This window comes from Fukomys damarensis, unplaced genomic scaffold (assembly GCF_012274545.1).
Source record: "Fukomys damarensis isolate Sample0158 unplaced genomic scaffold, DMR_v1.0_HiC HiC_scaffold_36, whole genome shotgun sequence".
In the NCBI taxonomy this organism is placed as follows: Eukaryota; Metazoa; Chordata; class Mammalia; order Rodentia; family Bathyergidae; genus Fukomys; species Fukomys damarensis.
The window spans coordinates 19499655-19571743 of record NW_022900948.1 but is presented as its reverse complement, the minus strand read 5'-3'; the positions used below and the strand labels follow the sequence as shown (position 1 = coordinate 19571743).

Genomic DNA, 72089 nt, shown 5'->3' with positions numbered 1-72089 from the left:
GGTTGCGGGACTACATTTTCCAGTGTCCAAAGGAGGCGACGACCGGAAAAGGGGGGGACTGTCCAAACTTGCACAAGATTGGCTGATCTGGGTGCGTCGCGACCCAGCCAAAGAGGCGTTCAAGCGACCCCGTCTCTCCTCCAATATGGCGCCGCCGTGTGTCTCCGGTTTTGCAAGAAGAGGCTTGATGTGCATGGTCACAGCGGCGGCACGTAGAGAATTTTGGTCTCGATCCAGGTAAAGCTGATAGTAGGAGGTTGGGTTGAGTTCAAGAAAAGTAAGGAAAACTGAGGAAGATGAAGGGATGAGTTTCGAGGGGGAGACATTCTGAGCCTGATTAGAATAAGAAAGTGCATTAGAGTTCCAAATTCAGAAGTTCGGGGTCGGCCCCTAGAGGGGTGAGGACCGGTCACTTTTCCTCTCCGTTTGTTTTCTCCTAACGGCAATCCTGTCTCTATTCCTTTCTACCTCATTCGTGTAATTTAGCAAACAATATTGACCACATGTGCGAGGCACCAGGTGTGCAGGTTTAGAAGGTTGCGCCTAAAACATGCACTCACGACAAAGTGCTTGGTAAACTAAACTCATTTTTAAGGCATATTCCTTGACATACAGATTCAGACATGAGTGCATCCTTCTATTTTGTTTATTTCTTGATCCAGTTATTCACTGAACAATTAGTTACTAAGCGCTTTCCCTAGTCTGGCGCTGCTTACCCTTGTAGTGCAGGACACAGCAGAAGCAAAAGCCTTGCTCAACCCTTGAGTATCCTGATGTAGGAAGAAAAGAAAATATTTTTTCAAAAAGAGGTATTTTTCCAAACTCATAAACCAAGTTAAACTACGTCTTGTGGATTTATTGAAGATAAATCTCTTTGACATAGATAATGTTTAGGGCACTAGAACTTGCTGTGGTAATCACAGGGAACAATATATGACCTCAGTTTCAAAAATTTGTCTTAATAGTCCAGAAAGATTTTTGGCATTAGCTCAGCATTACACTTTCTCTCTTCTTTGGTCAATGTTATGGTCTGGCAGAGGTCCCCATTTTTTTTTCTTCATTCACTCAACAAAGAATCTTTTTTGCGGGTGCGGGGCGGTACTGGGGATTGAACTGGAGACCTTGCTTTTGGGAGGCAGGCGGCAGAAATACTGAGCTAAATCCCTGGCCCTGAGATTCTTTTTTTTTCAAACAAATATTCTTAGTGTCTACTATATTCAGGCTATATTCTAGGTTTTAAGGTTACAGTGATTAACCAAACTTTGTCCTCATAGAGCAAATGTTCTAGCAGATGAAAAAGTTGAACAAATGTACAATATCATATTCAAATGGTAAATTATGAAGCAAACTATGGCAAATGGAAGGAATGAATTACATTTTCTTCTTTTTCTGTTACTTATTTTAACATATAGTATGTATTTAAAGTGTAAAATGTGACACTTTGGTATACATGTGCACAGTGAGCTGATCACAACTGCCAGACTTTTTTTTTTTTTTTTTTTTTTTTTTTCTTTCTGCACTGGGGATTGAACCTAGGGCCTTACACTAGGCAAGCACTCAACCACTCAATGTGTTCTTAGCTTTTTAAAAACTTTTATTTTGAGACAGAGCCTTGCTGAATTGTCCAGGCTAGCCTGGAACTTGTGGTCCTTCTTTCTCAACCTCGGTAGCTGGAATTACCAGCATGCACCACCACACCCAGCCCTAATTACTTTTTTGAAATGAGAACACAAAATATCTTTTAGTGAAATGTTATATACTGTAAACTGTATTATATACTGTAAACTGCTACTGATAATCACTGTGCTGAACATTAGCTCTCTAGAACTTACCTCACATAACTGAAACTTTATCTTTGACCATTTCCCATTCTCTCCCAACCAAAAGTCTTTCTCTGCTTCTGTTTGACTTTTAAAAATTCCTCATATAAGTGAAATCATTCAGCTATTTTCTTTTTGTCTTGCTTATTTCAAATGGTGTAATGTCTTCTAGGTTCATTTATATTGTTGAAAATGATAGGACTCCTATTTTTCAAGGCTGAATAATATTTCATTGTGACTAAAATTTCTTTATTCATCAAGGAGCACTTGGGGCATTTCTCTGTCTTGGCTATTATGAATGATGTTGGAGTGAGCATGGAAATGCAAATATCTTGGAGATATTGATTTCATTTCCATATACCAAAAGGATCGTTTGGGCTGGGGATTTAGCTCAGTTGTGCCACCACCTATCTCACAAGTGCAAGGTCCTGAGTTCGATCCTTGGTACCAAAAAAAAAAGGGGGGGTCTTTAGATCACATGATAGTAATATTTTAAAATTTATTTTAAGGAACATCTGTATTTTCTATAAGGGCGGTACCAACAATGTCTAATGATGCCTTGTCTACATATCCTCACCAATACTTAATATCTCTGATAATGGCCATCCTACTAGGTATGAGGTACTATCTTACTGTGGTTTTGATTTATTTTTCCATGATTAGTGATGTTGAGTGCCTTTCCTTTTCGGTTATGTGTGCACTGTCTCTGGAAAATGTCCATTTGGATCCTTTGCCCATTTTTAAACAAGGTTTTGTTTTCGCTGTTTAAGTTCTTTAAATGTCTAGCTGTTATTGGGTGTATATGATGAGATATATGATTAAATACTTTCTCCCAATCTGTAAGTTGCTTTTTCATTTTATTATAGTTGTTTCCTTCATTATACAGAGGGTTTTTAGTTTGTAGCCCTACTTGTTTATTTTTGCTTTTGTTGCCTTCTTTTGGGGTCATATCAAATTGCTAAGACCAATGCCAAAGAATTTTTTTCCAGTGTTTTCTTATAGGAGTTTTATGGTTTCAGGCCTTATATTTAAATCTTTAGAGCATTTTGAGTTTGTATTTGATGTGAGGTAAGGGTTGAATTTCTTTCTTCTGCATGTAGACATTCAGTTTTCCTAACACCATTTATTAAGATTGTCTTTTCCCTATTATGTAGTCTTGGTGCCTTCATCAAAAATTAGTTGACCAGATGTATGTATGTTTTTTAATGATGTTCTGTGTTCTTTGTGTCTGTCTTTATGATTGTACTATACTGTAATGATTACTGTAGCTTTGCAGTAGAATTTTAAGTCAGGAACGGGATGTGTCCAACTTTGTTCTTGCTAGAATGCCCTAGCTATCTCTGGTCTTTTATAGTTCCAACCAAAATTTAGTTTTTAAAATTTTCTTTTAAAAATGCTATTAGATAAAAGCAGCAAGTAAATATATGAAAAAATGTTCCACATCACTGGTCATTCAAGAGATGCAGATGAAAACAACACTGAGATTTCACCTCACCCCACAAAGAATGGCTGCTATGAAGAAATCACACAGCAAATGTTGGTGCAGTTGTAGGGAGAAAGGAACCCTTCTCCACTGTTGGTGGGAGTGCAGACTGGTACAACCACTATGGAAGTCAATATGGAGATACCTCAAAGAACTAGGATTAGAGCTTCCATTTTACCCAGCCATCCCTCTGTTGGGTATCTTTCCAAAAGAATTAAAAGAATCATACCACAGTGATATATGTGCACCCATGTTTATAGCGGCACAGTTTGTAATAGCTAAAACTTGGAAACAGCCCATTTGCCCATCAGTTGAAAACTGAATAAAGAAAATGTGGTTTTTCTATAAAATGGAATACTACTCAGCCATAAAGAATGAGAAAATAGATTCATTCATAGGTAAATGGATACATTTTGAGGATATCCTCCTAAGTGAAATAAATAAGTCACACATGTGTAAATACCGAATAGTTTCTCTGGCATGAAAAACTAAAATAGTACTCAAGATACTAAGGGGTTAATTAGCAATGTGAAACAGGAAAAAAAGGACCAAAGGTGTAGGGACAGTGAGAAGGGTAGGGGAAGGGGAATAAGGGAAAGGGAAAAAATATGAGAAAATGTAAAAATGGAATTAAAGTCTTTGTAGGTTGGAGGGGAAGAGGGGGTGAAGGGAGGGTGGGGACAAGGGGAAAAATGAGAACCAAGACCTGTCATGTAAAGGTACAAGATCCTAGTAATGAATGTAACTGTACTGTTTACCTAGAATGTGCCAATAAATTCAATTTTAAAAGTGCTGTTAGAATTTTGATGGGCATTGCATTAAATATGTAGATTACTACTTGGGTAGTGCAGACATATTTACAATAATAATGTTTCCATCCTTGAAGACAGATATCTTTCTACCTATTTATGTTGCCGTCAAGTTTTTTCATCAGTATTTTTGTAGTCAGATGTGTTACTTGGTTAAATTTCTTCCCAAGTATTTTAATTTTTGATGCTGTTACAATTAGATTTAAGAATTTGGGTTTCTGTTTTTGTAAAGAAATGCCTCTTTTTAATGTTGATTTTATGTCCTGCAATTTTACTGATACATTTATTAGTTTAACAGTTTTTTTTTAAGTTGAATCTTTGGGCTTTTCTGCTTACGAGATTATCTCATCTGAAAGCAGGAAGTTTTACTTCATTTTGATTTTGTTGCCTTTTATTTCTTTTTCTTTCCTAATAGCTCTGGGTAGGACTTCTAGAACAGTACTGTGTTGAATAGAAGGTAAAGAGTGAACATCTTTATCTTGTATTAGATCTTGGGGGGGCCTCTAATTTTCTCCCATTGATACTGTTTCTTGTGTAGAGGTAGGACCCACCAGTACCTGAATTAGGCGGAATGTGGTGGTGCACACCTGTAGTCCCAGCACTTTGGAGGCTGAAGCAGGAGGATCACTGCGAGTTTGAGGCCTGCCTGAACTGCATAGTGAGACCCTGACTTCGAAAACAAAGCAAAACAAATCGGAATTAGTGTTGAGTTATGTTAAATATTTTTTCTGTATCTGTTGAGGTGATTATGTGGTATACCACATCTATTGATATGCATATTTAGAATGATTTTACATTCCAGGGATAATCTTACTTGGTCATAGTGTAAAATCTTTTTGATGTGATTTTCAATGTAATTTGCTGTTTTTAAGGATTTTTATATCTTTGTTTATTAGAGATCCTGGCTTGTAGTCTACATGTGATGTCTGCATCTGGCTTTGATATTATGATCTCATAAGATGAGTTTGGAAGTACTCCAGATTTTTGAAAGAATTTGTGAAGGATTTGTACAATTTCTTTTTTGAAAGTTTAGTAGGATTCTTGAAGCCATCAGTCTTTTTCTTTTGGGGGAGTTTTTTAGTTGCTACTTTATTCTTATTTGTACTGATCTGTTTAGGCTGTTTCTTGAATTAGTCTTAGTAGGTTGCATATTTCAACAGACATACCCATTTCTTCTAGGTTATCCAATTTGTTGTCATGTAGTTACTATAATGGTCCCTTTTGATATTTTATATTTGTATTATGGTCCTTACATTTCTGATTTTACTTATTTTATTCTTTTCTTTCTTTTTGTCCCTTTAGTATCTAAGGATTTGCCAGTTTTTACTTAGGTTTGCAAAAAAGGAACTCTCAGTTTTGTTGATTTTTTTTCTGTTATCTGTTGGATTTATATTTGCTCTGATTTTTATTTTCTTCCTTCTGCTGAGTTTGGGCTTAGTTTGTCCTTTTCCTAGTTCCTATAGCATAAAACTAGGTTATTTGAAATCTTCTCTTTGGGGGTAGGTATTTATTGCTGTAAACTTCATCTTAGTACTGTTTTTCAGACATCCTGTGAGTTTTGTTTTGCCATATTTCATTTTCATTTATCTCAAGATACTTTTAAAATTACTTTTTTGATTTTCTTTTTGACGTAGTAGTTGTTTAAGAATATGCTACTTAGTTTCTATTTTTTGTTTGTTTGCATTTTTTCTTAGTTTAATGACATCTAATTTTATTCTTTTGTGGTCAGAGAAGATAGTTGATGTGATTTTCATCTTCTTAAATTTGTTAACACTTTTATCCCAGAGAATGTATGTGTTGGAGAAGAATGCATATTCTTTTGCTGTTGAACAGAAAGTTCTTTATGTATCTGTTAGGTCTATTTGGTATATAGTACTATTCCAAGTTCCCTGCTTCTTTATAGATTTTCTGTTTGGGTGTTCTATCTGCTATGAACCAAGATGCATCATGTAAAGGTACAAGATCCCAATGATGAATGTAAATGTACTGTATACCTAAAAAGTACCAATAAATTTAATGAGAAAAAAAAGAAATAGGTTATTGAATTCTCCCATTATTATTGTATTGTAGTCACTTTCTCCTTTCAGAGCTGTCAATATTTGTTGTATATACTTAGGAGCTCTCATGTTGTCTGTGTGTGTATATATATATAATTTTTATATCTTCCTCTTAATTTGATCACTTCATCATTATATAATGATGACTTTTGTCTTGAGATTATTCACTTAAAAGTTTATTTTGTCTGATATTAACTGTGCCTGCTTTCTTTGGGCTTCCATTTGTGTGGTGTCTTTTTCCCATCCTTTCACTTTCAGCCTGTATGTGTCCTTGAACCTAAAAGGAGTTTCTTTTAGATGTTATGTATTTCCATCTTAGTTTTTAATTCATTTAGTCCCCCTTTATCTTTTGATATAAGTATTTAGTCCATTTACATGATTTACGTTTCGTTTTGACTGTGATGTGCTATGGTTGGAGTAATTTGAGGGGAATATGGGACGTGAGGAGGTAGAAACTAAATAGACAACTTGAGAATTTTGAAAAGATGAATAGTAATTACAGGAAATATGAGATCTAGGGTGAATTTTTTTCTTTAAAAATGGTAGATAATATAGCATATCTCCCTGTGATTACTTTGTTAGTGCTTTAGTCTGTTTTCTATTACTATAACAAAATACCCAAGACTGGGTAATTTATAATGAAATGTTCATTTGTCTCAGCTCTGGAAGCTGATAAATCCCAAGGGCATAGCACTGTTGTCTGCTCTGCTTCTGATAAAGGCCTTCTTGTTGCCTCATAGCATGGCTGAAGGTGTCACCTGGTTTGAAAGAGCAAGTGTGCTAGCTTGAGTCTCTCCTCTAATGTCATTCCAGCCCTCATGACCTAATCTAAAGCTAATTAACCTTCCCAAAGATCCCAACTGCAAATATCATAACATGAATTTAAGGATTAAGTTCCCCGACATAAGCTTTTGGAGAACACATCCATAGTAAGTGGATGGTGAGAAGTTGATAAACATTTGATGTAGAAAGAGGCATTCATTTCTGGAAAAACTTTTTTTTTTTGTACTGGGGATCGAACTCGGGTCCTTGTGCTTGTGAGGCAGGTGCCGAACCACTGAGCTAAATCCCCAGCCCTTGAAAAACTTAAGTAGGAAAGAAGGCATTGTATTAAAAAATATATTCTTGGTCATGTCACCAGACTGGGTTTGAGAGTTTTTCAAACTTAACCCATTTTACTGTAGCAGGCTCTCTGACTCCCATTGCAGAAAAAGAATTTTTAGGACACATCAGAAAGAGGCATAAGTCGGGTTTAATAGGCAAAGATAGAGAGTATAGGACACAGTGTGAGTGCAGGTGTTCAGAAATGAGACATTTATACTTTTTTTAGAGAGGTTGAAAAGCTAGGGAAAAAAATTCCCTCCCCAGTGGGTACCATCCTGTTTTAAGGCATTTAAAAAAAATAGGTGATTTAAACATTATCTGATTTCAATCAATCTTTTGTTTGCTTTCTTTTTTTTTTTATTCATTAAATTTATTGGTACATTTTAGGTATACAGTGTGATGACATTCCTCATTGGGAATTTGTACGTTTACATGCAGGACTGCCCCAACAACAGTCCTCGGTCAGATTTATACTCGTTCCCTACCAGACTTGGGCCAATTATGGCCTTCTATTTATGAATGGGTCTTGTGGGGTACAAGTATTAATCTGACCAAGGACTGTTGATGTTGGGGCCGTCCTTATCTCAAGGCCAGGCTTCTATTTCTTATTTTTTAAATTGAGCCAATTTATGGCCTTTTAGTTGATAGGTCTACTAGGAAAGAGATGTAAATCTAGCCAAGGAATGTGGCTCAGAGCTAGCTGTCTTGGGTATTTTTGGCTAACTCCTGGAAGTTACAATCTTTTTACAAAGTATATTTTTTAGTTATGATTTCCTTTTTACTTTTAGTCCTATCTGAGCAACACACATTTCGTTTCTGGTGCCTCCATTTTCAATAGGGATGATGAATCCTAGTCAGTTGCCAACTCCATGGGAAACAAGACTCCCTGGGTGCTTTACTTGAAACAAATCTGTCATGCAGATTCCCTTCCTTTGGCCCATATTCTTAGTCTTTGTACAAGCAATTATTAAATATATTTTTAAAGAACCTAAAATCAATAGATTGGGAGCTTATAATCTGTTGCAGTGGTTTTCAACCAGGACAGTGTTTTTCCATTGTGACATTTGGCAATGCCTTTTGGATATCATGACTTAGGCACAGGAGTACTGGTGGCATCCAGTAGGTAGCAGCCACGTATACTAAACATCCTACAATGCACAGGATCTCTACTCCCAAGGAATTGTCTAGTCCAAAGTGTAAATATATTTGAAGCTGTGGAACCCTCATCTTCTCAGAGAAATTGGATACAAACAAAATTAAAACTTCAGTAGGATGTGATACAGCAATATAAAGCACTGAGGAGACCAGATGAATTTAGTTATATTTGATTGAGGAAATCAGGTTAAAGTTGTTGAAAGAAAACACTTTTGTCCTAGGTCTTTTGGAATGAGTAATGTTTTTGTAGGTGAACATAAAGATGAGCATATAGGAAAGTAAGTAACGAGCTAGTACATGGTGTCAGGAAAGTGGGTGGATATTTGGCAAGAAAAATGTAATTTAGTTTGAGTAAGGAGTGAAGTGCGTAGAAATTAATGGGAGATAAGGTTAAGAGGAAGATTGAAGTTAGATCTTGGAGGACTAGAAATCCTAGACGGAATAATTTACTTTACCTCAGTGATCTGTTTGTGCTAACTGATTCAACTATAAACATTGCAAAGGTAGGAACTTATTCCTTGCTGCGGTCCATAGTATCATAAAGTAGTAAGTGTACAAATTATTTGTTGATTTTATTTATTTATTTATTGGATTTTTGAAACAGGGTCTCACTATGTAGTTGAGACTGACCTGGAACTCACTGCCCAGGCTAGCCTTGAACTCACAGCAATCCTCCTGCCTCAGACCCCTGAGTGCTGGGATTACAGGCTTATAAGTGTGTGCCACCACACCCGGTTTATTTGTTGATTTTAATTGGTGGGCAAGATTTGGTCAGGTGTTTAACTTCACTAATTCAGTAAACAACAGATTCACATACTTGTTTTTTTTTTTTTTTATTATTCCAGAAAAGAGAAAGAACTAGTGGTCACTGAGACAGAAGAATTGAAAAAAGAACCTTTTCTGGTTTGTCCACCTTTACGAAGCCGAACATACATACCACCTGAAGATCTCCAGAGTCATTTGGAATCTCATATTAGAGAAATTTTTGGTTCATCTCTTCCCAGTAATTGGCAAGACATCTCCCTAGAAGATTGTCATAAGAAGTTCAGTCTCTTGGCACATTTAGCTGATGATTTGGGCCATGCAGTACCTAACTCCATGCTTCACCAAATGTGCAGTGTCAGAGATGTTCTTGATTTCTATAATGTTCCTGTTCAAGACAGATCTAAATTTGATGAACTTACTGCTAGTAATTTGCCTCCCAATTTGAAAATCACTTGGGGTTACTAATCATTTCAGAGAATGAACACATCAAAGTCATTTTTAATATCAGAATTCTATAAACCCACTTTGTGTAGAGAAGAATGCATTTTTTCCCTCATAGCATGATTCAACGAAGAAATAACATTTTTTTCTTTTCACATTTGCTGAAACCATATTTTATTGGAATCAAGTTAATAACTTATAGAAATACTTTTCTTCAGAGAACTCTGTAATTGGGTTTAAGATAGGAAGCTGTCACGAGTTCAGATGTTAGTCTTCTTAGGCATAAAGCAGTAATTGCAAGAAAATGCTCTAATACTGTTAGGACTCTTTAAGATGGAATTATAGTATATATACGAATAAGGAAACTTGTATTAGATATTAATAAAAGAAAAAAGTTGTATATTATTGAAAGTTATATGTTTCCTTTACTACATGAGTATAAATCATAGCGAATATATTCAATTCTGGGTTAATTTCTTAGAATTAAAGATTTCTTACAGAGTACTGTGTATTTTTAGTGAAATTTGCTTTTTTTTTTTTGTCTTTCATTTCCTTAAAATAAGTATTTTACAAATTAAAATATGTGGTAGCTATTAAGTGCGGTGACTTCTTAAAAAGATAGAGCTGAGCGTGGTGGCACAGGCCTATAATCCCAGCACATGGGTGACTGAGGCAGGAGGATCGCTGTGAGTTCAAGACCAGCCTGGGCTACATAGTGAGTTCCAGGTCAGACTCAACTACATAGTGAGACCCTGTCTCAACCCCCCCGCAATAAATAAAAAGAGATAGAGATGGCATATTTTATGTTATGTATTTCTATCTTTAGATAAATGCGTATGTCAAACTTTTTGTCTCACAACTTTAAAAGTAGTCTTATGATACCTATGAGTATTTATTGGAGGGCAAATCTTGGTAATCTGATATACTTTGTAATTTGTGAAAATTAGTCAAATAGAAATTCAATGATTCTCAATGACAAAATTACTGGTCACAGTAGAAATTGTTTCAGGCTTTAAATATGGTTAATGAGAGGAGAAAGAAATTTCTCACATTTTTTTCACTTGACTACTGACAATTCTGAAAGATACAGGATTGGTTTAAATAAAGGAAATTATATTCTCTTTTCCTAGTTGAGTTCTTTGACAGGGAAGAAAATAAATGTATAAATTTGAGCATAACAGGCAGCTATGCTCACTGCTGTGCCACCAGTGCACAGTGACATACTCCATTGGAAAATTAGCAGTACCATCATGCCCTAGAAAATCACAGCGGTCACCACATTCAAGATCTTGAGAAGTGTCAGTATCTGAGTTTAGATACTACTGATAAAATTGCATCCTTTCTGCTTTTACTCTATGAAAGAAAGATTCAGCATGGAAATATTTTTGAGCTTCATATAAAGGATTTGATCATCATGTTTCCCACACAGGGGCAAGATGAAAATAGAAATGGAGAAGTCAGTGTGAAAACACTCTTATTTACAACCGGAGAAATACCATAACTGCAAAAACCAGGATACATTCTTTGTTTAAGACAGGAAATTATTTACACCTTTGTAGCCTAGAGCAGCAGTATTTCTCCAAATATAATTGTATATATGAGTCTTTTGGGAAACTCTTAAAGTGCAGAGTCTAATGTTGGTCTGGAAGTTTTTCTGAGCTGCAAGTCTTTAAACCTTATAGCCAGTGCTGGCAATGTTTTGAGTAACATGGCTCTAGACCCTACTCCCTAGTATTGAAATGGGAGAATGATACTCTTTCCTGAAACAACAGTTCTGGCAAATTTAGCTGACTGGGAAGATATGCCGTACAACCATCAGTAATTATAGAGGACATCATTGGCTGATAGTGTATTTTAGAATAATGATCTTTCGTTCTTTGACAGCAAAAGGAAAGGTTTGTTAACTTACTGAAGTATTGTAATCACATTTAAAAAAATGCAATTATTGCTGTATGAAAGGAGTATCGGTTAATTTTTACTTAACAGATTTCTATAAGCACTATGTTTACATAAAAACTAATGAAATTACAAATTCATGGTCAATAGGGTCTTATGTAAACAACATGTTTAAAGTATAAGAATTCTATTTTAATTTTAACATTTTTCTGATTAGAAAATTTGGAAAGAAGATTCATCACTAATATGCAAATAATTTAATTCAGCTATAATTCTAAATGAAAAAAAAATATTTTCTGTGTTTTCCAATTATGGCATCATATTCCCTTAGATTTAGTCTAAGAAAAACAAATTTGGCTAGCGGCATATTATTCCATAATTTGGTGTTACAAATTATCCAACCAGTAGTCTGATTTAGAATATTTAGATTACTTTTTGTTTTCACTTTTTTTCTTGGCTTTTGTAAATTTCCTCTTATTCAGAAATCATGTAAATGTTTTGAACCTAAATAAGAATGGACAACTTGATCCTGCTTCTTTGACTTGTAATTTCTTTAAGAAATTTTCTCATACACAAAACAATAGAAAACTTGAAAATACACAGACTGTCAACCTGCAGTTGCTTTTTTAAATTCTCTCCCTCTGGGTTTTTGTTTTGAGGCAAGGAAGGACACAACAGAAGAGCAAGCGCTGGAGAATGGTATCAGGTGTGGTTTTATTGCTTTCCCTAATTAGAAGGGGACAAAGATGCCACGGAAGCATGTGATTTTAGAATCATGTGATTTTAGCACTTGGGAGGGCAGACAAAGGAACAGAGGATGTGCAAAAATGAGGCATGTCGCTGTTTGCTGCTGTTGCTGCTACTTTTCCAGGCTTCCTGTCACCAGCAGATTTCAATTTTGATTGCACTTATTTTTCTTGAGGCTTTCACCTTGTCTTAATTTAGTTTGTTTAGGCTTTTGCTCTGTCTCTTTGTTCTTTGGTCTTGAGCACCCCAAACCCCCAACAGTGGTGACCTTAACCGCAGTTAGGAGTGTGTGATGTCAGTCACTCTAGATGTTTTGTGCTGATGGGTGCTGGCAGGCAGCAGTCAGGACCATCACTAGGAGGTCTACTTAAGGGCCTGTTAGACCTGAATTACAAGCCCATGCTAAATGACAAAGGGCCTAGGAGACAGTGCTCTAACCCCCTCCCATTGTAGCCATAGCCCCGACCTTTGTTCAAACCCTGGCTTAGGACTGTAAGGCAATCTTGTACTGTTTGAAGTCTGAATCCTGATTAACATGTAAGTTAGTGGTTCTAAACGATGAGATACATAGAGACCCCAAGTTAATTGTCAAACTGTTTGCTCATCCGGAATGTTTTGGTGACCTGTGAACCATCCTATAGGTATCTGTTACTCATCAATGTGTGACTGCTGAGTACATGGCTGCTGACCACCAGCTCAAATCAACAGCCCTTTGTCCCCTGCCTGCAAGCTTAAAATGTTAACCCCCCTTTTTACCCCCTATAAAAAGGACCTCAGCCCCTGAGCTAGTGCCTCTCTGAGCTACTTGGTTCTGAGAGCGCTGTCTGGCCAGACTAATAAAGGTCTGTTTACCAACTAGCCTGGTGTGTTCCTTCCTGGGTTTCTCTCTGCTTGTCTAGCTCCTGGAGCCTCGCTGAGCTTTAGGACCCAGCAACGTGGAGGCCTTTCGGCTGTTCACGCTCCGGTGGAGTGGGAGTGAGACTTTGAGTCTTACAGGCCTTGAGTAATTGGGAGAAGTGTGGGTTGGAAAATCTGTATTACCATCTGTAACTTTAAAGTTGTATATATATGTTTCACATCTCAGATTTGATCACTTGCAGATTGAAAATATCTGAAAAAATTAAAAATATCTGAAAGACAATTGTCTCTAGTGAACATACACAAACTTGTTTTTGTCATTCTTGTCTAAATAGCACAGTACAACGTTTTACATAGCATTTACATTGCCTTAGGTATTTGTAGTTTAGTGATGATTTAAACTATAGGTGGAAGTGTATAGGTTATGTACAAATACTGTATCGTTTTATGTGAGGTACTTGAAAGCCTGTAAATTTTAGTGTCTATGGTAGTCCTTGAACTGGTCACCCTTGGATACCAAGGTACCCATAATTGCCAGGCACCACATGTTACCACAGAGTGGTGCTCAGATGCTAACGTAAGCAGTCTTATTTTAAAGAGTTTTATGCCTGTGTGCTGTGTATTTCTCACTATTTTAGACTGGTTGGCCAAAAAACAACATTGTTGGTTGGGGAATAGACATCACAGCCTCATTTTTTTTTTTTTTGGCATTTAGGAATTTATAAGTCTGATATTTTAAAGATCTTTTTATCTGATGTGAATTATTTATTTAAAGACTATAACATATAAGTTGTTTTTTTTTGTTTGTTTGTTTGTTTGTTTTTAGTTTTAGCCATAATAAGCCAAGGCCCTGTGCTTTTAAAGGACAATTTTAGCTAAGGAATTTAGAGATTTGGGTTGAATTTGTATGGCTGTCACTGGCTTTTTAGCCTCATTGAACCACAATAGAAACAAGCTACAGGTGTAGCTATAGACTGTCAGCAGGGGTCAGTATAGTACTTGGGATCCTTTTGTAGATATAAAGTGCAATACTAATTTTTATATTTCTTGTTATACTTTTTTGCTGGGTGTTTACCTTGTGCCTGTGAGGCATTCGGTGGCACCACTGAGCTAAATCCCCAGCCCATTACCGGATGTTTAAGACCAAGTTAATTTAAGACCTTTGTCAGTTAAAATTAACTTCTTGCTATGTATCAAAGTCAGTTAAGGATTGATTCTCAGAGGTTACTTTTGGTACCATGTACAGAGCCTATAGTCTCCTTAGTTAATGTCATCTCCCAGGATGAGTCAGACTTGCTTGACTAAATGGCTTTCCTTAGAAGCCTGGGAGAAGTTTTGGTGACATTCCTTTTAGCACAATGTTGTGGGTTGACCCCAGTCCTCTAGAGTCTAATAATCATTCTGCTCCAGAGGTTAGGTGATTCATCTGAGTTGTAGGATCTTGAAAAGAGATCCGCTCGTGTCTTGGGTCCTTGTTTACCTCATTAGGGCCAGGACCTCCACAAGTGATTCTTTGCATGATTCTAGTTGCAAACCAAGTCGGACAAGAAACAAATCAAATTCAGTGGTTAGGTTTAATGTTTACCTTATAGGGAAATTTGATTTGGTTCCTGTCCAGTTCAGTTTGCGACCAGAATCATGGAGAGAATTGATTATTTTATTTTTATTTTTATTTATTTATTTATTTTTGTACCAGGGATCGAACTTGGGACCTTGCACTTGCGAGGCAGGCAGCGGCACCACTGAGTTAAATCTCCAGCCCCATGATTGTTTTAGAAGTCAAATTCTTATAGAGTATTACCAGATAACAGTTACAAGTTTTATAGGGAAAATTTGAAATCAGGAGCAAAGATAACATTTTAGCATAACAATTATGTTTATATCATTAAGTTAGAACCATTGGGGTTTTTAGCTCTAAAAGTATATTTAAATTCTTATTTTATAAAAGCTTGTCATAGAGAAGAGATGTTGATTGTTAGGTGGGTTATTTGTTTACCATTATAAAACCAAGTTTGAGGCCTTGTGTTTTTTTCCTCCTTTTTAACATATTTGATGGCGGGGGGAGCAGCCCTTTAAAATCTTTCAGATTGGCCCCAAATTCATAAAGTAAAACCTAAAGATGATGTTATGGGGAACAAACAGCTATCTATACTTATTTAAGGTATATATCTTTAAGATCTCTTTTGTGTACTTTTGGAAGGAGATAAAGGGAGGAAAAAAAAAAGAGAGAAAAGATAGGATCCTGCTTAGTTCCCCAAGGTCAAGGTGCATGTGCCACCTACCTATTTTTGGGTTATATTGCATGGTTAGCCCACCCTACACAGGTTAGGCCACAGACTCTCTCATTTTTTGTCATGACTAGTCTATAGATGTATTTGCCAGTGCATCTTTGTTCCCAACACGTAGCTATTTTAATTTTTATTAATAGATCAGGAAGGCAGGGCAAAGGAGTTGTACAAAACAGCTGTACTTTTACCCTAAAGATTTTTGTATCTCAGGACCTCTGACATAAGAAACTCATTTAGGGGTTAAAGATCTGGAAATGTCACGTAGAAACTATAAATTACATGATATAAAATATATATTTTATATGTAATATAAATATATAATGTTCTATAACTACATAAGTTATATAATTACATATTTATAAAAATTTTACCACCACAAACATCTAAACATCTTTAGTCAGGAAATTACCAGTGTAATAAGATTTTTTTTAAAGCTTTTTGCATCTTAGAAGGCCCCGTACACTTGGGAAACACAAATACACTGTGAGGTTGCAATAATTACTGTCACAACTATATATAGAAATCTTTGCATATATTAACTTAGTTTTTACATTTAAGGCAGAATTTAGATTTTTAAAACAGGTTCATGAGAGGTAACTGCATGACAGAAATTAAAGTATCGTTAAAGGTCTTATATGTTTAGGAAATGGGTGCTGACTACAGATAAACATTACCCAGTGTACAAATGTGCCTCATTTATACAAAAGTGAAATGTTTAATCAAAGCCAGTAGATGTAGATCAAGCTTTAAATTCCTGGATAAAACTTAGAGATGCCAAATTTAGGGACTATATATATTGTGTATAAAAAAGAACTCTCAGTTACTTTGTATGTATTAAACTTATGTAGTTTTAACTTTATAAACTTTAAAGTCTAGACTTACAACATATCTTGTTTGTAGATATATAGGTTATGTTATAAACAAAGGTAATAGTTGTTCATTTAACAAATTATAAACTGATTATTGAAAACATTTTATGGGCCAACATTTTTTTATAAGCCAACATTTGATTTAAATTTTAGAACTCAATTTTAGTAACCAAAAGTTTGACAGCACAAGAAACTAAGTACAATATAGAACCCTTTCTCTTAAATTTAGTTTTATAAGTTGAACTGAGAGCATCTTATTATCTTAAGAAAGGCCTTATTGTTTTAGACATAGATAATTTAGCCTTTTAATTTTTAGCAACTTATATGTAGTAATATATATTTGAAAGCATTTGTTGGGGTGTGTCACATAAGACTGGAAAAAAACCTGGTCTCAGTGGAAAAAATTAAACAGTTTTGTTCAGGCAGCTGTTCTTTTATCCTCAGAGAGGAAGCTGGTCAGTAGTTTTTTTCAAGCTCAAAGGATATCCACTTATTTAAATTACAGTTATTTTATTTATTTTTTTTTTGAGTTGAACTTTTTTAAAAATTGAGTTTATTGGTACATTTTAGGTATACAGTATAGTTACACTCATTACTGGGATCTTGTACCTTTACATGACAGGTCTTGGTTCTTATTTTTTTCCCCTTGTCCGTGCCCTCCCTTCACCCCCTCCACTCCTCCCCATTTACAAACACTTTATTTCCATTTTTTCATTCTCTCATATTTTTTTCTTTTCCCTTATTCCCTTTCTCCTACCCTTCCCATTTTTCCCTACACCTTTAGCACTTTTCTTCCTATTTCACATGGTCAATTATTTCATTAAGATCTTATGTACTATTATAGTTTTTCACACCAGAGAAACTATTTGGTATTTATACATGTGACTTATTTATTTCACTTAGAAGTATATCCTCACTATGTATCCATTTTCCTATGAATGAATTTAATTTCTCATTCTTTATGGCTGAGTAATATTCCATTTTATAGAAAAACCACATCTTTATCCAGTTTCCAACTGATGGTCAAATGGGCTGTTTCCAAGTTTTAGCTATTACAAACTGTGCCGCTATAAACATGGGTGTGCATATATCACTGTGATACGATTCTTTTAATTCTTTTGGAAAGATACCCAACAGAGGGATGTCTGGGTTAAATGGAACCTCTAGTCCCAGCTCTTTGAGGTATCTCCATATTGATTTCCATAGTGGTTGCATCAGTCTGCATTCCCACCAACAATGGAGAAGGGTTCCTTTCTCCCGCAACCCCACCAACATTTGTTATTGGTTGATTTCTTGATATCAGCCATTCTTTGTGGGGTGAGGTGGAAACTCAGTGTTGTTTACATCTGCATCTCTTGAATGACCAGTGATGTGGAACATTTTTTCATATATTTATGTGCTGGTTTTACTTCTTTGTCTGAGAAATGTCTGTTCAAAGTAAAACTTGCTTCCAGGAATTAAAGAATTTAAAGAGTAGGGGTGATAGTTCTTCTCTAAATGTCTTGTAGAATTCAATGGTGAAGCTATCAGGGCTTTTCTTTGTTGATAATGTTTTAATTACATTTTCAATGTCACTGAATGTAACTGGGGTGTTCAGCCTTTTTATATCTTCTTAATTCAACTTTGGAAGTTCATAGGTGTCTAGAAATCTGTCCATTTCTCCTGTATTTTCCATTTTATTAGAGTATAGCTTTTCAAAACAGGTATTGATGATCCTCTGGATTTCTGGCAGGTCTATTATGACTGCAACTTTTTCATTCCTAATTGCATGAATTTGAGCCTTTTCTTTCATTTTTTGATAAGATTAGCTAATAGTTTATTAATTTTATTTATTCTTTCAAAAAATAAACTCTTCAATTCATTGATTTTTTTGTATCATTCTCTTAGTCTCCATTGCTTTAATTTTTGCTCTGATCTTTATTATTTCCTCCCTTGTATGAGCTTTCAGTTTTTCTTACTCTTATTTTTTTTAGAAGATTAAGGTTAAGCATTAAGTTGATTTTTTGAGCTCACTCTGTTTTCCTACTATGGGCATTTACTGCTATGAATTTCCATCATAAGGCTGCTTTCATTGTGTCCCATAGAATCCTATATGTTGTAGTGGCATTATCCTTTAATTGTAGAAACTGCCTAATTTCTTCTTTAATTTCCTCTGTGACCCTGTTATGGAAGGACTTGGCAAGTGACACACAGAGAGGCAGCAGAATGTAAGTAAAATAAAAAAGTTTACTCCATTGATGGGGATTGATGACACGTAATGGCGGTGCCGTGATCGACTCCCATGATTGAGTTACAACTCCTTCTTTTATAGCGTTTACAGCCTTGATCTCATTCAGTCAGTTATATTGCATTTTCACAGCTCATATTGCTAATACCCAAAAGATAATAGCAAGGCAGTTGAATTTCAACCTGGATGCAGTTCTTTGTCAGGAAAGTTATCTTTAAGATTTATTCAACTACCTATTCTAGCCAAGGAGAAGGGAGCTTGTTTGATTAATAAAGCTAACAATGGTTCTTTTCACTTACAAAACTTCTGTGAGAGACTAGGAGTCTCCAGGTACCGGTACCGGTTAATTCTGTACTAAGCAGAGTGAGGGGCAGAAGTTATCTTACATTGTGACATTTCCTAAGTTTTCGCTATTACAGCTTTTCCTATCGACCCAGTTGTTGTTCAGCAGGGTGTTACTTAATTTCCAGGTGGGTGTTTGTAAAGTTCTTGCAGTTTCTTAGGCTATTGATCTCCAGTTTAATTGCACTATGGTCTTATAATATACAAGGGATAACTTTAATTCCTTTGCATTTACTTAAGCATGTTCTATGAGCTAGCATGTGGTCTATTTTGGAGAATGACCCATGTGCAGCCAAAAGAATGTATATTCTAATTTTGTGAGGTGGAACTCTCTGTAGACTTCTACTAAGTCCATTTGTTCTAAGACTTGGTTCAGTTCTGTTATGTTGTTGTTGATTTTTTGTCTAGATGATCTGTCTATTTTTGTCAGTGGAGTACTTAGTTCTCCCACTAAAACTGTATTGGTGCTTATTTCATTTTTCATATTCATTAATATTTGTTTTGTATGGTTGGAGTATTAGTGTTCAGTGCATATATATTTATGATTGTCATTTCTTCCTTTTGTATTGTTCCCTTTACAAGGATGTAGCAGCTTTCTTTGCCTCTCTTAATTAGTTTTGGTTTGAAATCTATTCTGTCTGCAGATAAGATAGCTATCTCTACTTTTTTCCAAGCTTCTGTCTTGTGGAGAACAGTTTTCCATCCTTTTATTCTCAGTCTGTGAATTTCTTTGTGGATTAAGTGGGTTTTGTGTGTACAGCATATTGTTGGATTTTGCTTCTTAATCCATTCTGCCATCCTGTTTCTTTTAATTGGTGAATTGAGGCCGCTAACCTTGATGGTTATAACTCTTATGTATTGGCTATTCATTGTCATGTTATTTTCCTGTTGTTGGTTCTTTTATTTTTTAAATTTTTCCTCTCTCTAATTTCTTGCCTTGCCTGATATATTCGCTCTGTTGGTCCTCATGGAGTTGTGGTCTTTATTTTCTTTTTCCAGGATATTAGAAGTGTTTTAGTACCAGTTTGGTGTTCATGAAATTTCTCAGGTGTTCTTTGTCATGGAAGTATCTTATTTCCCCATCAATTTTGAAAGAGAGTTTTGCAGGATAGATCAGTCTAGGTTGGAAATTGTTTTCTTTTAGGGCTTGAAATACCTCACTCCAAGCTCTCCTTGACTTGAGGGCTTGTGTTGAAAAGCCTGCTCTGATTTTGATGGGCTTTCCTTTGCATGTGATTTGTTTCTTTTCTCTAATAGCTTGTAGAATTTTGTTCTTCTATTGGGTTTCCAGGATCTTGATTATTACATGTCTAGGTGTAGATGATGTTTTCTGATCATGGCTAGTTGGAGTCCTATGTGCCTCACTTATCTATATGTCAAATTTTTCCCCTCTGGGAAGTTTTCTATTATTATTTCTGTGAACAGTTTTTTTAATGTCATTTGTACTTTCTCCTGCTTTTTCATGGACTCCTATCAGTCTTATATCGTCTTTGCATCATCTAGGAGCCGTTGGATTGATTTCTCATGGTCCCTTACTGTTTTTAAGAGATCTCTCTTTTCATGGTCACTGACAACAATCCTATCTTCTATATCTGAAATTCTATCTTCACATTCATCCAACCTGCTGAAAATGATTTCTATAGAGTTTTTAATCTCCTGGATATCTGTTTGAATCTGTATCATGGATTCCATTTCTTTCCTATGTTGGACATTCAAGATTTCCATTTCTTTCCTATGCTGGGCATTCATGGTTTCCATATAGTCCTGAGTTCATCTATTTTTTTTTTTTTATCTATTTCTGTTATAGAGTCTCTAATCATGTCTTTCTTTCTGCTCACCATCTCTGATGTTATTGGGGAAATTATTTCTGGTTTGGATGTTTTAGGACTTCATTTATCCTTTTTAAACTGCCTGTGCTATCAGTTCAGGGTGACTAGGTGGTGTCAAACTTTTCCACCTTATTTCCCCCAGAGTTTACCTTTGGTGGGGTGGAAGTTTGTGTTTGTGTCTTTAAATGCCTTCTCATTTCTATTTTTGTCATTGATACTGACTTTGGTTTAATTCATGGGCTAATATGTCAATCTTCCAGATATAGCTGTTAGAGTCTCTAATGTCTCTGAGACAAACTCTTTTTCATTATACCAGGGAGGACAACTGATTAGACCAATCACAACACCCTAGCCCAAGTGATACAATCAGCAACACAATATCATCAAACACAGTTTAGAAAATGACAATTTGTGGTAGCTATTAACCTATTACCTTTAACCATGTGAATTAAATCAAAATCAAGGACCAGCCCAAAATATATTTATAGTGAATAAACTCTTCGATTTATCAACTTTACTCTTCAGGTTGGGGATTTAGAAGGAGTTGGAGAGGGAGAGATTGATAGATAGGATTGAGAAAGGTTAGAAGTGAGGTCAGAGGACTCAGGAAGATCACACAAACACTAGGGAGCTGTTGAAAAGAAGTGGAGAAGACAGAACAAGAACGAACGAAATAGCAATAGGGAGGCTGGAGACTGTAATCACTTTCTTTTAAAACTAGTGGCAATAGAGAAAAGAAAAAAGAGAATAAAGGGAAAAGAAAGAAAATAAATTTGTATTTGGATAGGAAAGGAACAAAAAGGGAGTGTAATGGAGATCAAGGTGGGAGAGAGAGTGAGATAGAGGGAGAAAGAAAAGAAGATAAGAAAAAGATTTAAAAAGGAAAAAACTTTGAGAAAGAAAAAGATAGATAAAATATTTTAAAATAATGATAAGTGAAAATATTACTTGGAAAATAAAAAATACAAATAGAAAGAGGTCCTCTTCAGGGTGTGCCTCTGTTGATACAATAGACAGGATGGGCAGGAGTGTGCAGGTATAAGCTAATTAGTCTCAGCAAGCCTACACATGTCCCCTGAGGTTCAGGCTGATTTTTTGGCTGCAAGGCCCAAATTGAGATCTCTGTCCTCCATCTGGGTTGAACTCTGCAAGGTTCTACTGCAGTTTCCAGCTGTCTTTCCCCTGAAGTTAGACCAGGTTCTGATGTGAGATGCTGGTCCCTCTGACTTACCAACGATGGTAGTGTGGTGTGCCTCCTTCTTCACTTTTCCAGTGGGCTTCAATTTTCATCTAGGAGCCTCAGAGAGGCCTTCTTTCTGTTGTTCGTGGGGGTGGGGTGGGAAGCCACAAACACTGCTGTGTTGGCACCCATGTGGCCAGGCTCCTCTGTGGTGCTAGGTCAGAGGGATGGCCCTACTGGTGGGTGGTAATTGGCAGCTGGACTCCTCTGGAACAGGCCTTCTGGTGGGTCAGTGTTGGACTTTGTAAAATGCTTTGTCTGCATCTATTGAGATGATCATGTGATTTTTGTCTTTGGCTCTGTTGATGTGGTGTATTACATTTATTGATTTTCATGTGTTGAGCCATCTATGCACCATTGGGTTGAATCCTACTGGGTCAAGTTGTACAATCTTCCTGACATTTTTTTGCATTCCATTTGCCAGTATTTTCTTGGGGATTTTTTTCATCTGTGTTCCTTAGGGAAATTGGCCTGTAGTTTTCTTTTTTTTGGTTGGGTTCTTCTATGGTTTGGGTTTCAGGGCAATACTTGCTTTCATAAATGATTTTAGGAGTGTTGCTTTCCTTTCTATTTCATTAAAGAGTTTGAATTGAATTGGTAGCAACCTCTAAATTTCTTGTAGAATTCATCAATGAAGACATCAGGACCTGGACTTTTCTTTGTTGGTAAGTTTTTAATTAGGTTTTCAATTTCATTGTCTGATATTAATGCAGAAGTTTTAAACTTTTAGGTCTTCAAGCCTTAGAAATTCTCACAGGCCTTTATTTTGTTCCTATTTTTCCAGAAATAGGCAGACCCACAAGCTCTCTCAATGAGTGATATTTTATATAAACACAATGTAAGCCACCACTGTTAGCTTTAGTATTCACAATGTGTATTCTGTTATGTCCGCTCTTTTAGCTTTGAAAATCTTGCTAGCCTCATTGTTCACAATATTTATCCTATTGTGTTATGCTATGTAAATATCTTGTTCCTAAAGAAAGTCCAACCACAGATAGTTATGTTGTCACTCATCCCAAGCCCACCACAACTTATTTGACAGTATAAAACTCTCCCATTTTTAAATTTTGGTGCCCAGGTCTTTTATGAAGTACCTAGCTCCACTGGGCTGGCCAGTCAAAGTTATCTTTCTTCCACCTCTTTTGAGTGGGTTTATCTTTTCTGAATCTGATTTCCTACATTTGGTTCCCCTGACCAGAAGAGTGGATCATAGTGTCCCTCTGAGCCACTGGCTTGGAGTGGAAGAGTGGCCTCTTGGATCCTGCTTCCACCCTACTTGGTGGTATCTCTTTCATCAGATGAGGGTGATCTACAGCTGCGCTTACTTCTTCCAACTGGACTTGGAAGAAGAGGTAGACTGATAGCCTTCCCAGACTACAGAATAAGATAAAGCTCCAAGGCTCATTTCAGCCCACTGAGGCCTGTCAAATTGGACATAAGGAGAGACTGATCACCTCTCAGAGTCTCAAGCCAAAGACTCCATTCAAGGGTCTCCCTAAAGAGGGAGGACACTTCTCTGATTGAATCTGTGAGTGCTTGTGTGTGAATGAGATGGACATTGAAGTTCTGACTCCAGTTAAAGTACAAAGGGCAGAAGCCAGTATGGAGTCCAGGTCTTTTTTTTTTTTTTGAGTTTATTGGTACATTTTGGGTATACAGTACAGTTACATTCATCGTTGGGATCCTGTACCTTCACATAATAGGTCTTGATTCTCATTTTTTCCCCTTGTCCCTGCCCTCCCTTCACCCCCTCCTCCCCTCCCCATTTACAAACACTTTATTTCCATTTTTTCAGTTTCTCATATTTTTTCCCCTCCCTTATTACCTGTCCCACACCCTTCCCATTTTCCCTACACCTTTAGCCCTTTACTTCCTATTTCACATTATTAATTATCTCATTAGGATCCTGTGTACTATTATAGTTTTCCATACCAGAGAAACTATTCAGTATTTCAGTTAAAGAAATCTCTATATGAACATTAAAAATAGGGAATCCTAAAATAAAACTAAAAAGGAAAGTAAAAGAGAAAAGGCAATGATGTAAGATTAAAATAATCCTTAATTCTGAAGATGAAAATGGTTCCTTAACATATTTAAATTTCTTCTTGCTCTTGTGGTCTTATCTTATTCTTTTTTTCATTATTTAGAGAATACTTTTTAGTTTCTTTAATCAAACCCATGTAGATATAACATTACATATTTAGTACAATGTGTTACCCCTGTACACATGGAAAAAAATAAAAATAAAAATAAACATTTCTAAAACACTAAAACACTATGGCTGTCCATTTCTGTACAGTGCCAACATAACACAGTAAATTGGGATGACTTTTTCCAAAGTTGGCAGCACCATTAAAGTTTCCCAAAATTCAATTTATATATATATATATATATGTATATATTTATATAAAAAGACTAATAATAGCCATATGTTATGCATTGATAGCAGCAACAGCTTTTCCAGGTTCTGCAGTCATCTGAACAAAATTATAGACATTCAGCACATTCCATTAAAAAAACAAAACAAACAAACAAACACACACAAAAAAAAACAAAGAAAAGAATAATATCCAGAAAACAGCAAAGTTCTGTTGCTGTTGTGGTACCTGGCACCATTTTTTTTTTTTTATAGTCCAGGTCTTTTATGAAGAACTGCAGTTCCAAGGTTATTTTATATGGCTTAGGGCAGCACTGTAGTGATAGCCAGGTTCACTGGCCTGTTGATGCTAAGAGGAACTGAAATATCTCTGCAAGGAGACTAGCCAGTGATGGACAAGCTGATATCTTACTTGTTGTCCATTTCTGTGGGCCAAAATGGAGGGAATGTTTTAATCTCTGAGTGACTGGTGAATGTGTGAGTGAATATAATCAGGACTGTTCCTCCATGAATGGTCTGTGGCTCCATGCATGGCTGGTTGTGATTAAGGAGCTTGTTTGGGTCCTACCCTGTGTTTTCATGGCAATGCTGTAAGGTATATTGATATTACCTTCAGTAACAGGAAGCTGACTGGGCAGGGGGCTACCAATGCACCTTAGCCAAAGTGTGCTTAAGTCCTCCTGAGGGATGTGGCCAGGTAGATAACTGAGTGGTCTTCATTAGAAAGCATCTACTCTTTCTTGCAACACCATTTAAGGGCATCAAATACACTACACATTATGGGAAATAATCGTAGAAAGCTAACTGTGTTAGATTGCATGCTGCTCAACTTTAGGAAAGGCTTTAGTGGGGACTATGGAATTAAGACAAAACCTTCCAAACTGAAGGTTTTCTGTAAGGTAGCATGACCCAAGCTTAATATTGGGTGAACAGCAGAAGAGATCTTAGACATCTCCACAGTCCAGGCAGTCTGGGAATGTTGTGTCAGGTCAGTCTGGGCATCCTGACCTTCCCCTATATCAATTCTTGACTAGATATAGCTCAGACTCTTCCCCAGTGGTTTTGATTCTGCATTTGTAGGAAGTCAAGTTTTATGGCCCACAACTGTAGCCACCTTCCTAAGGCCCTAAGAAAGCCAATTCATCAGGACCTATCTGAGGAGGACTATTTGCCACCACCTTCTGTCCATGAGCTGCCATCTGCAACTTCATTACCCACTTCTGTTCTGCCAGAGAGCCCAATAGCCCCTAATTCACTGCTGCTGCTTCTGACCCTCCTGGACCCCTGTCTCCTGACTCATCATCTGTCAGATCAGCAGCTTCATCTCCTGCTTCTGCAAAATCTCCCCCTACACTGATGCCACTAACATGTGCTGCCAAGTCTCTCTTCTCATCTTGTGTGGCAATGAGATCATGTCTCTAAACACCCCTCATCAGACATCTTAGATCTGTTCAGCCCCCTGATGCCCAGATACTGTTCTGTGAGGTCAAACTTCCACCCACCGGGAAAATAGCTCTGAACCACCTGGACTGATTACCCATTATTATAAACTATTCACCACAACTGACCTTCTCAATTTCAAGCAACACACTGTCATATTCTGAAAAGTCCCAAGTGAACATCAGATTTGTTGAGTCCATATTCCAGACCTATATGCCTACCTGGGACAACTGATGAATCTGAAAAACAATCAAGGGCATAGTGGCTTTAAAATTTCAGAATGGCCCAGTATCAAGTGCTAATTTATGAAAATCCCAAAGTCAACTTAGAGACCTTGTGCTCCTTATGTCCAGTGACCTTTGTGCCTGTTGAGGAGGGACAGCCAGACCATGATTATGAAGAAGTTACTGATGAACTGTTCTCCAGCTGACCTGACCTTACTGAAGTGCCAAAACCTCACCCAGATGCTCTCCTACTTACTGATGGCAGCAGCAGCTTCATACAAGACAGAGGGCAATTGGTAGCGTATGCAGTCACCACCTCGGACCAGGTTATTGAGACAGGTCCCTTTCCTAATGGGTGGTCAGCACAGAGAGCAGAGTTCTGGGCCCTCATCCAAGCTCTCTGTTGGGCTCAAGGAAAATATGTCAACATTTATACTACTCAAAGTGTGCCTTTGCCACTGTTAATATCCATGGGATATTTTACAAAGAGAGAGGACTTCTAATAGCTGGAGGAAAAGAAATTAAAAATAAAAAGGAGATACTCCAACTCCTACTGGCAATTTTAGAATCCCAAAAGTTAGCCATCGAGCTCTGTCAATGACATCAAAAAGGACAATGTCTTATTAAAAGGGAAATTGATTGGCCAATCAAATAGCTAAAGAAGCTGCCAGACAGACTAGACCCAATGTCCTTGCACTCCTGAAGGTTTTTAAAGATGGCCACATTGGCTTCCCAGGAACCAGATCTGCAGACAACTTTTTACTAAAGAAAAGGCCTTCATAAAAGATTATAAGGTTATATCTTTGGGCTGCCTCCAATTGCTGCAGACACACCCCAATACAAAGGGCAATCCTGGCTGTTACTCAATGAAGAACATTTCTGAGCTCAGGAATAGGGGGCTGCTGGATGGGGTCAGGCCTCCACACACTACCAGATGCCAGAATCTTCATTGCATCTCTCAGTGCTTATCCATTTGTTTTAGAAACCCATGAAAATACCCACTTAAGAAAAAACAAACTAGAAGATCTCTTAAAGACATACTACTATATTGCAAGATTCCCCTCGATTTGTGCTACAGTCTGTCAAAGATGCAAGACCTGTGCCCACAACACTCTCCAGAGACTGATGCCACCCCTAGGAATTCAACACACAGGGACATCTCCATTTGAAGATTTACAGATAGACTTTACTGAAATGCAGCCCTGCTTCAGACACAAATACCTAACAGTAATAGTCTGCACTTATTCTGCAGACTATTGGTTGGGTTGAAGCCAAACCAACCCAGATCAAAAAAGTTTGAGGAGTTGTTTAACTCCCTTCTCTGAGGAGGCATTCCCTGTTATGGACTTCCCTTGTCAATTTGGAGTGACAATGGGCCTAAATTTGTGGCTGAAGCTGTCCAGAGCTTAGCTGACATGTTAAAAATTAAATAGAATATTCACACAGTCTATAGACCATAAATTTCAGAAAAGAAGAACACATGAACCAAGCCCTCAAGAATGTCTTAGCTAAGTATTGCCAAGAACAGGTGCAAACTGTCCAAACTTATTACTATTGGCCCTGCTCAGAGTTAGATGCACTCCTGGACCCTCAGGTTACTCACCTTATAAAATAATGTATGAAAGGCATCCCCTACACTTCCAGGAAGATGTTAGACAACTAGGGGATAATTATGTGGCTGTACGACTAAAAGTGTTAGGAAAAATTTTCTCACAAATCAATAAAACTGCTATTTCCTATGGGAAATCCCATGGATCCCTTTCAGCCAGGAGATTCAGTGTGGGTTAAAGATTGGAAAAAAAGCCAACCATAGCATGACACACATTCCATGGGTAAGTGCACGCAGATCCTGGGGAGCAGATGTGTGGACCAGAGTGGTAGTTGTAGGTGGTTACCAGCCAGGGCCCTGTCCTAACCCCAGAGGTATGGACACACATGCCCAAGCACAGGTCCACCTAGAAAAGGGCTCAATAGGCTTGCAAGCTTCATCCAGAGTCCCAGAATACCATCAGTAACTGTGCACAGATCCTGGGGAGCAATTGTGTGTACCAGAGTCATGTGGCTGCAGGAAGATCCCGGCCAGTGCCCCGCCCCAACCTGAGAGGCATGGGAACACCTGCTCAAGACACAGGCCAGCCTAGAAAACAGCTGTACAGGTGCACAAGCTTCAGCTAGAGACCTACTGTACCATCAGCCACAGGCAAAGGCCCACCTGGAAAATAAGTACACAGATGAACAAGTAACAGTCAAAGGCTCACCCTGAAACCATTGATATGTGCATGGAGACCCTAGCCAGAAGCCCATGCAGACAACAGGAACTGGAGTACACAACCCCCAGCCAAAGGCACTCCCAGACAACAGTTACCTTGGGGCCCCAGTGAGAGGCACACCTAGATACTATCCCAAGTGTGCATAGGCCCCAGCCAGAAACCCACCCAGACAATAGGTCAGCTCAGGGATATAGAAGGCCACCATTTTAAACCCAGGAACTGGTGTACTGGTGAATAGCAGGGTAAATGGTGAACAGAAGAGTAAAGGCTGTTTGGTGGCTTGCTGTGAATTGAATATCACTGGGTGAGCAAAAAGTTGCCTCAGCAAAGGCATGGCAGGTTGCATCTGTTGAAATGAGAAGACTTGGAAATGAGTCTAAAAAACAAACTTCCAGATCACCTAAGGCAACCCCAAAAAGAAACAAGATGTAACAGACTGATACTCAACAACCTGGACTCCCTGAACTGGCAATGAAAGAGGGCCTGGAAAAAATGAAATCAGAAATAATTTCTCACATAACAGCAAAGATTGTGCCAATAGTACAAGTCATGATTAATAAATCCAAAGTGGACACAGATAAAAAAAATAGAAGAGCTGAGAAACATGATGGAATCCCAACACTGGAAACAAATGGAATCCATAAGACAGATGCAAACAGATTTCCAGGAGATTAAAAACTCCACTGAAAGTTTATGCAGCAGAATGAATCAATGCTAGGATGGAATTTCAGATATAGAAGGTGGGATTGTAATTAGTGACCAGGAAAATAAAAATTTCTTTAAAATAGTAAGGGACCATAAGAAATCAATCCAGCAGCTGCTAGACCATTCAAAGAAGAATAACATAGGCCTGATTGGAGTCAATGAAGAAACAGGAGAGAGTGTAGATGACATTAAAAAAAAAAAAACTGTTCACAGATATAAAGGAAGAAAAATTCCCAAATAGGGGAAAAGAACTCTTCCCAGTGACTGATACTTTATATAATCACAATGTAAGCCACCACAGAATATATATGTATAACCTGTTAGCTTTAGTATTCACAGTATGTATTCTGTTACGTCCTCTCTGTTAGTCATGAAAATATATTTGGTTAGCCTCAATGTTTACAATGTGTATCCTGTTGTGTTATGCCATGTGAATATCCTGTTCCTAAAGAAAGCTCCAACATCAAGACAGTTACATTATTGCTCATCCCAAGGCCAAATTACAAGACGGTATACAACTCTCCCATTTTTTTCCTTTTATTGAGTTTATTGGTACATTTAAGGTATACAGTACAATTACGTTCATTATTGGGATCGTGTACCTTTACATGACAGGTCTTGGTTCTCATTTTTTTCCCCTTGTCCATGCTCTCCCAACTCTACCATTTTAAAATTTGGAGTACCTAGACCCACTGGGTAAGGTAAAGCTTTCTTCCATCTCTTTTGAGTGGGTTTGTATTTCCTGGTCCAGGTTTTCTACAACAATATTGTGTTGTTTATAATTTTTATATCTTCTTGATTCAGCTTTGGTAATTCATATGTGTTTAGGAGTCTTTCCATTTCTTCTGTGTTTTCCAAAAGATGAAGGGTGATTAAAAGATACTTGTGCCTCTCATAAAAGATGTTAAAATGAGGGCTGGGGATTTAGCTTAGTGGTTCTGCCACTTGCCTTGAAAGTACAAGGTCCCAAGTTTGATCCCCAGTACCAAAAAAAAAAAAGTTAAAATGAACTGCACTGCCCCTTCTACCATATGAAGATGAGAAAGGAGGGTTCCACCTACTGAACCAAGAATAAATACTCACCAGTCACTGAATCTGCTAATATATTGACCTGTTTTTAATCTGCAAAACTGTGAGAATTGTTTCTATAATTTATAAATTATCCACTCTCAAATATTTATTATAGCAACAAGAATAGACTATCTCAGATTGGTACCAAGATGTATCTGAGCTTAGATCCCAAGCTTTACATTGGGGCACCACCTGTAGTTGACCCACTCAGCCACCCTTGTTCCAGGACCTAAACCTGCTACTTCATTCTCTTGGTACCTGGGGTGAATGAGGATAAATGATAGTGACACATAGTTTAACATGTGGGCAGACAAGGGCCTCTCACCTCTAGTAGGCAGAAGAACCCTCTGTATCTGGCTAATCTTGCCTTTATGCACCCAAACACACATATAAGCAATCAAAGTAACCCAAGATTCATCCGCTTTACAATATCCCTTAGTACATTCTCTGGTAAACAACCTAAACTCAACTGTCTTATTTTCTCTAGAACCTGCAATATTCAATCATCCCTGAGTGCAGCCTTGATCCTTTGTGCTCAGGGAGGAGGCCAATTAGGCCTCAATTCTTCTCTGGTCTCTAAAACCAATAAGTGAGGTTTTGCATCAAATATCTATAAATGTGGAAATGGCTTTGTAACTTGGTAGTGATTGAAAAATAGAAGAGTTTTAAGATACACTGTTGTGAAAGGTACCTTAAGCTTTATTCTGACAAGGGCTCAGAGTAGAGGAAAACTACAAAAACAACTTTTTTTCATCAGTTATTTAAGTATTCATGATCAGAATACTGATAGACAATGATCCTTATGGACACTGATAAATTTCTGATAAAATCTCAAGTGGAAAGGAGGGATATGTTATTATAAACTAATGAAAGGCAATGATTGTTGTAAAGCAATAAAAAGTGACTAAATTGCATTCATATTCTTGTGTTTTGTGCAAAGTAGTCTATAACTATTAAAATGAGGTATTTTGTGAAAGAAATCTTTAAGTAAATGTTCAAGGGGTGACATGGCTTTTTTTGAATGTCTATAGTAAAATGTGAAAAGACAGAAATGAATCAAAGATAGAAATTATAATGAAAAGAAAGAATAATTTAAATATTTAGAAAATTGTAATTTTAGGAGTGCTTGCCTTTTCACGGTCACCATTTTGTCCGTGAGGGACTGGGTTAGAGGCCTGGATCTGGACCACGGGCATCTGGATTCAATTACCTGTCTACCATAAACAGTACAAGAAAAGCCTTTTAAGTCCTCAAAACAAAATTACTCACAATTTGATCAATCCCTTGAGTATCCAGAACCAGTCCAATTTATAAAAAGAATGCAAGGGAACAAAAGCCAAGAAATATACACACAAAGATTTAGCCATGCTTTGACCGAGGGAATGTTGAATGCTTGTCCCTGCACCTGGGGTTGAGGTAGGATGGCTGATTTTGCTCTCAACATTAGAAACTGAAGACATAGTTAATCTTTCAAAAATTTTTAACTTTAAAGAAACTGCTCTAACCTCTAGATACACTTTGATTATTTTTTTTTTTTGTTAGTACAGGACAAATACCCAAATAGCAGCAATAAAATTTAGAAAACATGTTTATAAAGAAAATTAAGTGAATAGAATATGTGAGTAAAATACAAACACTGTACCTAAGAAGTTGAAGTGAAACGAATACCAAACGAAAAGAAGGACAGAGGAGGGGTTGGATTCATTGAAATTTAACAGTGAATATGAAACTAGAGGAAAGGGTGGTGACTAAACGGGTGGTATTAGCAATGTTATCCAATAAAAGGCACTTGAGTTATTTATTTTGAGGAAACACACAGGTAGCTTGTCCTGTTTGCTTATGGCTGGAAATTAGGCTCCAGAGGAAAAATTCAGGTATTTTGGTTTATAATTATCACTCCTTCGTTGGGACTGGTTAAAATCTCAGCTGTTGATTTAGCAGTAAAAATCAGATTTTTTACTCTAGTGTTTGGAGTTTAGAAGTTTGTGAGGAAGGACAAACAGTCTTTCTACTTCTTTCATAATCTCAGAGATCAGTAAAATTCTGAGGAGTGCTAAGAGAAGGATAGATTTTCAGTCATATTTTGCTTAGGAAGAACAGTATTAGTGATTTTCTATTTAAATGAAAGCACGAAGCTGGAATTTATGTTCATCATGGATAGTTGTACGTGTATGTGACACGTTAGTTCTTTTACATCATCTCTCCCTCTCCTGTTCCTTCCACTTTCTATCTCTCAGTACCCTTCCCATTTGCAAAGATCTCTCTTCCAATTTCCTTTTATCTGTCTTTATTTTGTTCTTTACTTCTGCTATGGATTTCTCATATGAGAGAAACCGTATGGTATTTAAACTTTCATGTCTGATTTATTTCACTTAACAATGTGTTTTCAAGTTGCATCCATTTTCCGAAAATGACTAATATTTATTCTTCTTTATAGCAAATTAGTATTCCATTAAGTACAGATAACACATTTTCTCTAGCCATCCGTCTGCTGGTGGACATATATGCTGCTTTCGAGATTGAGCTATTATGAATTGTTATGCTATAAAATTGGTATGCATGTAGCATTGCAATGTGATATTTTTAAGTCTTTCAGGAAGTTGATTAGTAGGTGAATATCTAGGTCAAATGGAATTTCTATTTTTAGAGTTTTTGAAGAATCTCAATAGTGATTTCTATAGAGGTTGTACTAATTTATATTCCCACTAGCAATGTAGGAGGTTCACTTTTCACTGAAGTCTCACAAGCATTTATTAGTACTATATTTTATATTTGATTTCTTGATGATTTATGTTCTTTGTGTAATAAAACAAAATCTTGGCATTGTTTTCATTTGCATTTATCTAATGACTAGTGGTTCAACTTTTTTTGTGTATTTGTTTATTTTTTGAGTTGTTTTATATCTTCTAGAAATTAATCCTCTATTCAAGGTGTAACTGAGCAAATTTTTTTCCCATTCTGTAAGTGGCCTCCTCACTTTCTTGGTTGTTGTCTTTGCTATGCAGAAGCTTTCTGGACTTTTGTTTAGAAATTCCCTGCCCACACCTATGACTTCTAGATTTATACCTATTTTATCTTCCAGGAGGTTAAGTTTGCATTTTAATACTTAGATTTTTCATCTGTCTTGATTTTAGTTTACTACATGGTGAGAGATACTGATCTAGCGTCAATCTTCTGTACGTGGATAGTCAGTTTCCCCAGCACCATTTTCTAAAGAAGCAATCTTTCCTTCAGCATATATTTTTGACTCTTTTGTCAGAGATCAGGTGGCTGAGTGTGTCTGGGATTGTTTCTCCATTGTCTGTCCTGTTTTACTAACTCACATGTCTTTTCTGTGTGTGTGTGCTGATACCCTATTCTGTTTTTTTTTTACTGTAGCTTTGTGATATAACTTGAAGTCCAGGATTGTGATGACTCCTGCCTTGCTCTTGTCATCCAGGATTGTTTTGCTAGTCTTGATCTCTTCTGGTTCCATATGAATTGTAGGATTGTTTTCGCTACTTCTTTGAGGAGTGCTATTGATATTTTGATTGGGGTTATGTTAAATATGTGTATCAATTTTGGAAATAAGGCCATTTTGACAATATTTGTTCTGCCTATCAAGAACCAGGGGACATTTTTCCATTTTCTAAAAATCTCTTTGATCTCCTTTTCTTTTGAAGTTCTATAGTTTTTATTGTAGATGTCTTTCTCTTCCTTGATTAGTTTTATTGCTAAATATTTAATATTTTTATGCTGTTGGGAATGGTATTATTTTCCTAATTTCTTTCCCAGTGAATTAATTATTGCTATACAGGAGTGCTATTGATTTTTGCATATATATTTTGTATCCTGTTACAGTGAAGCATTAAGTTCTGATTGGCCTGACCAACTTGGGTTGAGCAAGTTGGATTAATCAGGTTAATGGAAGATTAATCTGCCTCTTGTTATATATAGTGTGTACCCAGGTAAAAATCCAGACTTCAACATTATTCACTTACAACCAACTTGAGTTAGCAGCAGCCCTCAGGAACTGATCAAGTTCGTAAGTCAAGGATCCACTGTACATTACTGAATTTGGAAATTAATTCTAGGAGTCTTTTGGTGGAATATTTTTGGTCTTCATGGTAAAGGATCATGCCATCTACAAATGATAATTTGATTTCTTCCTTTCCTATTTATGTATCCCTTTTATTATTTTTTTTGCCTGATTTATCTGGCTAATATCTTGAGTACTACATTGAACAGGAGTGACGATGGTAGACATCCTTGTCCTGCTGCTGATTTTAAAAGAAAAGCTTTGGCTTCTCTACATTAAATATAATGTTGGCTATTGATTTGTCATAAGTGGCTTTTATCATTTTGAGTTAAGGCCTTTCTGTATCTATTTTCTTCAGGTCTTTTAAAAAATGATTAATGGGTATTGCATTTTGTGAAATGTGTTTTCTGCATCTATTTATGTGATGATTCTGGTTTTGTCCTTTCTGTTTATGTGATGTATTACATTTATTGATTTCCATATGCTGAAATATCCTTGCATTCTTGGGATAAACCCAACTTTGTAATGATGCATGGTCCTTTTGATGATTTGTTGCATTCTGTTGGACAATATCTTATTGAGGATTTTTTACATCTGTTTTTATTCAAGAGATTGGCTGTAGTTTTCCTTTTTAGTTGAGTCTTTGGTTTCTGAATTCCATGAATAAGTTTAGAAGTGTTCCTTCCTTTTACATTTCTTTGCAGTTTGAGGAGTACTGGTGTTTTACCCTCCTTGAAGATATTATAGAATTCATCTGTGAATCAATCAGGTTTCATAGTTGGTAGGTTTTTATTACTGTCTCAATTTCATTGCTTGTCCAGAATTTTTATGTCGTAATGGTTCAGTTTTTGTATTTTTTTTTAGATGTGGGATGTATTTATATGATGTTCTTTTTTATCATTGAGTTTATTGGTACATTTTAGGTATACAGTAGAGTTACATTCATCATTGGGATCTTGTACCTTTACATGACAGGTCTTGGTTCTCATTTTTTCCCCATAACCCCGCATTCCCTTCAGCTCCTCCACCCTTGAAGGTCACAACACCATGAGGCCCAACAGAGCAAATCAGTTAGTCAAGGCAAGAAATTAAAGGGAGAGGAAATATTAAAAAGAGCCAACAACAGGACAATAACGTGACAATGATAATTCAGTACATATCAGTTATAACCATCAATGTTTATGGCCTCAATTCACCAATCAAGAGAAATAGACTGGCAGAATGGATTAAGGAGCAAAATCCAACAATATGTTGTATACGAGAAACACACCTAGTACAGTTCCTGTAATTCTGATGCATTTGTATAGGGATCTGTCCACTTCTGCAAGATTTTCCAATTTGTTGGGGTACAATGTTTCATAGTAGCTACTAATAATCTTCAAATTTTTGCAGTGTCTGGTTTGATTTCTCCTTTTGCAGTTTTAATCTTACTAATGAATTTGTTCTTCTTTTAGTAAGTTTGGGTAAATATTTATCTATGTAGATTATTTTTTCAAAGAACCATCTCTTCAATTCATTAATTCTTTCGTTGTGTGTGTTGTGTGTGAATGTGTTTTGGTTTCATTTCCATTAATTTCTGTATGATTTCCCTCCTTAAACTAGGTTTGCATTTGGACTCTTGTTTTTCAAGTGTCTTTAGATTCTCCATTAGGCTATTTATTTAAGCTCACTCTGTATTTCTAATGCAGTGTAAGCACTGATTGCAATAAACTTCCCTCTTAAAAATGATTTCTTTGTGTCCCATCAATTGTAGTGGGTTGTAGTGGAATTGTCATTTGATTGCAGAAATAGTTTCTTTTTTCTTCCATAATCCATTGAATGTTCAGGAGAGTGTTATTAAGTTTGTAGGTGTTTATAAATTTTCTGAAGTTTCTTTTGTGATTGGTTAGTTTCAATGCACAATAATCTGATAATATACATGAGTGCGTTTAAATTTTGTATTTATTTAAGCAGGCTTTGTGGACTGGTATGTGATCCATTTTAGAGAAAGTTACATGTAATTCTGAAAAGATGTGCATTCTGTTGTAGTAGGGTAGAACATTCTGCACATACCAATTAAGTCCATTTGCTCAAGGGTTTGATTAAATTTTGATATTTCTTTGTTGATATTTTGTTTAGTTGATACATCTATTTATATAAGTGGGATATTGGGATCAACCACTAAGATAGTATTTATGTCTTTTTTATCTTTTATGTAGCATTTTTTATTGAAGTTAGGTACCCCAATATTCAGTGCATATATTTACAATTTTTATCTTTTCCTGTTGGATTTGTCCCTTAAATAATATGTAGTGACTTTACTTCTTCTAATCACTTTTAGCTTGAAGTTTAATTTGACTGAGAATAAGAATGATTCCCTTGCTTGCTTTGGGGAATCTTGTTGATGGAATATTGTTTTCCATCCTTTGATTTTTAGCTTATTAATTTCTTTTATTTAGATAAGTTTCTTGAATGTGACAACTGTTGGGATTCTGTCTTTTTTTTTTTTCTAATCCAGCCTGCCTATCTTTGTCTTTTCATTGGAGAAATGAAGCTGTTTAGATTGAAAATTATTGCTGAAAATGTATTGATTTCTTCCCTGGATTGCATTCTTTTTCTGTTGATGATTCCTTTACTTTTCCTTCTTTGTTTAACTACTCACCTTGCTTGATGTATTCACTCTATCTGAAGTTTCTGCTTTGTTGATACAGAGGAAAGATGATTACACCATGAGCCAGTTCATTTCATTTTCTAGAAAAGAGTTGAAGTAAATGACTCAGATGAACTATGATCTCTGTGTATTTGCATTTCTACCCTACGTGTATTTGTTTTAGGTCATTTATTGATTAAGGTAAAAGTTTGAAGTTCCTCTCAAATTCAGAGAAAGTTGGAAATTAAAGATACTTTTGACCTGATACACAGCATTTTCCTAACTGCTAAAGCTTCCTCCCTTGCCCTTCTCCCATATCCAAAATGTTCATAAAATTTCTAGTCCATTTTATATAGGACTGCCTCAATAGTGAGAAGACCTCTGAATCTGTTATTATCCTCTGAGCTTTGTGCACCTGAGCCCTTTTCTACTTTTCACATTTGTTATACCCCATTGCAGTATATTATTAAGAGCTCAATGCTTTCATTTTGAGCTTGTTGCATTAGTTGAATATTCTGATACAAGGCAACTCAGTGTTTGGCAGCTTGTGGTCTTTTTCTGTCCCCATAATTACTGAGCTCCTTTTGTATCCTTAAATTTATCACAGTTGATTTGCAAATATCCTTGTATTTCTTGAAAAATGGTGATATGAACATGACTTTATTATTCCCATTCCCACATTTTAGTCATTATATTTTATTTCTATATGTTATATAACCCCATAATATATTGCTATTATTTTGAGAGAGACAAACACAGAAACAGATAGAGACAGAGATGGAGAGACAGTGATAGATTTTTGCAAAGGTACTTTTATATTTTTCCAAGTAATTGCCATTTTTTGCTCTTAATCTTTTCCCAAATAGATCAACTCATCTATCTGTTATAATTTGCCTTCAGTATTTCACATTTCTTGAATTGCTGCTCTACAGCAGACAAAATTTCTCAGATATTTTTCTGACACTATCTTTATTTTGCCTTCATTTTTATATATGTGCTGCCAAAGTGATCAGTTGCCTTCATTTTTTGTAATACAAGGAGTTTTGGGTTTTTGTTTGTTTTGTTTTGGGTTTACTTGTTTAATTTTTTTTCCTTTAAACATTGCAGAGGTTTATTATCATCTGCCTTTCATTGTTTGTATTTGGAAACAGATATAATATTAGTCATTCTCTTGTGTATGTTTCTATTTTCACATTTTACTTTAAAAATCTGCTTTTCATGCTGTCAATTTGAGTAAAAGAGTTGTGGTTTTCTTTTGTCTTGTCCGTCTTTTATCTTTCCAATTTCCTGCAGATGTGTCATGATGCTTTTCAAAAATTTGGGGAAATTTTCAGACATATTTTTCAAATATTTCTTCTGTGCTTAGCTCTCTAAGGCATCAATTACATATATATATTGGAGTGTTGATAATTTCCCACCCATCTCAAATGCTATGTTCTATCATGTTGTTTTTGTAGTTTACTTTGGGTATATTCATTGAGTATAAAATTTACATTGGGTATATATAGTTTACATTGGGTATATAATTTCTGCTCCTTTACTCTATTTTTTGTCTAAGTTTTGGGCCAATTTTGTTTTGATTGTAAATGGTTTCATGTTATAATCATGAGTTAGTTTTTTCTATCCCTCTTGTACATCATAATTTTTAAAATGTTAATTATATAATATATATATTTTAGGAAAATAATGACAAAAATTTTCCTTGCAAGAAAAGGGTGCCTCTATTCTCTAAGAATGTTGGAATTAGGTGCTGTTTTTGAGATGGGTCTGGTTTTTGAGATGCAGCTCTAATTCATTGAATCTCGGATTCAGATAGTCTTGGTTTGTGGATTAGGCCTTTTGCATCATCAGCTAATGAACTTCTGGGTAGTTTCTGTGTTTCACAGACATGTTACTAGCTTTTCAAATTTGACAAATTCTTACCGTTCTTCTGGAGGATTTTTAAGGAGTTTTTCTAGTTCTTCAGTCATGCTCTGGTTTTCGGATTGTAGGGCTAAATTTGTCTGGTCCTCTGCCTTCCCCTTTAGAGGATTATTGCTTTGCTTTACAAGAAAGCCTACAATTCCTCATGAATTTATCTCAGCCTGAGTCCTAGGGTATGAAGTCTGTGTTTTTCACACTCTGCTATTCAGCATATAGTGAGGACCTATAAAAAGTTGGCAGATTTTTTTTTTCTAGACAAAAAGCCAACACATAGCCAACAGATCATAGAGCAAATCTTTATTTTAACAAGATCTGTGTTGTAGTACTGAGGTGCTAGTATATGGGAGACAGCCCAACTAGACCAAAACCCAGGAACACCTTTTCAAAAATGCCATTTTCGTAGCAGCTTGAAGATGTGTTTTATTGAGGTTGAGGAATGAAATCAGAAAACCTTTTGGAAGGTTTGCTGTGAATGCTGGATATGCAAATAAGGGGCCCAGATCTCTCCCTTTTGATCTTAGCTACTCCCAGGAGTCCTCTCAGTTCTCAAAACTGTAACAGTGTCTGGTCCAAGAATTTAGCTCAGCTGAACCACACCTGCCTGGAAATCACAAGATCCTGTGTTTGGTTCCAGGTCCTGGGAGAAAAAAAGTAACAGTATTACCTAAAGTGGAGGGAGGGACTGGGGAAGTGGCACTCTGCTGCCTGGCTGCACTCAGGTGGGAGGAGCAAATGGGGGATTTGATAGCCAGGGAGGACACTGAAGCGGACTGGCCCAGTCTATTTGTGTCCAAGAGGGAGCAAATAAGAGCAACACAGAGAGGCACCCTGGACGCAGACCAAGCCTCACACCTCGATAGCCAGCACAAATGCAAGAGAGACAGGCATTTCACTTCTGTCTCAAAACCAGCCCATACACATCCATCAAAAATGCATAAAGGTTTTTGATTATTTATTCTAATTAATCTCTGTGGGTGTATCTTTTTTGACAGTTTATAACAATTTAGGAGTCTGCATAAAACAAAAATTTCTGTCTCCTATGTAGCTTGTAACTTCCCGGAGTTAAATTCATTCTTGGCATCTAAGCAAATTAATGAGTTAAACAAAAAGAAAGACAAATACCAAATAAACAAAATGTTATTTTGCAGTTTGTCCAAATTGTTTGGTTGTTGGAATGAGACCAGTGATCACTTGTGGTTTTTTCCACATCAACAAACATGTTAATTTTTAAGAGTGAGGTTAAAAACAGTTCAGCAAGGCTTCTGTGTACCTGAAGTTCTTGTTGACCTCTACTCTTGCTTTTGTACTGGGTGAATTGATAGCACAAAGAGATGGATATCTTTTCTCTAGGAACAAAACACATGTTAACTTTATTTTCAAAAGATTTTATTCTCATTCTTTTGAAATGTTTCCTATTTTTTTTTGCCTTTTTTGAAGTGCTGTGTTGGAGGTAAAGTCTTTGATACTGGACATTCCATTTTCAGGATTTTGGGATAGCATATCATTAACATGAGTGTATTAGTTAACTCTTATGTATGGACAGAAGTTCAGTAAATTGTCTTATTTTCAGCCCTGCTTCTCAGTCCTATTCTTTTTTATATCTGATATTTCAAGAGTTATATGACAGGCTATGATCTCATCCTTGATGTATTGATATCATTCATGTGCATTTGGGTTGCTGCTTTCTCAAGTATGGTTTAATTGTAATAAAACATTAAGCTTAATTTTGACTTCTAGAAATTTGTTTCCCACTCTCAGGTATCTTGCACTGGAAGATGATAAAAAGATATTTCCTAAATTATCAGAGGCTTAAAAGTGAATCTTAAGATTCCTGGATGATTTCACCACTCATTAACTTTATCACTACCTTATTTTCTTACTCCTTATTTTTTCATTATTCTAGATTTTACCAGAGGTAAAACATTCGACCTGTAAAATGGTTCAGCTGACAGCTACTCCTCTGAGTGCACTTGCTGATGAGCCCGTGCATATCCGAGTTACAGGCCTGAGTCCTTTCAAGGTGGTGAGCCTTCAGGCATCACTGAGCGATGAAAAGGGGAATCTGTTTTGTTCTCAGGCCTACTATAAGGCCAATGAAGCTGGTGAGGTAGATTTGGAGCGTGACGCTGCACTTGGAGGCGACTACGCGGGAGTCCACCCCATGGGACTCTTCTGGTCCTTGAAACCTGAAAAGCTGTTAACAAGACTGATAAAAAAAGATGTGATGAATAGCCCATTCCAGGTCCAATTAAAAGTCTGTGAACCACTTCCTCCATTAAGACATGAATTGTCCATTGATCCAATTGCCAGTGTGACCTTGGAAAGGTGGTATGTGGCACCTGGTGTCACACGGATTCAGGTGAAGGAAGGCCGCCTCCGGGGAGCCCTCTTTATTCCTCCAGGTGACTAGAATGACTCTGATTATTGTTATCCTGTGTCTTCCTCTTTTAAATGATTCCTTGCTCCATAAATTTATCTTAAGTGTGCCTAATACATATTGCCCCACTTTCCTTTCTTAGAGTAAATGTTGACTTTGGATCAGAACAAGCACATGGTAATACTTTTCTCTAAGTCAATTTTACCTCAACTATTCCTGAGCTTGTCTAAGCCTAGGACTACATGTAATTAGTAATGGATTCCCTACATCATTGAATTTCAAAACTTGGAACTGGTGTTAAATTCATTTCTAACTAAAGGAGGTAAAAGTTTGTGCATCCTTTATATTTGTTGCAAACTTTTGTTCATCACATCACTAGCATTTTGTGACAACAATATTGTACCAAATGCTTAAACTAAAACTCATGAGAGGGGCCCTAAAGGAGCCTCCTGTAGAAGAGGAATTTTTAACACATATGCCTTTTGGGAATACTTAAAGTCAAACTATGGCACCTTTCATCAGTAAAATCACACACACACACACACACACACACACACACACACACATTTTTTTTGTTGCCTATAATTTTTAGACCTTTTAGATTTCCTGAATCCCATTTGTGTATCTTTGGTTGTTTAAGAGCTTCTACTCCAATTTTTATACCGTTGTTTAAGATATAGAGACAAATCTCTCATAATCCTTTCCTGTAAAGGTTAACATGTCATCAACTATGTTTTCCATCAAAATGTCTACATGTTGTGCTCTATTACTATTACATATTAATTAGACCTTTTTCTGGCCCAGGTGTAAAGCTGAAAATGTGGGACTGTATTTGAAAATTATACATTAAATGCAAACATCTGATACATTTTTTGTGCTGTTGCCAAATTTTTATTGTTTCCCTCACTGTCACTTCATCTACAGTTACATTCTGTCTTGTGCTTTTTCAGGAGAGGGCCGTTTCCCAGGGGTAATTGATTTGTACGGCAATACTGGTGGACTCGTTGAATTCAGGGCCAGTCTTCTGGCCAGTCATGGCTTTGCCTCCTTAGCTTTGGCTTTTTTGGCTTATGAAGACCTGCCTGCCTATCTGGAGAAAGTAGATTTAGACTATTTTGAGGAAGCTGCTAACTTTCTCCTGGGACATCCTAAGGTAATTTTTGTGTTTAAACTGTCTTTACCTACCTGGTTTTTAAATAGCCATAGTACTTGGTGACTTCCCTTAACTTCCAGTGGAGTTCAAATTCTACTACACGTCCACAGAATTCGTGTGGATGTATTTCTCACCCAATGTCTTTTGTTCAGAAAAACAAAATTTATAAGAAGTTAGCCTGTATTCTTCTTGATATCCAAAGATGTAAGTTTTTCATTTAGACTAAAATGAGGAATATTTGTGGCTGCATTTCATATGGGTAAGGGATTTGGGCAAGTTACTGAATTAGATTCTCTCATCCTCAGTGTCTTTTACAGTATAAATAATATATGTATGTATACATGTATTATACACACAAACACACACACACACACACACATATATAATGCTACTATTTCTCATGGTCTTGGTGAGTTTTGAAGAGAATTACACGTGCAATGTGCTTATTTAGTAACTAACGATGCTAATCACTCAATAAAAGTAGGAAATTATCATTATTATCAGTACCATCTCATCATTTTCCTAAACCTGACAGACAATATGTATTTCTTTGAAGAATTGATATGGAACTTTAAGAAAACTTAAACATGGCCAGGCATGGTGGCACAGGCCTGTAATCCCAGCACTTGGGAGGCTGAGTCAGGAGGATCGCTGTGAGTTGGAGACCACCCTGGGCTACATAGTGAGTTCCAGGTCAGTCTCAAATACATAGACCCTGTCTCAAACAAACAAACAAACCAAGAAAAAAAAAGGAAAAAAGAAAACTTAAACAAAATACTCCAGTATTTTACAATCCACATCTTAAATATGTGCTTTGCCGTTATATCAGGATTGGTGCTTGGTATCCCTTGATGATTTTCTTTTTTTTTTTTTTTTTTCTCTCCTAAGAATTGAAGTAAAATAAAATCCAATGAGTAATAAATATTCATGTATGCCCAACAAAAATTTTGTCAGGATTACAATAAACTGAACAACAATTACCTATACTGTTCTGATGTACCAAGACTTTAAATATCTCTCCTAGATGCTTCTAGTGAAATTGTCCTTGAACTGCCAGTCAATGTTATAATTATGCCAGCCCTTTGTCTTGGATGAGAAAAGTGAGAGATTATGTGATTCTGCTCTTTTACGTCTTCAGCCTTGTTCCCCTTATACTTGCTTGCAAGCATGTTCCATCCCTATTGATGCAATTCTGCATAGCTAGTTAGTGACCAACAAGATTTCTTTCCAAAGTGCTGAGTATATCCATCCTTGCTTCGCAGAGCCTCTTCTGAAGAGTGGTAGACTAGAGATCTTTCAGTTCCTTTCAGGTTATGCTTTTCTACCAATTGATTTTATGCAACTTCTACGAACTTATTCTTGATTCCAAATTTGATGGCAAAAATTAAGGCAAGAGTTATTTTTCCTCCAAGGATCATAAATAAATTAGATAAAGTCTGCACATATTTGAGTCACCTTGTTTCACTATTTATGTTATATGTGATTTTACTTTATCTTGCATGGCCAATTGCATTGAATTCCTATGTCTTCTTGCTTTAATGGTGAGTATCTTTTATATTAAGAAAGAATTTTGAAGCAAGGGTGGATTTTGGAAAAGGGATATGTTAGTCAAGGAGTACAAATTCCGAGTAAGACAGGGAGAATAATTTCTTTTGATCTGTCATATTACATGGTAACTATGGTTAAGAATGATATAGTGCATTTTTAAATAACTACAAGAGTAGGTTTCAAATGATCTTACCACAAGGAAAAGTACATATGTAAAGTGATAAAATACATTTACTAGCCTGATTTGCTCATTCCAAAACATATACTTGCAAATATCACATTATACCTCATAAATATATACAAGTATTATGTGTCAATTAAAAGAAAAACTTAGAAAAGAATTTCATATATTTTAATTGATACAAACCATCCTTTAAAAATTATATATGAGCATATATGACTCATTTTGTTTGTTGAGGGATTATTCCCTTATCCCAATTATTTCTCACATTTCTGCCCACCAGGCACAAGTGGTATATTCAGTCATTTTTTTCTAAATAGCAGAAAGATAACTCTTATGCATCTGTTGATAAATGACTTGAAAATATGGAAGACCAATTAAGAAAAGAATGTGAAGAGAGTAAAGGTGCTAGAAAAATGTCTGAACCTCAGTCCTTTGCAAGCAGTAAACAAAGATAATCATTCTTAACTGCATTTTCTGTTGTAAACAATAATCATCATTAACTTTTTCTCCTTTGCACTCCCAAATTACCTGGTGGCTGAGAACTGTGTATATATATTCTACATCATAAACAACTCATGGACAAGTTGTTTCCCTTCCCTTCAATTCACCTGTGCTCTTTTCTTTTAGGACTCCATCATTTCTGGCCTATCTTATTAAACTAAGCTCTGGCTTTCTGCTCCCATTCTTTCCAGTAAGAATTATACAATTGGCATTTTAAGGACATAACTGTTTTGCTCACTTGTGCAGGATCTTCTCTTTGACTAAATGATAAAGGATAAAAGCCAGGCTTCCTAGTCTACTAGGCAAAATATATTATGATTTGACTTCTATGTACATAGTCAGCCTTATTTTCCTCTATCTTTCAATTCTGCTTTAATGCTGCTCTTTAATTAGGAAGAGTCAAGGGAGCTTATATCTTTTAAAAATGTTCATTATCACGGTGTCATTTTTTTCCACCTTATTTTTCTGTTTTCCACCTTATCCTCCAAATTCAAGTATGAAGATATACCTGTAGTTCCCTAAGTCCACTGGTGTTTGCTGCCACAGCTTTTACATCTGTCCCTTACATGGTGAGTCCATTCTAGCTACATTTCCCGGGAACATGGCTAATAGTGGTTCAAATGACATCAACAAAGGCATTTTTATCTCTTGTAACATGTATTGAAACAGGTGGCTCAAACTTTGATTCATATAATCAGTGACATATCTCATCAAGCATACTGGGCTGATATTTTTACAACTTTCTAGATTTATACTCCAGGTCACCAGATGTCTGGCAATATCAGGCATTAAGTCAAATGCCAGCATCTTAAGCTAGAAAGAATGGTCAGGAACATAGGCTTTCATGATATGATTTTGTATAACTTTGCCTGAGGAAAAAAAGTATGTAATGACCATTAGCAGAGCCTGAAAAAGTGTGTTTTACAGGGCAATAATCACACAAGATTAAGGTCACCCTAGTCTTGAAATTAGCAATGCCTCCGAACTTCAGCATACAATACTATCTCTTCTTCTAGCTGCCATTTTTTATATGAAGACTCAGTTCATACCAATTTCCTCTGAGAGTTCTTCCTTGACTTTGCTTTATTCATTGCCTATCTGCCTTGGTAGCTTTGTCTGCATACATTCTTATATCATAGAACTCATAATACTTGAATCACCTTGATTTTTGTTATTGGTTTTCTCTCACATCTTTCCATCTGCCAGGGAATTCCTTCATGCCAAGACATTGTGATTTTTCCTCTCTTAATTTCTTAGTTTTTAAGATAAGGTGGATAATCTAAAAATACTAATTGATCATTGACAAAAGAGGAAGCTGCGCTAGGCATCAGTTTGAGATCCTTTTTGAAAGCAAAGTATAAGGCCTTATGCCCAAGGTTTTTGGTCCATCCTGCTTTCACCTTGCTCAGTTCCTTCTGAATTTGTAGAGAGCAGAACTGGTACAACAAAGTTTACTAATCTATTGTCCCCTGACTCATATTACTTACAATAGTACATACACGTTACTTATTTTACCACATTTCTTCAGGATATTTAAAACTGAAAAAACCAATCACTACACTCAATCCATATTATTTAGTTAGCAAAGCCTGATAAATTTGCAAAAGAGCATTTCCTTTGAATACGCAATTTATATTCCAGAACTCTATACATGAGATACAAGAGCACAGGGGTAGGGTTTTTCACTTTCTTTCTTTCTTATGTAATTAAAAGTTCTTCAGGTGTCTGAAATTATGGGTTTTTCTTTCAAATGAAAAGACAGAATAACATTTCCTTTCCATTGTTTTCAGGTCTGTGGTCCGGGCCTTGGGATAGTCTCCTTATGTAAAGGAGCAGAGATTGGACTGTCTCTGGCTATTCATCTAAAACAAATCACAGCCACAGTGCTTATCAATGGGCCTAACTTCGTTATTTCAGTTCCACAAGTATACCATGGTCAGATCAGGCAGCCTGCACCCTTCTCTATAGAGCATACATCCACCAATGCCTTGGGATTTGCAGAGTTTTATAGGAGTTATGAGGGAATCGGAGCTGAGATGAGTCAGCATATTCTTCCTATTGAAAAAGCCAAGGGACATTTTCTCTTCATTGTGGGAGAAGAAGATAAGAATATCAATGCCAAAGTATATTATGCACATGCCACTGAACAGCTGAGGAGAAATGGGAAGAACAACTGGACGCTGCTATCTTACCCTGGGGCTGGCCACATGATAGAACCTCCCTATTCTCCACTGTGCCTTGCTTCCAGGATCTCTCTCTTGTTGACACCCATTCACTGGGGAGGAGAAGTTATCCCACATGCAGCAGCACAAGAACATGCTTGGCAGGAGATCCTGAAATTTTTTGGGAAGCATCTTATTTCAGAGGTGACCAGTCAACTGTGAGAAGACTGGACATTGTTGGGAAGTAGAGAAGCAAATCTGTGTCCTGCATCTTCTTTTGATTTTCATGGAAAAATGAGCGTTCTGTTACTGTAAAAAGGAAGTCATTGTAAGAAAATAGCAGCATGGGTGAAAATCCAAATGTCTTGATTTTTGAAAAGGAACAATGGCTTCCATTTAATGAAATGTGCACCAAGAATCCTATAATATAGAAATAAGCACACGGCTATACCTGCTCTAAAATATTCAGCATCATAGCAATTCTCAAATGTAGCAATTATAGGGGAACAAGTTATCAGCAGTGAATCACAGAAGTGCGTACGAAATAAATAAATAATAAATAAAGAGAAGTGCATACCAATCTTTGTTAATTTTCTAAAATTTAAATAAATGCAGATCTCTCATGTTTGAGATATGCTTATAGTCAAGGTTGCTTTATTGGTTTGGGAAAGCAATTGCTGGGTAAAGGATGTATTATTTTAAGACAATATAAAAGTGTGGATGGAGATGGGAGGAGAGTCCCCGCGATCCTGGCTCTGACTCCCATGACGCGGAAGGTTGTGGAAGAATCAGAAAGAGATAAAAGCATAGAAGCAAAGTTTGTACTTTTATTCAGCAAGCATGCAAGAGTACAGCTGCCTTCTCTCAGAGAGACAGGCAGGGGTGACCTAAATGGAGCCACCGTTGGAGGAAAGCTAGACTCTTTATAGTAATGGGGAGCCTATCCTGTCTCTGGGCTGAGGGCGCCACTACTTGATTAGTTGACTGGCTTGTTACTAGGAAAAATGGGGAAGGGTCTCTGGGGGCTTTTCGCACTTCTGGGTCAGGTTTCCTTTTTTGCTTTTAGCTTTGCAAACCAAGCTTTTCAGGATACAGCATAAAGAGGAAATGCAACTGCAAGCTGACAGCTCTTCACAGATGGTTAAGCCTGTTCAACCATTTGTCTAAACATGGAGCTTGGGGGGGGGCTCCCTCATCTTTCCCCAACTATAGGTTTCTATCCTTACAAAACCTCAAATGGTTGTAGGGTGGGGAATCATTCTTCAATCCATAGTTCAAAAAGCTAATAAAAGAAGATTTTGTTTCTAGATATATAAAATATTTTGATATTCTAAACACTGAGGGAAGAGAAATATGAATTTCATAGAACTAGGCTTGGGAAAAGTACCAGATAATAAAACTTTTCAGGTTTCTGGATGGTAGTCTTTGCGACAAATTCTCAACTCTACTGCACATAAGTGCAAAAGCTGCTGTAATTATAATATAATGTATGATAGTATCCAAGTTCAAATATATATATCTATGTATAGATATATATAGATATAGATAGATATAGATATAGATATAGATAGATATATATATAGTTGTTGTTGTTGTTCTGGGGTTCAAACTCAAGACCTTGCTTTTGTGAGGCAGGCGGCAGCACCACTATGCTAAATCCCTCTATGTTACCTTTTTTATGGACAGTGAAATTTTCATTTCATATCATTTTGACTTAACAAACTATAATAATTTTTGTCATGCATTTAAACATAAACATTATTCTTAACCATGTGATAATGCTAAAAGAAAAGAAAAGAAATTGGCTATAGCTTATATATACTTCACTGGGCTTACTCTGATGAAACTGTACACAAAGCTATCCAAACTATTTTGTCCAAGGGTGATATCGGAGGTTTTCTATAAGGGACAAATCATAGCCCAATATTCTGAGGTGCTGAATTGTGACTGATGGAAGTGAAGGGTGATGCATAATGGAGTTGAATATGAACAAGTAGAATATATTTTGGATCATACTGTAGCTTTGATCAGGACTCGGTGAGAAATAGAATAATGAAAAAAAGTACATGAATTACATTTAAAATTATACTTTTACAACAAGACTCCTCTGCCCTAATGAAGGCCTTTAGCTTTAGGTACGGATATAAGGAGGTCTATGCATATGCATTTTAGAGAAGATTAGTCAGGATTCTTTCAGAAGAATGAGTGGACTTTGTCATGCCTGGCCTAAATGAGATATTTACAAGCAAAACATCCCACTCTCCACAAACAGTTTCTCAGTAAACAGAAGACAATCTCTCCCATGCTGTGAAGTCCAGTGATTGTCTAAATATCTGTGCTGGCTATCCTTGGATTCTGGCATAAATATTTCTTATGGTTTTAATCCCCCTTTTGAATACATATATAAGCCTAATTCCCTTCCAAGCCAGCTGCTAATATCTCTGTCTTGATGTTAGCCCATGCACACACATAGATGAAAACTCTCCTAGCTAGCTGCTGGTATTTCTCTCTCCCAAAGTTAGCACATCCACATACATGAGGGTAATAAACTTACATCTTCCCAGCTCATTGCTAAAATCCATATCTGACTTTAGTCCTTGATTTTAGTCTCTATTCACAGGAATAAATTTTTATTATCCTCGCAAAAGCCTACCTCTAGTGATTTCACAGTATCCATTTATAACAGGCCTTATATCGAAAGATTTGCCTGTGTCTTATGATTGCCTACTGAGAGCAGGATGTCTGTAATGGTCTGGAGATCCTTTGTTGTCACATGGCTTTTCTTTTTCTTTTCCCCTCATTGAGTTTACTGGTACATTTTAGGTATTCAGTACACTTACATTAATCATTGGGATCTTGTACCTGTACATAATAGGTCTTGGTTCTCATTTTTTCCCCATACCCCTGCCCTCTCCTTACCCCCTCCTCCCTTCCCTATTTACAAAAACTTTATTTACATTTTTTCATTTTCTCATATTTTTTTCTTTTCCCTTATTTCCTTTCCCCCACCCTTCCCACTTCCCCTACACCTTTAGCCCTTTTCTTCCTATTTCATACTGTCAATTATACCATTAGGATCTTATTTACAATTATAGTTTTTCACACCAGAGAAACTATTTGATATTTACACATGTGTCACATGGCTTTTTTAAACCACTGTCACACCATTCAGCCCTCGTTCTACTCCATAGAGCTTCCATCCACCAATTTTGAGCTTTGTAGTTTTATCAAGTTTGTGACAAGAGTAGATTTGGGATTAGCCATACTTTTTTTTTTCCTATTGGAAAAACCCAGGGAATTTTGTCTTCACTACAGAGAAAGATGATATGAATTTCAATAGCAAAGTCCAGGCTGCACAAGCCACAGAACAGCTAAAGTAAAACGGGAAGAACAATTGGACTTGAAGTCTTCCCTTGAAGCAGTCCACTCCTGTTCTGTGCTGTGCTTCAAGGGTTTCTGTCATCTTGAGAAACATCCACCAAGGAGGAGGAGTTTTCACACATGCAGCTGCACAGGGATATGCTTGGAAAGAAATCCAGAAATTTCCCAGAAAACACCTCATCCCAGGGTGACTAGTCAACTGTAAGAAAGTAGACATTCTTGGAAAATAGAGACGAAAATCTCTTTCCAGCAGCTTGTCATGGTTTTTATGTAGGACTAACTTTGTTCTGCTATTGTGAAATGGAAATTATAGTAAGAAAATGTCAGGAGGCTTGAGAACAGTAATTTCTTGACTTTGGAAAGGGAATGATGATTTCCACTTAACAAAATATCATATGAGTGTCCTATAAAGTAGAAATAAATGTAGAGGTCAACCTTCCCAAAATATTATTATCATAGCAATTTTCAATCATAGCAATTATTGAGAAATAAAATTACTAACAATGAACCACAGAAGAATCAGATGCTGACATTATTGACTTCCTAAAGTTCCAGTTAAACACACTGAGGTCTTTTTTATTTGAAAATATGCTCATACCTCACAGTTGCTTCATTAATTTGGGTAAACTACAGACAGTTAAAGAATATATTATATTAAGTAATATGTAACTTTATATTAGTTAGGGTTTTCTAGAGGAATACAGTCAATAGAGAAAGTATGTATACTAATACAATGGGATTTATTAAATAGACTTACAGTATCAGAGGTGGAAGAGTCCACAATGGTGGTTGTGTGGAATCGAAGGCATGAGGATACACAATGGCCACATGGATCTCAGAAATCTACAGGATCCAGTAGCTTCTCAGTCCAATGAGATGGAAGCCAGGGAACAAGAGGGATCAAGAATGAAATGCTAGCAGTGGCCTGCCTTGCAAGTGCAAGGACCCAGGTTCAATCCCTGGTACCAAAATAAATAAATAAATAAATAAATAAATAAATAAATAAATAAATAAATGAATGAATGAATGAATGAATGAATGAATGAATGAAAGAATGAAATGCTAGCTCAAACCAAAGACCAAGAAGTTTCTAGAGTGTTGCTGGTATGAGCCTGTTGTGAAAGACTGAAAAAATGAGACTGATGTCTAAAGGCAACAGCAGGACTGGATCTCTTACAAAATGGCAATGCTTTCTTCTTCTTTATTACTTCCAGGTTATAACCTTATTGGTTGGTACCAGCCACATCTGATCTTTTTCCTTCAGTTTGCTTAGGGAAATGTCAGCCATTCACACACACACACACACATACACATACACATACATGCACTCACACAGAACTGTGCTTCCCTAATCTGCTGGATGTTTCTCAATGAATTCAAGTTGAATTACCATGATTAATGGCCATGATCTAACCATAGTCAACCTGCCAACCAGACCTATCTCCTTAAATTATACTTACTCTCCAAATATAATAGCACTTAATATGACACAACTATTTGTGTACAGACGGAAACATTAATTTTCTTCCCAGAATAGAAGGTAGAGTTTTGGTCTGGGTGATACTGTCTATTCACCCTGATAGTGCATAACTTAAATATCATAATGTAAAAGTAACAATACTTAAATAGTGATATTACATTAATCAAAGTCGTACAAAAATAAGAAAATAATGATATCTGCATTTATATATATATATGCATAAGTATGTTAGAAAAATAGGAAATAAATACTCAAAACAATTATAAGCCTCATTTCTATAACTGATCATGTGATGTAACTGGTATTTATAACTACCTTCAACTACCCATTGTGGATTATTTGGCCTTCAGCAATCATCCCAGAAAGTCGTGATCCTTTACCTGGTGGGATAACTCATACCCCAATTCCTGAAGGTTCTGGGCAAATTGTCATCTTACCTGGACTGGGTTGTTGGAATTTCTCATTGATCTTAATAATAGAAAATGGTAATACTAGAAGAAACCCTAAGGAATCCTTTGTACTGCAAATAAATTCTTCCTTACCTCCATTATAGAATAGCAGTCCCATTTAGTATTCTGGATTAATCATATTTGCCAATGCTATAACTTCCTTCTCAGCTTGTTGGTTCAGGAATGAAGAACTCAGAATGACCAGGGTGAGCATTAGCTTCCAGTTCAATGGAATCCTTGCTGTGCCTCCTTGTAGACGTTTCCTCCATTCTGGACCTTAAACTTCTAGGGCTGCACAGAATAAGAGGAAAAAAAAAAAAAGGAAGAAAAAATTTTGGTAGCAGTTCACTAGAGGCAATAGTGAATAGTACAATTTCTATTCTCATATCTTGATTTTAGGACTATGAATTCTGGCTATGTGAGAAATAGTACCATATATTACATGCTGATTCAGAGTCCATAGAGCCTCTGGAGGGCATTCATCCAGTAATACAGGCAATTGCCACCTGTCTGGCAATTCAAAGTGCCACCCCAGGGTTTTATTAATCCAGCTCCTTTGAATGATGGGCTACATATAAGAGCAGTGGATTCTAAGAGCATCTGTCCATTGACAAATACTTTGGGCATGAAGTTTGTCCCTTGGTCAGAAGCAATACTGTGTGGAATACCATGATGGTTGATGAGACAGATGGTAAGTTGACAGATGATAGCTTTGACAGAAACATTACATGCAGAAAAGACAAATGCATACCCAGAATAAGTGTCTACTCCAATAAGAATGAAGAGCTACCCTTCTCATGGTATAAGAGGCTCTATGTATTCATTCTGCTACCAGATTACAGGATGATCAGCTCAGGGAGTTATGTCATATCAATGACTCAGTGTTGCTGTGCCGCTGCTCACGGATTAGGATTCAGAAATGGCTGCAGTCACTTCTACCTTGGTGAATGGATGGGGTTGAGCCCATCCATAGCCTCCATCCCTGCCACTAAAGCCACTTTGTTCATGGGCCAATTGGGCAATGACAAGGATGGCTAAAGAAAGCAGTTGAATGCTATCCACAGGACAAGTTTTCCTATCCACTTGATTATTAAAGTTCTGTTCTATTGACCTTTCCTTTTTGGTTGGCATTTACATGGGACACACATATGCTCACATGCTTCACAACATGTGGAGAGGTAAATCCACATAACTCTTACCAGAATGTCTTTGTCACCAAATTTCCAGTCATATTCTTTTCAAGTCGCTCACAATCCAGGAAGACCATTGACTACAGTCCAAGAATAAGCATACAGTTACACATTGGTCATTTTTTCTTCCAAACAAAATGTATAAGCAAGTACACTGCCTGAAGTTCTGCCCACTTTGAAGATTTTCCTTAACAACTGTCTTTAGGAGATGTCACAGAAAGGAGCTGTAGTATTTCAGCCATCTACTTTCAGGTGTTGCCTACATAATGTACAGAACCATCTGTAAATTATACACCAGTCTTCTCCTCCTCTGTCAATTGCTCGTACACCCATGAACCCAGAGTAGCAGGCTGGAAGACAAAAGCAATGTAGCATGAATAGGAACCATGGCAATTGGACCACTTCTCCCTGTGACATACTTGAATCTCCAAGACTTGCTTAGGCCTTGCAACACATAGTATATCACTTTCATTTTTCGATGGACTATTTCTATGTGTATCCAAATTTATGACTATGAGGGTGAAAAGCAGTCAGTTTACTATGAGCAGCTCCGGTTGCATGGTAACACAGTGGTCAAAGGCTCAATTTTCATTAAGGCCCAGGAGCTGTTTTTCAAAGAGAGAAGCTGTATATAGAGACAGCTAGAGCCATGCCTCAAAATTCTAAGGGTCTCCTGTGTGATACACTTCAGGTGAACTTTCAGAGTCTTTCTAAACATCCCCATCTGCCACTGATTCTTTAAGTAGTATTAAATCTTCCCAAGTGGGCAAAGCAGCTACACAAAGCCTGGACCTGTTGCAGAGCCTTCTCTTGTTCTAGGCCTAGTGAAAACTAAAACTACTGACTAATTCAGTAAATATGGCATAATAACATGCCAAAGTGAGGAATAAATTGAGACTTTTTTGGTTATAGGAGGGGCCAGATGCCACAATTTATCCTTCACTTTCGAAGGGATACTCAGCATATCCTATACTACAGGATTAGAAATTTCAGTGAGTAGAGGGCTCTTGAATATTAATTGAATTAATTTTCCATCCTCTGACATGCAGATGTCTTATGAAGAAGTCACCTGATTCAATTAGCATAATGTCATCAATGCAATGAACACTGTGATACATTGTGGAAGAGAAAGGCATTTATGATCTCTGTGAATTAAGTTGTGACATAGAACAGGAGAGTTCATATATTTATTTCTAAGTTAGAATAGTAAAGGTGTATTGCTAGTTTTGCAATTTCCTTCACACCATAGATTAGAAGACAATATAGTGATTCTGCCAAGTTATAAGTATATCTATCCCAATTATACATTCTGGAACTGGGGGAAATGATCACAGTATGAATTCTGAGACTTACTGGATCCACTGTGAGTTAAATAATGGCTGAAAATCCATTCACTACCTGAAAGCCATAGGCCCTCTTAATAAAAAAGAGTATCAAAAGGAGTATCTTTTTGGAGGCCATAATCGTATTTCAGATCTCTTGAACTCTGTTATTTCAGAACCAATGTCTAATGGTGCCCCAAATGTCTTTTTTCTAATTCAGTGTTTTTATTAGTACAGTTGTACAATATAAAATGTTTACATTGCTTGTGTAAGGGTGGTTCATAATTCTCTTTTCATTACTATTCACTCCCATCTCCTTTCATCTCTTCATCCCCTTCCCATTTGAGAAAGATTTATTTCCCTACTTGCTATTATAAATCTTTTATTTTGCTCTTTATTTATAATTTGGGTTTCTCATATAATAGAAACTATGTGATATTTAGGCTTGTCCATCTGGTTGATTTCACTTAGCATTATGGGTTCAAAGTCCATTGATTTTCCTACAAATGACTCAAATCTATCTTTATGGAAGAGTGTACTCCATTGTGTGTGTGATTACCACATCCCATCTGTTTGTGGACATGTAGGCATTCTGGTCTTCTGACCTTGACATTGATGTAAGGCATATATATAGGAATGATATATAGATCTCCAAATAATACGAAGGAAATATTATAACTCCCAATATACTAGATGTCTGATATACCGAGTTTGAGTTCTTTAATATCAGAGAATGAAATCTAGGTTCCTCATAGGTTAAGAATAGGACATATTTACTGAGGAAAAGATAGATTTTGTCTAAGAGAGACAGAGGGGACCAAAAAAGTGGATTGCCCAAAGATGCCACTTCTCAAGGACATTTTATAGAGTAAACTCATGAGGTGAGGCAGGTGTAAGGTGGGACAAAGCTTAATAAACTAATAAGATTACAAGAATAGTCACTTAAGTAATATTGATCCAATGGAAAATCACACAGTAAGTATGAGATGGGACAAAACTATGGCCAACCAATAAGATTACTAGTATAGACATTTAGGTAATATTAAGTAAATGGGGATCAAAAGAGGAAGCAAGTCATGTAGCCAGCATACATGGAACTAACAAGGACTTTTCCTGGAAGGGATAGGTCAGAGACCTTGCCTAGAAGAAATAGGTTGAGGTCTCAGTCCCCTATACAGGTAATTGATGCCTATTATTTACTATTTTCATTTATTTGTTTGTTTGTATGTTTTTTGAGACAGAGTCTCACTGCATAGTTCCAATTGCACTGGAACTCATGGTGTATCCCAGGCTGGTCTCAAATTCAAAGCAATCCTCTAGCCTCAGCTTTTCAAGTGCTGAGACTACAGGTGAGCACCACCATGCCTGGCTCGGATGGCTGTCTATTTAGAATAGCAATTACTCCTGTTCATTTCTAGGGGAAATATGTGGGGGTAGTCAGTTTTCTTTGTCTCAAAGCCTGACCTTCAAAGAACGTGTCTCTAGCCACAGTTGTGATGTGTTCTTATCCTCTGCATTGACTTCTTTGAGGGCCCAGCCAGTTCTGACTACCCATAATATTTCTAACTAACTAGCTGTCTACGGTAGCACAATTCATGAGATGCTGGTTTAGGCACTGGCAGAATGCAAGAGTTGTGGGGCCAGGAAGGCTTCCATTCAGACTTCAGAAGAAGGTCTGGGAGGCTACGCTGTGTGCCCCTAAGAGGGTAGTGTGTGAAGCTGTGAGTGTGAAGCCAAAGATTCATTGGAGACCCCAGAAGTTTGAAGAAGCCAGGAACGTGAATTGTGTAAGGAAAACTGCATGGAGTGAGCAAAGCAGGCTCAAGAGAAAAGCCATGAGAACTACAAGCACTGGCAGTACAGTAGAAGCAGAGGCACCAAAGCCCTTTGGAGGTCACATCTTGCCATAGATTACCCCAAATGCTGGACACAGAACTACTGCACTTAAAATTCACCTTGCTGTCTTGCCTCAGTCTCAATCCTGTCTATCCTCTTATTTCTGCCTTTTGGTATAGGAATGATTATCCTGTGCCATTGTATGTTGTGAGAGTTTAACTTTCTTTACAATTTTTGGACTGGCTTAAAGCTAAGAGTTTGCCTTACATCTTAGAAGAGACTCTGAACATAGACTTTTCAGCAATGCTTAAACTGTTAGGACTTTGTCAATGCTTAGAGATGTACTAAATTTATTTTTCATAAATAAATGTGCATGAGTCTTTTGGGGCCCAGGGTGAAACATTATGGCTTATATCCTGATGTCCTGCTAAATTCTCTTGTACTTATAGGTGGGATTTCTGGGAAATGGCTGGATCTAGTGTGTGTATATAGATTAAGGGTGTGTGATGGCTAAATTAATCCAGTGATGGGTTTTGCATAATTCTGATTGTGGATAATGGGAGGCACCACAAAAGGCTTGTAGCCTGGATAAAATATGATGGGGAAAGGAAAGAAGGCAGGATCTCTGTGTTGCTAACTCCTGCTTGTACTTACATTGACTGAAAGGCATTGCTCATTTATCAAGTTAAAATTTATTAGAGATGTTTATTTGTCTTGCATAATACTTGTAACAAGTTACTTGCAGTCCAAAGTTTAATTGTATTACATACAAGCTAGCATTTCTGCCTTGTCAACATTAGTAGATTCTTCAACATGGGCATTTACCATGTGACTCTTTTTTTTTTTTTTTTTTTGGTACCAGGGATAGAACTCTGGTCCTTGCGCTTGCAAGGCACGCCACCGAACCACTGAGCTAAATCCCCAGCCCCTACCATGTGACTCTTAATCCCTATATTTTTGCACCAATATCTCCTGCTATTTTATCACAAACCACCTTGGATGATGAATATGGACATACAGGACTTAATGTTTGCCCTGCTGGACTTTGAACTTGCTTTGGTTCCATTCTTTTCAATCCCCTCATCTGGCATGGGAATATATATTTTAGGCCACTATATTTGGGGAGTGTTTAATTTTCTTTTCATTTGCACAGGGGTTTTCAATAAATATTTGCTTTAAACCTCAGAGACCACATTAGACTTGGGCTTTTCAGCAATCTGATGGGACTTTAGCAACTCTTGGAGGTGGGCTAAATTCCTTTCATGTAAAAAGTGCATTAGTCTTTGGGGTGTACAAGGGACTCAATGTTATGACTGATGTCTAGATTACCTCCCCAAAGCTACATGTGGCTATGGGGGGGATTCACAGGAGGCTGTATCTAGAGTGTGTGATACTATGATTAAGTGTGTGATGCTGGGATTAGGAGTGTGTGATTACTAAATTAGGCCATTAGTTGGTTTGGCATAGTTCTGGGTGTGGATCATGGAAGGACCAACCTGGGTGTGAGTGCTACCCATGCAGAGTGCATGTAGCCTGGATAAAATATAAGGAACAGAAAGAGGGCTGCTTTTATCATTTGCTCCTCTGCTGCCTTATGACCATTGTGGACTCCTTCTCTTCTGCAATGCCCCTCTGTCAGGCCACCCTGCTTTGGAGTCAGCCAATTATGAATTGAAACCCCTATGAACTGTGTTCTACAAAAAATTTTCCTCTTTTTACTTTGGGTGCTGGGCATTATATCTCAGCAATCCAAAAAGTAACTGACACAAATAATCTTGCATGATTTGAAAAATAGTGATATAAGTCTCTTAAAACTATGATTCATTTACTTCATTCTCCCTCTTTCTCATCACATTTTATTTCTCTATTATAATCCCACAGCAGAGAATACTTTAAATATTCAATATTTTTTTCAAAATAATTTAAATACATGCATATACATATAACAACTTTGCAAAAGGACTTTTTCAATTTACCTAGATAAGGACCATTATTTGTTATTTATCTTTTAAAAAAGATATCACATCATCTATCTGCTACAATTTTCATTAAAATATTTTAGCATTCATGGGCCAGTGATTTGGCTCAGTGGTTCTGCCACCTGCCTCATGAGGGCAAGGTCCAGAGTTCAGTCCCTGGTTAAAACAAAAAAGTTTAGAATTGGGGACTAATAATTCTAACCTGTGATTGAGCTGAGTCTGGGCTTTGCCACAGCTTCAATTCAGTGTACCACTAATATTTTTGGTTGTGAGATTAGATCTTTCTCAGCAGTAGTGTTAATGAACTGCTAGGTGATCCTTTTGTTTTATGGACATTTTTTAGCTTTTCAAACTGTGTGAAATTCTGATTTACAATTCTTCTGGCTGGAGGGTCACTAGGTAATTTCCCTTGCTCCACAGTCATGCTCTGTGCTTTCTGAGCATGAAGACGTCTCTCTTTGGTCCTTTGCCCTTCTCATTTGAGAGGTAAATACCTTACTTTGTATGAAAACCTGAAATTAATCAGATAGATTTGTCTCAGCCTGGTACAGAAAAATCTTAGCTGTCAGCCTTGATATACTGTCATTGAGCATATGATGAAGTCAGAAACAACTCTTGACATACTCAACTGCCTCAAATTTGATAAAGGAGCCAACCATCCTCACTGGAGAAAAGATAATTATTTTTTTCTAGGAAAGAATACACACATCAGCCTAGTTCTTTCCAAATTCATTCTCTTGAAAAGATTCTTGTTTTTATTGCTCTGTTGGTGGTGCAGTCTTAAAGCTCTGTAATGTGATTACAGGACAGAGGGAGGTGATTAGTAGTGGGGTCAAGTGTTCCATATGTAGAGAGATGTTCACTAAAGTACCCTGTTTTCAGCCCCACATCTCAGCCCTAGTCTCCATTGCATGTGATTTTTCCAGTTCCACATGACAGATTGTACTATTGTCCTTGATATACTGACATGATTCTGGGGCATTTGAACTGCTACTTCCTCAATCCTGGTTGATTGATATTAACTTCCATTTTATAATTCATTAACTAATCATTATGTATTCCATTAATCCTTATTTTTTTCTTTTCTGAGATTTTATTAAAGACATTCCTGAGGACTCATTCGATGCACCACACTGCAAAATGGATCAGCTGATGGCTACTCCTCTGAGTGCACTTGCTGGTGAGCCCGTGCATATCCGAGTTACAGGCCTGAGTCCTTTCAAGGTGGTGAGCCTACAGGCATCACTGAGCCATGAAAAGGGGAACCTGTTTTGTTCTCAGGCCTACTATAAGGCCAATGAAGCTGGTGAGGTAGACTTGGAGCGTGACGCTGCACTTGGAGGTGACTACGCGGGAGTCCACCCCACGGGACTATTCTGGTCCTTGAAACCTGAAAAGCTGTTAACAAGACTGATAAAAAAAGATGTGATGAATAGCCCATTCCAGGTCCAATTAAAAGTCTGTGAACCACGTCCTCCAATAAGACATGAATTGTCCATTGATCCAATTGCCAGTGTGACCTTGGAAAGGTGGTATGCGGCACCTGGTGTCACACGGATTCAGGTGAAGGAAGGCCTCCTCCGGGGAGTCCTCTTTTTTTTTTTTTTTCCTCTTTTTATTGAGTTCATTGGTACAATCTAGGTCCACAATACAGTTGCATTCATTAATGGGATCCTGTACTTCACATGACAGTTCTTGGTTCTCATTTTTTCCCCTTGTCTCTGCCCTCCCTTCACCCCTCCTCCCCTCCCCATTTTGGGGAGCCTTCTTTATTCCTCCAGGTGACTGAATGATTCTGCTTATTGTTATCCTGTGTTTTCCTCTTTTAAATGATTAATCGCTCTAAAATTTTATCTTAAATGTGCCTAATACATATTGCTCAACTTTCTTAGAGTGAAACTTTATTTCTTTTCTCTCTCATTGAGTTTATTGGTACATTTTAGGTATACAGTACAGTTACATTCATCACTGAGATCTTGTACCTTTACATGACAGGTCTTGGTACCCATTTTTTCCCCTTGTTGCTGCCTTCCCTTTCCCCCCTCCTCCCTTCCCTATTTACAGTTACTTTATTTCAATTTTTTAATTTTCTCATGTTTTTTCTTTTCCCTTATTACCTTTCTCCTACCCTTCCCACTTTCCCTACACCTTTATCCCTTTTCTTCCTATTTAACACTGTCAATTATGTCATTAGGATCTTATATACCATTATACTTTTTCACACCAGAGAAACCATTAGGTATTTACATATGTGTGACTTATTCATTTCACTTAGGAGTATATCTTCAATATGTATCCATTTTCCTATGAATGAATCTAATTTCTCATTCTTTGTGGCTGAGTAGTATTCCATTTTATAGAAAAACCACATCTTCTTGATCCAGTCTCCAACTGATAGGCAAATGGGCTGTTTCAAAGTTTTAGCTATTACAAACTGTGCTGCTATAAACATAGGTGCACATATATCATTGTGATATAATTCTTTTAATTATTTTAGAAAGATACCCAGCAGAGGAATAGCTGGGTCAAATGGAACCTCTAGTCCCAGCTCTTTGAGGTATCTCCATATTGATTTCCATAGTGGTTGCACCAGTCTGCACTCCCACCAAAAATGGAGAAGGGTTCCTTTCTCTCCACAACCCCGTCAACATTCGTTATTCATTGATTTCTTGATAGCAGCCATTCTTTGTGGGGCAAGGTAGAATCTGTGTTGTTTTCATCTGCATCTCTCGAATGACCAGTGATGTGGAACATTTTTTCATATATTTACTTGCTGCTTTTTACTTCTTTGTCTGAGAAATGTCTGTTCATTTCAGATGCCCAGTTTTGAATTGGGTCTTTATATTTGGGGGGGCTGATTTTTTTGAGTTCTTTATATATTCTAGATAATAGTCCTTTGTCTGAGGAGCAGCTGGTTAATTTTTTTCCCATATTGTAGGTTGTCTTTTAGTTCTGTTGATGATTTCTTTTGCAGTGCAGAAGCTTTTTAATAAGATGAGATCCCATTTGTTGATTCTTTCTGCTAGTTCCCGTGCTGCTGAGGATTTCTTCATAATGTCTTTTCCTATGCCAATGTTGTGAAGCTTTACTTTGATTGGAACTTGCACATTGTAATATTCTGATCTAACTCAAGTTTTACTACAATAATTTGGGAGCTTGTGTAATGCTATAAATATATAGAGGGATAATTGAGTCTCTACATCATGTGATTTCCAAAGCCTTGGATTCAGGTTGTTTGTCTGCAGTGTATCCTGGCTATTGGAAGATACATCTCAATATCGTAGAAACCATGAACTTCAATTTCAATGTGTACTACTGCATTGTTTTCATGGCAAGCTGGTGATGTGATTGACTGCAAGTTTGCAACAAACTCATAGGATTCGTAGACACTTCATCTCTGGATATATATTACCTATTCAGAGAACATTCCACACACAAGATAACGAACCATGCTTCCTTATGGAAATACTGGCCAGAACACTCATTTATTTCCCTATGTGATTTCTACACACTGTTAAGAAGTTTGAAACATTTATCGGCCAGATACACTGTGAGCATAAGTGAAAGAAAGATAATTTCACAGAATAATTCAGAGGGCCTAGATTTCAGATCTGTCTGAGTTCCCATTCTTCAGACAAATACTTTGGTCTGGCACAAAATCATTTCCTCCTCTGGATGTAATCTACCTATCATCCATCTATTATTTATTTATGTATTTATATTCATATATAACAGTTCACTTGTAGAACTGAGAGTTACAAATGTAGGAGGAATAACCACTTGCCTTTCCAAATTCTCCATTGTTGACACTTGTTTGGATGAATGTGAGATTAGAAGGCCTAATAGTTATCATATAGATTGCATTTTTGTTTGTAGAGACCCAAAAGAAGTAGCACAAAAGCAGTTTTTAAAAATGTTTTACCCTTATAAACACAATTAGATTGGTGCTGGATTCTCAGTTTAGGAAGATACTCCAGTTTAGTGTATGCACTTTGTGAACACCTTACTACACTGCATATGCTGAATTGTGTTTCAGGAATTTATTTTGTGGGAAAATAAGAAAATATTCTGTGGGGTCAAGAAGAGTTGAATGAAACATCAAAATATTTCTTATATGTAACAGTCTTTCTAGATAAAGGACTCACAATCTTAAATATGCATTCCATTTCTGTTAATCAGAAGATACAAAACATCCTTACTCATTTCCTCAAATGGTATTTTTAAACTAAGATATATTAAGTATCATTTTATATTTCTTTTTTGAAAGTCAATAGAACTCTTTTGAAAAAGCCCCCTATCATCATCAAAAATCAAATCTCTCAGATAAACACAAATGGGGCCAGTCATTAGCTAGTTATGTATACTTGAATACTCTCAATAATTTCACCATATATTTATTTTAGTTTATGAGCTCTGATTTATTGTGGAAATAAGTCACCTACAATAACTACAGTAAGTGACTGGAGAGTGATACTCTGCTCATCCCTATTATTTTTTACTATATATTATATTTCAAAGAATAGAAAGTATTCTCAGATAAAAGAGCTTATCATTTATATCTACTTACAAGGAGAATTTCATCACTGTATAATCATGTGAGTGCAATGTAGTGGTATTTTTTTCTTTTTATTGAGTTTATTGGTACATTTTAGGTACACAATACAGTTACATTCATTACTGGGATCCTGTACCTTCACATGACAGGTCTTGGTTCTCATTTTTTCCCCTTGTCCCTGCCCTCACTTCCCCCCTTCCCCATTTACAAACACTCTATTTCCATTTTTTTCATATTTTTTCTTTTCCCTTATTCCCTTTCCCTTACTCTTCCCACTTTCTCTACAACTTTAGCCCTTTTCTTCCTATTATGTAGTGGTATTAAATCAGAGTTTTAGCCAAAGTAATCATCAAAGATAATTGATGCATTATCTTCTTTTAGAGCCCAGTTAAATCTGTTGAACTACTTCCTATATCAGCCATCTTTTCATTATGTAATACATGACTGAGATAATCAATTTATAAAGAGAAAATACAAAAAGAAAGAAGTTTATAAAGAGAAAACTTATAAAGAGAAACTGACTCACAGTTTTCAAGGTTTTAGTCCATGAACCTGGCTCCTTTGCTTTGGGAAAAGCGGCACAATTCAGCAGAACTGTGTGACGGAGCAAATTTGCTCACCTACTGGCCATAAAGCAAAAGAAAAGAAAGGTAATGAGCTGAAGAGTCACTATGATGGCAAAGCTAAGTATCTGGAGACTCACACTAAGTCCTACCCCTTACAGGTTCGATCACTTCCCAATAATATCATCTAGGGTTTAAATCTAACAATTAGGCCCCAATGGGACATTCAAGATGCAAATTATAGCACTTTATATCAGTAAGATGCATGTATGTGTGTGTGCATGTGTAATTTAAGGCCTTTATAGATATCCTGAACCCTATTCATATACCTTATATATGTTAGAAACCCTCATCCAATTCTTTGATATTCTTTAATCTAAGACTATAGAGATGAGCCCCATTCTTCATGGCTGCAGGGTTTAACATGTTAGAGACTAGCTTCCCCAAAACTTCTAGATGTTGTGTATCTTATAACATAACATTAACTAAGCATTAGTTGTGCCCCATATTTGAGATTCTATTTGAAATTATTCATTAATTCTGTATACCTAGTGCAATTCTTCCTGGTGTATTCCTATTTTTACCTATGTTTCCCTCACCATCTTTTCATATATAGTCCATTTATATTCTTTTTCAGGAGAGGGCCGTTTCCCAGGGGCAATTGATTTGTTTGGCTCTACTGGTGGACTAATTGAATTCTGGGACAGCCTACTGGCTAGTCATGGCTTTGCTTCCTTGGCCTTGACTTACTATGCCTATGAAGACCTGCCTTCCAAACTGAAGAAAGTGGATTTAGACTATTTTGAGGAAGCTATATATTTTCTCCTAAGCCATCCTAAGGTAATTTGCTTCTTTCATCCACTTAAACTTCAGTTTAAACAACCATAATATTCTGTTTACAGTGCCTTTGAAGTTCTATTATATAACCTATTTCTTTCATTACTTATTTCTTACCAAGTATCTTTGCTTCAGTAAAATATAATGCATAATATGTTAGACTGTGACCACCATAATATCAAAAGTCATTGGCTTTGAATTTAGATAGCAAAGACTTGTATTTCTGGCTTCATCTCATGTGGTTGAGGGAATTTGGGCAATCACTGAGTTATAACTTCTCAACTTTAGTGTTTCTTAATCATGTAAATAATACTGTATATGATTATTTCATAATGTTATGGTGAGATTTAAAGGGGTTATATATGCAAATTGATTATAATAATACCTGACTACAATAAACAATAAACACTGGTAAAAAAAATATTGTCGTCATCATCATCATCATTTTTCTCATCACCATATTTAATCGAGATAATGTATTTCATTGTAGAATGGGTCTGAATTTTTCTTATCTAACAGTACTTAAACATAATACAGTAGTACTTTCCTATTCAAGTAAATTCTTTATATCTTAAAATATATGCCTTGCTGCTATAGAAGCATTAGTGTTATTATTCATTGTAAATTTTTAATTTTAAAAAATAGCAGTAATCTAAGTAGTAAATTTTTTTGTTTTGAGGATGACAAAGATATACTCAGGATTTTAACAAGATAAGCAACATGTGCAAACCACTGATGTGCTAAAATTTTAAATGGCTATATTAAATTGCCTATAATGGAAATATCTCTGAATTATTAGATAGGCTGTTACAATAATGGTAGTCATTTGGCTCATTTGGATGAAAAAATAGGGAGGTTATATAATTCTGTTTTTCATTTTCATTTGATACTTTTCTCCCTGGCTGATGCATCAATGTTGTTGTAAAGTCACCTAGAAACTGAGTATTTTCACCTTGCTTCACACAATCTCCTCTGCAGGATGATTGACCAGAGCTTTTTCATTTCCTTATTTACCTACCTATTTATTTTAAGTGAGTTCTATGAACTTCAAATTTCTTGTCCCCAAATTTGGTGGTAGAAGTTGTAACCTTATTTATCTTTCTTACAAAGTTTACAAATATATTATATAAAATCTGCACATTCTAGAGTAACTTGTTTTTGTCCATTAAAATAGTAGTTTTACTTGATCTTTCATGACCAAATGCATGCATTCGTATGTCTTCTTTCCATAGGCTCCACTACTTTTTATATTAAGACAAAGACATAGAATTTTGAGACAGATGGGTTTGGGAAATGGAAAATGTTAATCAAAGTATACAAAACTTCAGTAATGCAGGAGGAAGATTTTATTATCTTTTTCACAGCATAAAAATCATAATCATGGTTATAATCATAACATATTGCTTCTTTCAAAACTGTTAAAAGTCTAGATGTTAAATATTTCCCCACAAAGAAAATAGAACTGTATTTATATACCATATTGTACCTTATAAATATATATATAATTGATATTGTTAATTAAAACTCAAAACTTAAAAGCACAAATTTCAAATCTTTAAATAACTTTTTAATTCATTCAAAGCACTTTTAATATGCAGGATTAGAAATAGAGGGCATATATAATCTACTTCTTTTGTTTAGTTTTGTTCCCCTTAACCTAATTATTTCTCACATTTCAGTTAGCTGTGCACAAGTGGTACATACAATCATGTGTTTCTAAAGAGTAGGAAAGCATATCTATGAAAAACCAACAGCAAGCATCACACTAAATGGTAAACAACTAAAAACCTTCAAGCAAAATCAGGAACAAGGCAATGATGTCCACTGTCACCACTCCTGTTCAATATAATTTTGGAAACATTAGCCAAAGCTTAGACAAGAGACAAAAATAAAAGAAATAAAAATAGAAAAGGAAGAAGTTACACTGCCATTATTTATTGATATGATATTCTACATAGAAGTCACAAAGAACTCTGCCAAAAAAACTTCTAGACTTCATTGAGAGATTGAGTAGAGTAGCTGGATACAAGGTAAACACTCAAAAATCAATTGCCTTCTTGTACAAAAATAACAGACTCACTGAGAATGAAATTAGGAAAACAATCCCTTTCACAATAGCATCCAAAAAAGTGAAATATCTAGGAATGAATTTAACATAGGAATCAAAAGAACTCTACATTGAGAACTATAAAACTCTGAAGAAAGAGATTGAAAAGGATATCAGAAAATGGAAGGAAATAACATGGTGAAAATGGCCATATTTCCAAAACTATTATACAAATTCAATGTAATCCCAATTGAAATCCCAAGAGTATATGTCACAGAAGTAGAGAAAACAATACAAAAATCAATTTGGAATCAGAAGAGACCTAGAATAGCAAAAGAAATTCTAAGCAACAGATATGGCAGGGGACATCACAATCCCCAATTTAAAACTATACTACAAAGCCACTGTGATAAAAACAGCATGGTACTGGCAAAGAAACAGACCTGAAGATCAGTGGAATAGATTAGAAAAAAAAGAAACAAGGCCAGGGATTTAGCTCAGTGGTTCCACCACCTTCCTCAGAAGCACAAGGTCCTGAGTTTGATAACTGGTTAAAAAAAAAAAAGAAGATGCAGAAACAACTCCAGACATACTCAGCTACCTCATCTTTGACAAAGGAGCCAATCATCCTCACTGGATAAAAGATAGCCTATTCAATAAATGGTGTTGGAAAAATTAGATTTCAACTTGCCAAAGATTAAAACTAGATCAATATCTTTCATCATGCACTAAACTAAATTCCAAGTGAATTAAAGATCTAAATATTAAAACAGAAACACTAAACTTGCTGGAAGATGTTAGGAAGAACGCTTGAAGACATTGACATAGGAAAAGCCTTTATGAACAAATCTTCAGTAGCACAGGAACTAGCAAAATAATCAACAACTGGTATCTCATCTTTTCATAAAGCTTCTGCACTGCCAGAAAAATACCAGCAGAGCTAAGAGACAACCCACAGTGAGGAAAAAAAGCTTACCAGCTGTTCTTTAGACAAAGTTCTACTATCTAGAATAAAAAATCAGATCCACCAAACATAAAGACCCAATTAAAAAATGGACATGCTGAAATGAACAGATATTTCTCAAATAAGCATTATGAAAAAATATTCAACATCATCTGAGAGATACAGATTCCATCTCACCTCAGAAAGAATGGCTGCTATCAAGAAATCAACCAATGACATATGCTGGCAAGGTTGTGGGGAGATAGGAACCCTTCTTCATTGTTGGTGGGTGTGCAGACTGATGCAACCACTGTGGAAATCAATATGAAGATACCTCAAACAACTAGGATTAGAAGCTCCATTTGTCCCAGCTATTCCTCTGCTGCATATATTCCCAAAAGAATTAAAGAATCATACCACAGTGATATATGCTCACCCATTTTTGTAGTGGCACAGTTTGTAATAGCTAACATTTGGAAACAGCCCAAGTGCCCATCAATTGGAGACTGGATAAAGAAATGAGTTTGTGTTTTTAGATAAAATGGAGTACTCCTCAGCTGTAAAGAATGAGAAACTAGAGATATTTATAGCTAAGTGGATCCACATTGAGGCCATACTCTTTTTTTTTTTTTTTGAGGCATACTCTTAAGTTAAATTAATGGGACACACATGCATAAATACTAAATAGTTTCACTTGTATGAAAAACTAAAAGTGTGAATAAGAATCAAATATATACAATTGGTATTGTGTAATAGGAAGAAACAGTCTAAAGAAGTAGGGGAAATAGGAGGAGTAGGGGAAAGGTAAAAAAAGGAAAAGAAAAATACAACAAATAGAAAAACATGTAAACAAAGTCTTTGTAAATACATAGGATGGAGGGCGTGAAGAGAGGGCAGGGTACTGGGGAAAATAAGAACCAAAATACATTATGTAAAGGTACAAGATCCTGAATCAGAGGCACACCCCATAACATCAGTGAGTGTGCACAGATCCTGAGGAGAAGCACTGTGGTCTAGACCAACATGGCTGCAGGAAGATCCCAGCCAGGGATCCACCCCACTGCCAGAGGCTGAGGTAAACCTGCCCAGCCAAGGCAGAAACAAGAAGATGCAGAAACAAGGCCAGGGATTTAGCTCAGTGGTTCCACCACCTTCCTCAGAAGCACAGGAAGGAGCTATACAGGTGCACAAGCTTCAGTAAGAGGCTTGCCCCATACAATCAGTGATTTGAACCCAAGAATTATTGTTTTGGAAAACAGCAGAGAAAAAAACCTCTTGGTGACTTTCTGGGTGAGCAAAAAGTTGTCTCAATAAAGGCACAGCAGGCTGCATCTGTTGAAATGACAAGACGCAGAAACAAGTTCCAAAACCAGACACCCAGATAGCCTAAGACAACCCCAAAGGCAAACCAGATGGAACAATCTTATACTCAACCACCTGGACTGCTTGAACTGATAACAACAGAAATTGTTCCCATAGTGCAAGAAATGATTAATACATCCAGAGTGGACACAGATAAAAAAATAGAGGAGCTGAGAAATATGATGGAATCCCAATATAAGAAACAAATGGAATCCATAAAACAGATGCAAACATATTTCCAGGACATTAAAAGCCCCAATGAAAGCTTATGTAGCAGAATGACCCAATATGAAGACAGAATTTCAGATATAGACAATAGGATTGCAATTAGTGGCCAGGTAAAGAAACATTTCTTAAAAATAGTAAGGGACCATGAGAAACCAGTTCAATAGGTGATAGATGATGCAAAGAAGAATGTAAGACTTTATCAGAGTTAATAAAGAAACAGGAGAGAGTGCAGACTACATTAAAAAAATTCATAGAAGTAATGGCAGAAAACTTCCCAAGTAGGGGAAACCATTTTGACATACAGATGAGTGAGGCATTTAGGACTCAAATTAGCTGTGATAGAAAAATATACACATCAGCATATAATAGTCAAGATTCCCAAAACCCAACAGAAGAACAAAATTCTACAAGCAGAGAAAAGGAACAAATCACATACAAAGGAAAGCCCATCAGAATCACAGCAGACTTCTCAACACAAACCCTTAATGAAAGCAGAGCATGGAGTGATGTATTTCAAGCCCTAAAGGAAAGCAGCCTCTAATCCACATTGATGTACCCTGCAAAACTATCTTTCAAAATGACAGAGAAGTAAGATACATTTGTGACAAAGAGTACCTTAGGAACTTCATAAATACCAAACCAACACTCCAAAAAATTTGAAATGACAATGAAGATTACAACCCCAGGAAGTCCAGCAGAATTAATCCATTGGTCATGACAAGAAATTAAATGCAAAGGGGGAGAGCTCAACAAAAAGAAAAAGTCATGACAAGGATACGTCAATACATATCAGTTATATCCATCAATGTTAATACTCTCAATTCACCAATCATAAAAATAGATTGGCAGAATGGGAGAAGCAAGACCCAAAAGAAACACACTTAATTCAGAAAGCAATTAGTAGACTGAAAGCTAAACGGTGGAAAACAATACTCCATGCAACAGGAACGCCCCCAAAAGCACGAGTAGCTATCCTCTTTGCATGTCAAATGGATTTGAAACCAACACTAATTAAGAGAGTCAAAAAAGGACACTACATCCTTGTAAAGGGAACAACCCAAGAGGAAGAGATAACAATCATTAATATATATGTACCAAACACTAGTGTGGCCAACTATATAAAACAAATACTAATGGACATGAAAAATCAAAGAAGCACTAACAATATAATGGGGTACTCCAATACCCCACTGTCACAAATAGATCAACTGGACAGAAAATAAACAACAAAATGCTAAAGTTCAATCAAACTCTTGAACAGATGAAATTAACAGAGTGTTCTGTGCTACAAAATCAGAATACACATCCTTTTCAGCTTTACATTCATCATTTTCCAAAATAAACCACATACTTGTTCATAAAACATATCCAAGTAAGTGCAAAGGAATTGAAGTTATCCCCTGTATATTATTAGACAATAGTGTGATGAATTTGGAGATCAATAGCAGAAGAAACTGCAAGAATTTCACAGACACATGGAAATTGAACAACAAACTTCTGAATAAACAATGAGTCACAGAGGATATTAGAGGGGAAAAATCAGACAGTTCCTTCAATTAAGTGACAATCAAATACAATATATCACAATCAAGGAGACACAATGAAAGCAGTCTTACAAGGGAAATTCATAGTACTGAATAGACACATTAGGAAAACAGAGTTAGTGCAATGATACAACCTGATGCTGAACCTCAAGCTTCTAGAAAAAGAAGAGCAGGACAATCTTAGAGCTCACACAAGGGAGGAAATTATAAAGATTAAAGCAGAAATCAAGGCAATGGAGATTAAAAGAACAATATAAAAAAATCAATGAAGCCAAGAGTTGGTTCTTTGAAAGAATAAATAAAATTGACCAACTCTTAGCCAACCTTATCAAAAAAAAAAAAAAAAGAAAGAAAGAAAGAAAGAAAGAAAAGGCCCAAATCTGTGCAATTAGGAAAGAAAAGGGTGAAGTTGCAATGGATCCAGCAGAAATCTAGAGGATCATCAATACCTACTTCAAAATCTTTATGCCAATAAGATGGAAAATAGAGAAGAAATGAACAAATTGTTAGAATTACCTGAATTACCAAAGTTGATCTAAAAATTCTAAATGACCCAATATCAATCAATGAAATTGAAAGCATAATTAAAAACTTACCAACTAAGAAAAGTCTGGGCCCTGATGGATGCACTGCTGAATTCTCCAAGGCATTTAAAGAGCAACTATTGCCACTACTGTTTAAACTCTTCAATGAAATTGAAAGGGAAGCAATACTCACAAATTCATCCCTGGAAGCAAGCATCACCTTTATCCCCAAAGCAGAGAAGGACCCAACCAAAAAACAGAACTATAGGCCAATCTCACTAATGAACATAGATGCAGAAATCCTTAATAAGATACTTGCAAATAGAATGCAGAAGATCATCAAGAAGATCATTCACCCTGTTAAAGTGGGATTCATCCCAGGGCTGCAGGCATGGATGGTTCAACATACACAAATCGATAAATGTAATCTCCATATTAATAGTAAATGTAAATTAATAATAAATATAATCACCATATCAACAGAGTCAAGGATTAAAAACCATATGGTGCTCTCAGTAGATGCAGAAAAAGCATTTGACAAAATCCAACATTCATTCATGATAAAACCCTAAATAAAATTGGAATAGATGGTCTCTACCTTAATCTGATAAAAACCACCTATGAAAAACCAACAGCCAATATTATTCTAAATGGTCAAAAACTTCATGCTAAATTCTGGAGCAAGATAAGGATTCCACTATGACCACTTCTTTTTACTATAGTTTTGGAAACTTTAACCACAGCAATTAGACAAGAGACAGAAATAAAAGGAATAAAATAGGCAATGAAGAAGTCAAATTGTCATTATTTGCAGATGACATGATACTCTATATAAAAGACCCCAAGAACTCCACCAAAAGCCTTCTATACTTAATAACCAAATTCAGTAAAGTAGCTGGATACAAGGTTAATACACAAAAATCAATAGCTTTCCTGTACATGAAAAACAGACTCCCTGAGAGAGAAATGGGGCAATGAATTCCTATCACAATAGCATCCAAAAGTTTGAAATACCTAAGAATCAACCTGACAAAAAAATGAAACACCTCTACTCTGAAAAGTACAGCACTCTGAAAAAAAAGAGATCAAAGAGCATATCATAAAATGGAAAGATATCCCTTGTTCCTGAGTAGAAAGAATCAATATATTGAAAATGACCATACTTCCAAAACTGCTATATCAATTCAATGCAACCCCAATTGGAATCCCAGCAGCATACTTTACAGACATTGAGAAAACAATCCCAAAATTCATTTGTAACATGAAGAAACCTAGAATAACAAAAACAATTTTAAGCAATAAAGAGAAAGTAAGTGGTATCACAATCCCCAACTTGA

At 36.4% G+C, this 72089-nt stretch overlaps 2 protein-coding genes and 1 pseudogene across 4 annotated transcripts in view; all 3 read left to right on the top strand.

Moving 5' to 3' along the window:
* Mrpl50 (mitochondrial ribosomal protein L50) overlaps positions 1-10322 on the top strand; it is a 10339-nt gene extending 17 nt beyond the window's left edge. Inside the window, exons 1-2 of the mRNA XM_010614342.3 lie at positions 1-237; positions 9274-10322. The exon at positions 1-237 is cut by the window's left edge and continues 17 nt beyond it. Of these exons, the coding sequence (XP_010612644.1) occupies positions 1-237; positions 9274-9658 (622 nt within the window). The 3' untranslated portion in view covers positions 9659-10322. The remainder of the gene's footprint in view (positions 238-9273) is intronic.
* A 21472-nt stretch (positions 10323-31794) lies between these two features.
* Positions 31795-46946, top strand: LOC104855490 (bile acid-CoA:amino acid N-acyltransferase). Of its 3 annotated transcripts, none has more exons than XM_010614346.3 (4): positions 31795-31891; positions 40491-40989; positions 41915-42117; positions 46141-46946. In XM_010614346.3, exons 2-4 carry the CDS (start codon positions 40524-40526, stop codon positions 46732-46734), a joined length of 1263 nt encoding a protein of 420 aa, XP_010612648.1. In that variant the 5' UTR covers positions 31795-31891; positions 40491-40523; the 3' UTR covers positions 46735-46946. The 3 variants fall into 3 exon arrangements, with proteins under 3 accessions (XP_010612648.1, XP_019061659.1, XP_010612649.1); XM_019206114.2 differs by lacking the exon at positions 31795-31891 and adding an exon at positions 33947-34041; XM_010614347.2 differs by lacking the exon at positions 31795-31891 and adding an exon at positions 33966-34037.
* Positions 46947-59289: 12343 nt separating this feature from the next.
* The window catches only part of LOC104855550, an 18205-nt pseudogene continuing 5405 nt past the window's right edge, over positions 59290-72089 (top strand).

Excerpts from the sequence above, each read along its gene's own strand:
- LOC104855490 (XM_010614346.3), top strand. The coding sequence starts at position 40,524 with ATGGTTCAGCTGACAGCTACTCCTCTGAGTGCACTTGCTGATGAGCCC. Across the intron at positions 40,990-41,914 it reads AGCCCTCTTTATTCCTCCAG|GAGAGGGCCGTTTCCCAGGG; the intron begins GTGACTAGAATG and ends GTGCTTTTTCAG. Across the intron at positions 42,118-46,140 it reads TTCTCCTGGGACATCCTAAG|GTCTGTGGTCCGGGCCTTGG; the intron begins GTAATTTTTGTG and ends CATTGTTTTCAG.